Source organism: Centropristis striata, chromosome 8, assembly GCF_030273125.1.
Source record: "Centropristis striata isolate RG_2023a ecotype Rhode Island chromosome 8, C.striata_1.0, whole genome shotgun sequence".
Taxonomy (NCBI): domain Eukaryota; kingdom Metazoa; phylum Chordata; class Actinopteri; order Perciformes; family Serranidae; genus Centropristis; species Centropristis striata.
In genome coordinates this window covers 10083481-10153584 of record NC_081524.1, presented here as the reverse complement: position 1 = coordinate 10153584, position 70104 = coordinate 10083481, and the positions used below count along the sequence as shown (strand labels likewise).

At 38.7% G+C, this 70104-nt stretch overlaps 7 protein-coding genes and 1 non-coding gene across 15 annotated transcripts in view; 5 read left to right on the top strand and 3 right to left on the bottom strand.

Annotated features, from left to right (window-relative positions):
• cdc42l (cell division cycle 42, like) overlaps positions 1-1126 on the bottom strand; it is a 6874-nt gene extending 5748 nt beyond the window's left edge. Inside the window, exon 1 of the mRNA XM_059339659.1 lies at positions 1066-1126. The gene's annotated coding sequence lies outside the window, so the exon portion shown is untranslated. The remainder of the gene's footprint in view (positions 1-1065) is intronic.
• Positions 1127-3710: 2584 nt separating this feature from the next.
• Positions 3711-12109, top strand: mlf2 (myeloid leukemia factor 2). Of its 2 annotated transcripts, XM_059339159.1 has the most exons (9): positions 3711-4035; positions 6225-6245; positions 6335-6446; positions 6558-6593; positions 8466-8519; positions 8635-8763; positions 9046-9205; positions 9809-10023; positions 11524-12109. In XM_059339159.1, the coding sequence occupies exons 1-8, from the start codon at positions 3992-3994 to the stop codon at positions 10018-10020; spliced, it is 768 nt and encodes a 255-aa protein (XP_059195142.1). In that variant the 5' UTR covers positions 3711-3991; the 3' UTR covers positions 10021-10023; positions 11524-12109. The 2 variants fall into 2 exon arrangements, with proteins under 2 accessions (XP_059195142.1, XP_059195143.1); XM_059339160.1 differs by lacking the exon at positions 6225-6245.
• A 1062-nt stretch (positions 12110-13171) lies between these two features.
• Positions 13172-22827, top strand: LOC131976230 (gamma-enolase-like). Of its 2 annotated transcripts, XM_059339157.1 has the most exons (14): positions 13172-13254; positions 13383-13455; positions 13885-13970; positions 14207-14302; positions 14469-14527; positions 16183-16252; positions 16358-16491; positions 16587-16809; positions 16889-17086; positions 19375-19451; positions 20089-20213; positions 20314-20422; positions 21358-21416; positions 22231-22827. In XM_059339157.1, the coding sequence occupies exons 3-14, from the start codon at positions 13886-13888 to the stop codon at positions 22298-22300; spliced, it is 1305 nt and encodes a 434-aa protein (XP_059195140.1). In that variant the 5' UTR covers positions 13172-13254; positions 13383-13455; position 13885; the 3' UTR covers positions 22301-22827. The 2 variants fall into 2 exon arrangements, with proteins under 2 accessions (XP_059195140.1, XP_059195141.1); XM_059339158.1 differs by lacking the exon at positions 13383-13455 and having other exon boundaries at positions 13185-13254.
• Positions 22828-24485: 1658 nt separating this feature from the next.
• atn1 (atrophin 1) lies at positions 24486-38695 on the top strand. Of its 5 annotated transcripts, none has more exons than XM_059339826.1 (10): positions 24486-25792; positions 27581-27717; positions 28180-28281; positions 28650-28769; positions 28949-31785; positions 31908-32124; positions 32268-33831; positions 35176-35319; positions 35472-35652; positions 37590-38695. In XM_059339826.1, exons 2-10 carry the CDS (start codon positions 27691-27693, stop codon positions 37621-37623), a joined length of 5226 nt encoding a protein of 1741 aa, XP_059195809.1. In that variant the 5' UTR covers positions 24486-25792; positions 27581-27690; the 3' UTR covers positions 37624-38695. The 5 variants fall into 5 exon arrangements, with proteins under 5 accessions (XP_059195809.1, XP_059195807.1, XP_059195806.1 ...); XM_059339824.1 differs by having other exon boundaries at positions 35176-35343; XM_059339823.1 differs by lacking the exon at positions 24486-25792 and having other exon boundaries at positions 27393-28281.
• Positions 38696-50918: 12223 nt separating this feature from the next.
• On the bottom strand, positions 50919-52051 carry LOC131976660 (zinc finger protein 892-like). The gene is made up of 2 exons (XM_059339789.1): positions 51827-52051; positions 50919-51728 (listed from the first exon to the last, which is right to left on the bottom strand). The coding sequence occupies exons 1-2, from the start codon at positions 51987-51989 to the stop codon at positions 51073-51075; spliced, it is 819 nt and encodes a 272-aa protein (XP_059195772.1). The 5' UTR covers positions 51990-52051; the 3' UTR covers positions 50919-51072.
• A 3679-nt stretch (positions 52052-55730) lies between these two features.
• tpi1b (triosephosphate isomerase 1b) lies at positions 55731-61853 on the bottom strand. The gene is made up of 7 exons (XM_059339920.1): positions 61634-61853; positions 59195-59318; positions 58603-58687; positions 58302-58434; positions 57389-57474; positions 57213-57300; positions 55731-56430 (listed from the first exon to the last, which is right to left on the bottom strand). Exons 1-7 carry the CDS (start codon positions 61740-61742, stop codon positions 56312-56314), a joined length of 744 nt encoding a protein of 247 aa, XP_059195903.1. The 5' UTR covers positions 61743-61853; the 3' UTR covers positions 55731-56311.
• A 1503-nt stretch (positions 61854-63356) lies between these two features.
• Positions 63357-63413, top strand: LOC131977057 (U7 small nuclear RNA). The gene has a single exon (XR_009394854.1). It is a non-coding gene; the product is annotated as a U7 small nuclear RNA (small nuclear RNA).
• Positions 63414-67498: 4085 nt separating this feature from the next.
• Positions 67499-70104, top strand: part of lpcat3 (lysophosphatidylcholine acyltransferase 3) — a 14118-nt gene continuing 11512 nt past the window's right edge. The window contains exon 1 of one of the 2 annotated variants that reach the window (XM_059339866.1): positions 67499-67660. In XM_059339866.1, the coding sequence (XP_059195849.1) occupies positions 67576-67660 (85 nt within the window). In that variant the 5' untranslated portion in view covers positions 67499-67575. The remainder of the gene's footprint in view (positions 67661-70104) is intronic. The other variant, XM_059339867.1, reaches the window with a different exon arrangement.

The following is a 70104-nucleotide window of genomic DNA, read 5'->3' as shown; positions in this document are numbered from 1 at the left end:
TTGTGCACAAAAATGAAAAATGTCATTTTGTCTTACAAAAATAATTGTTATTGTTGGTGAGTCTCATTGTTTCAATCAATGTATTTGCATCTTTCAAATATACTATAGAGACTTTTAAATAAGCTAAAATAAAGGTTTTGAATGCTTAAATATCATCTTTGCCGTTTATAATGTGCTTGTCTGATTAAACTCTGGCCCCTCCTTGGCCCCCACAGTAAAACTGGTCTAGAACCACCACTGCCTATTGATTTACATTTTGTATTAAAAGACCTGAATCTGCCAAATGACTGGTAACTAAGGCTGTCAAACAAATGTAGTGGAATAAAAAGTACACTATTTCTCTCTTTGTGTAGTAGAGTACACGTATACAGTAACAGAAAATGGAAACACTCTGGTACCTCATAATAGTACCTAAGTATTGTACTTGTACTTAGTTACATTCCTCCACTACTTGTTACTGCATGGGCGTGCAAAAGCTTATTGATGACAATGAATCATTTCCGCATAGGCTACATACCAAAGAGGTAAAGAGCGAAAAAAAAATGACGGCCTATAAGCTCAATGTAATTTAGAAGCGGATACTGCCCAACACTTCCGCTAAATTAGTAGCTCTTTGGATAAACTAGGACTGGAAACTGCTAGAGAGTCTAAGCAAACACTTGAAATGTATCAACATCAAAGACGAACAGTTAAAGCTGAGCCTGATTTAAGTTTTAAAGTGATTTTGTTAGCCCAGATTGATGAAAGTGAAAACGTTTCAGTGTCTGTCACTTGTCAAACTGTTGCCTATGTTAGCCTACTCACTAAAGTGGGAACAACTTAATATATAACGACAAGAAAACGAAGAAAATAAGAGCACAGACAGCGGTTATAACTGACTTCATTAACCAGATTGATGTTAGCCAACACTAAATTAATCTCGGAAACTTTAACACTTCGCGAATTTATAAAACAAATAACAAGGGTTTAGAAACTCTAAAGTGTTAAGGACACTCTGCTACATGTGTCCCACAGTAAAAGTTACTATAAATAGTTATTTTAGACAGTTTTTGTAACTCTACTCACCGTTTTTCTTCGGACAGGTTAGGCGTTGGTTACATCCGGGTTTGAGGGTCGAATTACTTTGAGCGCAGGCGCAGAGCAGACGAGCACCAGCCATAGCGGTAGAACAGAAACACCGCCGCCTGGTGGACAGAAGGGAGCACAGCAGGACATCTATCTATCTATCTATCTATCTATCTATCTATCTATCTATCTATCTATCTATCTATCTATCTATCTATCTATCTATCTATCTATCTATCTATCTATCTGTCTGTCTGTCTGTCTGTCTGTCTGTCTGTCTATCTATCTATCTATCTATCTATCTATCTATCTATCTATCTATCTGTCTGTCTATCTATCTATCTATCTATCTATCTATCTATCTATCTATCAAAAAGTCAAACTACTCATTATGCATAAATACTGGCCACTAGTATAGATCCCTTTTACATAAGCATGGGCAAATTATCACACAACAGACACACAAAAGGCCCCAGCACAAAACACACAGACTTTAAGATGGTTATTATCATCGTTTAGCTCTTACGTCTACATCTGTATTATTTGGTATTTATTGTATTTACAGAGTATCCTTTGTCAAGGGCTACTGAAAACTAGAGTAAAAGTCCCTGTATGTGTCAACATACTCACCTGGTTAATACAGTTGGTTCTGATTATGTTGAGCCTTAATTGCACATACAGTACAGCACATAACTCTACCAATAAAAACATGAAGTTGCCCCTTTTCTACTGACCTAAGTTCACTAAAAGGCTTAAGGTTAAAAGTGTTTCCCCATTTCATTTTTATTTCCCTACATTGGGTATAAAGCCTCCAGTGGGCCAAAATAAGTAAATCATAGAGGTGGTCAAAGGACACCATATAAAAGAATCTTTCTTTCAAAAAAAAGCCCCATCTCAATATTTATAGAGAGAACACTGCGATTTCTAAAAGCTTTCTGAAGAGGAGATAGGTGACACACACTTAAAAAAAAGAGAATTTTCTGTCTCAGTCAAGAGAATATAGAAATTCAATTAAAAATAATATAGAAAAGATACTGTAAAAGTTTGTAAATATGTATAATATGAATATTATAAGATAATAATAATAATTATTAGAATTAGTGAGGTCACATGCAAAAACTTTTGTATTGCACTTAATTTGTATGAATAAAACTCTCTCAATATAAGTTATATGATAGCAACATTTAGGGTTGGGCGATATGGACCAAAAGTCATATGCCGATATATTTAGGGTGAATATCAATATATGATATATATCCCCAAATTTTATCGCTAAGTGATAGCAAATGTTCAGTCAAAGTCAAAGCCAAATATGTCATGTCACACGTAGTTTTATTGAAACCGTTTATTTCAATGAACGTAAATAATGAATAACAACAGGAGTACCACTGAAAAACGAAAAATCAAAGCTCCATATGTGCATAAGTTTAAATACATTTAAATAAAAAAATTCTTAACTTAAAATAGCCTATGAAATAAAATAGGCCAATCTTTTTCTATAAAAAAAAAATGAACATTACAAAATAACTAAATATGACAAACCCTAGTAAGGGCAGAATTTATATATAAAGAAAGGGGGGGGGGGGGGGGGGTAACTATATCGATATATGCGATATGGTCTAATTCCATATCACATTTAAAAATATATCAATATATTTTTTTATATCGATATATCGCCCAGCAGTGGCGGTTAGACCAGTTTTACTGTGGGGGCCAAGGAGGGACCAGAGTTTAATCAGAGGGGCACATCCAAAAATGGCAAAGATCATATCTAAGCATTCAAAACCTTTATTTTAGCTTATTTAAAAGTCTAATTTAAGTATATTTGGAAGATACAAACACATTGATTGAAACAATGAGACTTACCAACAATAAAAATTATTTTTGTATGACATTTCTCATTTTTGTGCACTATATATATATATATATATATATATATACTGTATATATATGTGTGTGTGTGTGTCTGTGTGTGTGTGTGTATGTGTGTGAGTGTGTGTGTGTATATATATATATATATATATATATATATACACACACAAGCTTTATTGCACAAATAAACTATTATACAATGTGCACGGGGTGGCTGTGGCTCAGTTGGTAGAGTGGTTGCCCACCAATCGGAGGGTTGGTGGTTCAATCCTTGACCATGGCAGCCTACATGTCGAAGTATCCTTGAGCAAGATACTGAACCCCAAATTGCTCCTGATGCTGCGTTCATCGGTGAGAATGAATTCCCAATGGTGGCAGGTGGCACCGTTTTAGGGTAACCTCTGCCGCCAGTATGAATGTGTGTGTGTGTGAATGAGCAAAGTCTGTGGTGTAAAGCGCTTTGAGTGGTTGCAAAGCAACTAGAGAAGCGCTATATAAGTGCAGGTCCATTTACATTCTGGGTTCCTTTTGTGTACAATGAGAATAGATGTTCATCGGTATAAATCAATCATTTTATTACTAATTTGACACAGGGCTTCTTCACAGGGGCAGGGGCCCCTGTAGGCCCCTGTGTAGAACCGCCACTGTCGCCCAGCTCTAGCAACATTTCATATTCTAAATCAGGACATTGTGTGAAAACATTGTAAAGCCTCAGGGGAAATACTTTATTTTGAAAAATGCAGAGACCGGAAGTCGGTGCGGTTAGCTTCGATGCTAACTTGATAACAGTGTTGCTTCTCTTTGTCAGAGGACCGACTTCCGTTTTCATGTTTGGTCCAGGTTTCTGGAATTTACTGTCTAGTGAGATTCTGAGCCATCTCTCGCTTAAACGAACAGCCGTTGCGATCTAGTGTTTTCGAGACGGAGCTGATAAAAGCTCATCCATTTCAGCCTGTCCAGAGTTTGAGTCCGTCATTCTAGTTCATCCTTGAAAAACACGACTGTTTACCTAGCTAGCTGGCTAGCATCAGCCAGCTGAGTTAAATCTCCTAGCATGTTTCGGTTCTTGAATGACGTTGATGACGACCCCTACATGATGTAAGTATCAACATTAATTACATTTTGTTTGGACGCTGTTGCGACTAGGCTTTTTGCAAGAGGTGTAAAATGTACATAATGGCACGCTAAGTGATTTTTCCCACTGTGCCTTAAGCAGGTACCTAACGTTACCCCAGCCAGCTGTGGGGGCCTACAGTGGTCCACCATGTTGGATAGACAATAACAAAAAAAGCTGTCAGAGCTCAGCAACACTTGGATAACCAATCTGTGGCTTAAATTGCCAGTTAGCTCTATCCCGTTATTTCCCAATTAACTTTGAGATTGAGCCTTGGCTAATTACATGCTGTGACAATTGATTTAATAGTCCAGATAGCGGGACATCTTTACATAACGCTACGTGAGGGCTATTCCTCTACATTTCACAAATGCATTGAAGCTGAAAAGTGCTGACCACCCTGCTCTTTGCCAAATACACGTACATTCACTGGTATTCACAAGACACTGACTGTAAATCTGGATCATTTTTGTGGACTTGCTGCACCAACACACACACGCTTTATCATTAGTTGTTGTTTTATATCGTCACCCTGTTAAAATAATCGCCTAACTTTTAAACTTTTAATTTTCAAGTTTTGCAGGAAACACAAAGAACTTCACCAAAAGTGTAACATATGACATTTATTTATAATTTCACTCAAAAAGGATGTAACAAAGGATGGCTATTGGCATAGTAATAACACTGTGTGTACATTATGTAACTTAGAGAAATAAATGACTATGCAGGCAATTTTTTTAACATGCCTCAGTCACACAAGCCTGTCAGAAACATGACATGACAAGCATCATGATCATTACTGTTACTTCAAAGTGTCATTAATGCTCATGATACTTGTCATGTCATGTTTCTGACAGGCTTGTGTGACTCTCAACACCTTCAAAATAAAGTGTTACCATGTCTTGCTTAAGTCACAAAGGCATGTTCAAAAAATGCCACAAAAAGTCACATTTTATTTTGACTTAGGCATAATAAATCCACTTAAGTCACACACTTGACATAGGCCATTATCTTAAAGGGGTAAAATCACATGATCTGATCAACTGAGGATGTTGGCGATTTTACCATAGGTGGTAAAAACCCAATTTTGACAAAAAATGACTTAGGCGATTATTTTAACAGTGTGACGAAATGCATTGAAGCTGAAAAGTGCTGACCTACCCTGATCTTTGCTAAATACATGTACATTCACTGGTATTCACCAGAAACTGACTGTAAATCTGGATCCTTTTTGCAGATTTGCTGCACCAGCACACACCCGCTTTATCATTACTTGTTCTTATATATATGTATATATATATATATATATATATATATATATAAGTGTGTGTGTGTGTGTGTGTGTGTGTGTGTGTGTGTGTGTGTGTGTGTGTTTCCAGTGAATATCAGAGAAAAAATCAACAAAATAAAACATCAAGCGTTTTCCCTTAGGTTTGTGGAAGACTTAGGTGTGTGTAGTTGGTGGAGAAAATGTATGTTTTTCAATTAAGATATGGAATATCACAATATTTTTGGGCCATTACTATTATCATATCTGTGTACAAACATTTGGAAAAGCTTGGGCATATAATAAAAACACAACACCAAAAGAAGCTTAAAGAAAAAAACTTGCTAAAGTAGTGAAATGTACACCATTAATTATATCTCGGAAAAGTAATTTTACTTTGTTTTGCTGCTCTCTTAATTGTTACATTAAAAATATGAAACTTAAAACTATAAAAATGTAAAACAGTGGTTTGTTGCAGTCTTATACTGGGCTAATTAGATCGCTGGGAACTCAAACTGGGTTCTCAGCAGGAGGAGGTTCAGACAAAAATTTTTACAAGTGACATGTCGGCTTAAATCTTGTTTGACAAACTCCAAATGTGAGTTTATAACCCTGATTTTATAGTTACACTTTTTCCAATAACTTACTTCGAGGAATATAACCATGTTTGCTTTACAAATCCGATTTTCCCTTTTCACAAAATATATTCTCAATCTAAAAAATAGTCATACAAGATCTTTGAAAAAAAGAAAATACAAACTATAAAATGATGATTAAAATGTATAAATATTTGGTAAAACAATAAATAAACAAGTTTACAATTCAGACATGGCAATTTTCAGGACTGTTATCTGTAATCTGTCGCATCCTATTCTGAAACTTGACTTTCCTCCTGTATTTTTTCAGCTCCCACTCACATCACAGTATGTGAGTCTAATCCCCATGCAACACACAGTCAATTCACACTAAATCATTAGAAGTCAGGAAGTTTTAATGTAATCTGTGATTTCTTCCAGGGATCCATTTGCGGCTCACCGGCAGCAGATGCGGCTCATGTTCGGACCGTTCGGCATGGATCCCTTTGCTATCGCTCCCCAGATTCAACCACCCCGTGCACCACGCAGACAGGTAACGGACTCACTGCATTCATGTGTTTCATGTGTTTCGTGCATTTGATATCCACATTAGTTCATTTATTATGTTAAGGTTTTTGATCTTAAGATGTACATTTCCTTCTAGGCTGGTCCACTGGCCCCGTTCGGCATGATGGGAATGGTGAGTAGCTGCTTCTATGACCTCCTTCCAAACCTGAAAAAATACAGTTTATGTGTAATATTACAGATTACACGCATACTGAATGTGTTAGTGAGTAAAGTGAGTAACTGTGTAAAGTGGCCTCCAGGCATTCTGGTTTATGATTACATGAACCAGGGTTAGGATTTAAACTATGTTCCAGCCCCAAGCTACCTTGGTTAAGGACGGCATAAATATTTGTACAATGGAAAAACTGCATGTTCTCTTAAGGTGAACCAAGACAAATGTACCAAAACTGATGCTTCTTAATAAATAGAAGATCATAGAAAGTTTATTTATGTCAGTAATTCAATTCAAAAAGTGGAATTTTTAAGACATTTCATGTCTTAATTTATTTAATTTCTTCTAATTATAATTATTGTGGCTTACATTTAATAAAGAGCTAAAATTCAGTGTCTCAAAAAATGTTAATATTACAAAAAACTATTTAAAAAAGTATGTTTGAAATGGAAATATTGGCCTTTGAAAAATGTGTCCATCTATATGCACTCAATACTTTGTTCGGGCTATTTGTCTTGAACTAATGGAAATGGACTTTTCCATCATATTCTAATTTATTGAGATGCACCTGTATATAGCCATGGTGGATTGACTATCAGACCCCAAATAATTGAATTTTACCAGTTCTTCCAGTTATGCCGTTGTGTTATAGAAGCTCTGTTTGATACCTGTAAAATATGGCTGATATTTTCATCTGAAAATCTTTTTTTATGTCTGTTTTGCCCCCAACCTGCATCCTCTTTTAAATATATATTTTAATAGTGAGAAATGTCAGGCAAAACAAGTCAACAATATACGATGTAACAAGTTTATTTCTTTTCTTTTTTCTTTTTATTTGTGATCCAACTGGTCAAAGTCTAAAGGAAAAGTAAAGTTAAATATTCCCTTGGAAATTAAGAACGGCTGTCTTGGTGATGGATCCACTGGAAATACATTTGAACCTTGATCTTTTTTTACTTTACTATAAGCACTTGATTTTGTTATGACATAAAATGGTGTGAAGTAAAATTGTGTAACTGTCTGTAAATCCTCTGGCTGCCAATAGAAAAACAAAATGCACACAAAAGGAGGGTTTGGTGTGATGAAGATTAGGTTTTTTAAAGTGGGCCGGGTGTACTAGAGTTTATATATACATGAGCATCTCAATAAATTATAATATCATGGAAAAGTCAATTTCCAATAGTTCAAGTCAAAGCCCCAACCAAGTATTGAGTGCATATAGATGGACATGCATACATATTTTTTTTAGAGGCCAACATTTCCATATTAAACATACTTTTTAAAATTGGTCTTGTAATATTATAATATTCAAAAGATGTTGAGACACTGAATTTTAGGTCTTCATTAAATGTAAGCCATAATCATTCTAATTAGAATAAATTAAATAAATTAAGACATGAAATGTTTCATTCAGTGTGTAATGAATCTGTATAATGTGTTATTTCCACTTTTTGAATGGAATTACTGACATAAATTAATTTTTCTACGATATTCTAATTTATTGAGATGCACCTGTATGCACTCTAGGGCCAAAAGTAAATGGGCAAGATGGTGAGAAAAACGACTAAGTTGTAATCTATGGACAAAAGACAAAAAAAAACATGACGGACTCTAACTCTGAAACATGATCACAGGAACTGTTTCTATGCCACAACAGAAAAAAAACATATTTCATGCATCTTCTTCTTCTGAAAATAAGGTTGCGTGGCTCAAAGGATGAACTGACAATAAATGACGTTGCTTCAGATGTGTACACCTCTGTTTATACTTTCATCATATTCAAATTTCTTTCTCAATCTTCTGTCTAAACTATCCTTCAATTTATTTTTGCAGGGTGGAGGCTTCATGGATATGTTTGGCATGATGGGAGAAATGATGGGAAATGTGGTGAGTAATCCTGTCAACCAATTTCAAATAAACAGAAAGTAATTAATGTCATGAGTGAAACCATATCAGTAATCCATCTAACCTTCTATTGTTTTCCATTTCTTTCTTCTTGTAGGAAAGAATGACCGGTTCACCAAACTGTCAGACGTTTTCCTCTTCGACAGTGATCTCCTACTCCTCTTCAGACGCAGGGCCTCCTGAAGTTTATCAGCAGACCAGTAGTACGAGAACAGGCCCTGGAGGGGTGAGAATAACTTGTTAAAGAAGACGTAGCAAGTGCTGATTAGTGCCAAATAAGAAGATCTGATTACCTTCTTCAAACCTGACTGGACATGTGGCCTTCATGCTTAGTTAGTCCTGGCATGACTGTGGCGTTCTGGCCTCATTAACAAATGGAATCAGCAGAAATTGTAGTGACAATAAATAGATCATGTACAGTGAAAACATCATAGTTGTCATACAAACATTTCAGTCCGAGTTCATTCAGAGTGCAAAGCTGTTTGAGTCAACTCACTTTCTACCTCAGATCCGTGAGACGCGGCAGTCGATGAGGGACAGTGAGAGCGGCCTCGAGCGTCTCGCCATCGGCCACCACATCGGGGAGCGTGGACATATAATGGAGCGTTCACGAAATCGCCGCACCGGAGACCGCGAGGAACGACAAGACTTCATTAACCTTGATGAGAGTGAGTCATTGAAAGGAAGATAATAATTGTTTAGGATGGGGGGATCCATTATTCTGCTCAACGTTGATTATCACTGTGAATATAATAAACTATCCGGCTGAACGAGAAACAAAGCTTACAGAGTAGGGGTGCACCGATTTTTAATTATATTTTAATAATTATGTTTTAATTTATTTTAATTAATAATTTTAATTTAATTACTATTTAAATATTCGAAAATCGATGCCCTCCCTAGTTGTCTGTATGTTGTACAGAATAAAAAACACTTTATGGTTGCAGTTCTTTTGTTAGTTTGTCCTGTAAATTGTTGCTATTTATTTTAAGTTCAATATTTTATTAACTACCTCAGACATTGTGATTTCCTTTATTTGTTAAAGAAAAATACTGCTGTGTTATTATTTTTCAATATAATAAGATTCAAACATTGAAGGTGTATGCTGTGAGTTATAAAAAAAATCTGTATCGGCCAAAATCGGAATCGGCAGGTCAGGCTTTTTAAAAATCGGTGATCGGCCAGAAAATTGCAGTTGGTGCACCCCTATTACAGAGACTTTGATCGTGCTGCAGTGACGTGAGATGATTTGCCCTCTCTCTTCCTGACAGCTGATGCCGACGCATTTGATGAGGAGTGGAGGAGGGAGGCAGGCAGGTATGTCCCCCCGACTGCCCGGGCGCTCGAATACGGCCGCGATCGACGGGGAGGAGGCCAGCAGCTGGCCCTCACTGCCCCTCCCACCTCAACGACCCCACCAGGCCATCGGCACGAGTCCCCCAGACACCGTCAGCCCCAAACCCGTCAACGTTACGACTGGTGAGAGGTAAGAGGCACTGCTTTGATTCTCAGGTTTCACTTGTAGCCGTACATTTGCATGCCTCATGTCTGCCAGTTTAGCTAGTAACATGTTTGGGTATATACAGTCATTGAAAAAATGTTTAGACCTTGTTTTCTTCAATTTCTTGTTCATTTTAATGCTTGTTTGTTTAGACAAATATAATGATAACAACAAAAAAAGCTCATACGTGTTCAATTTAAGAGCTGATATCTAGCCATTTTCCATGGTTTTCTTGAAAATGATTTTGGTGATTGTCAAGAAAACCATGGAAAATGTCTAGATATCAGCCCTTACATTAAACTCTTATGATCTATTTTTGTTGTTATCATTATATTTGTCCAAACAAATGTACCTTCAGTTGTACCAGGCATTAAAATCAACAACAAATTGAAGAAAACAATGGTCTAATTTTTTTTTCCGTGACTGCATGGTTGCTGATAAATAAAAGTCAATTATTCAACCTTTATTTCAACTCTGAAAAAAGTTGTGGTATTTACAATGAAGCTATGTAAAAAGAGAAAAGAAATCGAAAAATTCTAAGCACCAAGAACAGTAATATTGACAAAAATGACTATAAAAGTGGTACAAATATTTAGAAAAACAAATAAGTTTAATAATAAAACCTTCAGGATGACAAAATTACCGCTAGATTGTAAACAGATAAAGATTACACATCCATGAGGATGTTATGCAGATACAAGGTGGCGCCAAATAGACAGGACCTGAGACAAAACAGGACAGCCGACACTTTTATATGATGTCATTCTGGTGTGCTACAGTGTGTCTAAAATTTGCAGATTAAGGCTCCTGAACACTGTACAACAGCTAATTGCATGTTACACTGGTTGAGACGGGTGAAATTAACTGTAATAAACTAAATCCCGGCCGATATGGGATTTTTGAGGCCAATGCCCATACTGAGTCCATATACTATTTCATACTTGATAGTAACCCGAATCGTTATCAAGAAAACCATGGAAAATGGCTAGATATCATCTAAATTAAACTCTTATGAGCTATTGTTGTTGTTATCATTATATTTGTCCAAACAAATGTACCTTTAGTTGTTCAAGGCATTAAAATCAACAACACATTGAAGAAAAAGGGTGGTCTAATATTTTTTTTCCATGACTGTATATCTGTTGGGCTCCATAATGGACCTCACTGAACAATATAAGGTTTGAAGCATGTCCGATTGTGTGGTGAATGTGTGGTAAATAGTAGCACTACAGTATAAATACAAGTGTAGAAATGGGTTGTAACAGCGGCCACATTGTGAGGATTTGTTCTTTATTACAAGCTGTCTTTCATCACTACACCAGTACATTGGCTCTTGCTGAAGTGTCTCTCAGTTTGGAGAGGACCATTATTTTGAATTGACAAGTTGTGTTCAAATCCTCAGTTGTTCAATGAGAGCTCCGTCTGTCTTTTCTGTCTGTAATTTGTCGTAATAAGCGCTGCAGCGTTGGCTGCCTGTCTCTGCAGGTGTCACACTTGGGCGACCAGATGGAAGGAGTTGTTGAGGGAAGATTTCCCCCGATGCTGTGAAACACGCTGAAGACGGAAGTTGATGATCGTCACAACTGCCCGTCGTAAATGTTTGATATGACTGGACTGTCTATTCATGAACAACATACACACGTACACACACACACACACACACAAAACAAAACCCCACACGCTTGATAGTTACATTTACAGTTCTCCCTCTCCACTGTTACACACACACACACCACACACCACACACCACACACACACACACACACACACACACACAACCCGAACCTGGGTATAACTACACTCACTTTATATATACTCATTCTCAAAACTTGACATGTGTTTTTGCCCACTGCACTAAAGTGCTTCAGTATACAGTACATCTGCTGTACAGTCCATTTTATGTTTGTGAAGACACTAGTGTGTCAGTGAATTGAATTGTATACTGTTAACTAATTAATCTAACTAAATAAAAGTTCATTAAACATTGTTAGATAATAACAAAATGTGTCTCTGTTGTGGTTGTGTTTGATATTGCACGGCTTTAATAATAAATTAGTGTTTTTCCTAATAACTCAATAGTGCAATTCATCAGTGTTCAGCTTCAAAGCCTATTTGAAAATGCAACTAAATCAGTGCATTTTTGATTTGCAATCAGAGTTCTTTTTTTGCTTGTTTTTAATCGTATGCAGAGTCATTTGCTCTCTGCAGCTGTAGAGTGTGCAGATATGTAATTCTGCTGCTGCAGTTCACTTCTGAACGGACAAATCAGCTGTTTGTTTCTTTCCCACTGCATGTGCATGTGTCTCTTCCCTGTGCCACCATGCCTGCAGGTCATGTGACAGCCAGATGGAGCACACAAGTGGAGCAGCCAATAGAAACCTTCTGTTTTGACAAATCACTCCCATAGCAGGCTCCCTGGCTGCATCCTTCTGTGCCCGCTGTATCTTTAATTACATCCACGACTATTTTTAAATGCACATCCTCCCTCCAGCGCGCGCTGCTCTCGTCACCTGTCTACCTGTCTTCCTGTCTCCTTTAATCCCCGTCATTGATCTCTAAAGTCCTCCGACAAGGCGGCTCGTTTTGTGCGTCTGTCTCTGCTTAGATGTATCCTCCTCATCGTTTCTTTGTTTGGATATTTTCTGCCTGTCATCCACATCTGAAGTATACAGATGTTTTCTTTCCATTCTTCCAGCCAGATATGACATTTCTCTGCAGGATAACAGCACTGCCTGGTTTTTGGCAGCTACCACAAATTAAATGTTCATGTAAGCAGTTTGCCGGGACAATATTTGCACACATGTCATGAGTGCTACTACAATTTGTAAGCTGATGAGCAGATGTAAGCTAAGCAAGCAGTGCCAAGCAAATGACAGGACTGGAAAGAAGTCAGGAAAACACTGTGGAATTTGCATTGAATATTAGAGCCAACTGAGAAAGGTTATAGCACAAATCTTTTCCACTGGCCTTTTATTTTCCTGCAGCTTCACTAAGAAATGCATGCATCCCCTGCTATTCTACTATATCCCTCTTTCCTCTGCCGGTTTCATTCGCTCCCCTCCCCTCTTCATCTTCCAATGACTCACACGCTCCCCCTCCCCCCCGTGTGTCATACGTTTTCACCCCTTCTCCTCCCACCTCGCCGTCCCTCCTGTCTCTCCCTCTCATTCGCCCACATCCGCTCACTTTCTCCACCAGGCTTCAAACACGCTGCAGGTAACGCTTAAAAAGATTGATCTATTTCTCCATTCCCTCCATCCTTCTAAACCTCCTCCCTCCTCCTCCTCCTCCTCCTGTGCTGTGTTTTCTCACCGTCTCATCTCTCCATTGGTCCATATTCCCAGTCACTGACTGAAACAGCGTTGAAATTGAACTGGCTTGTGGTCTGGAACAGGTTGACAGTTGACTCATAAATAGGTATGCATTATTATCTTTTGATTTATGTTCTCTTCTCTGCGTATATGTGGTCGGTGTGTGTGTGTGTGTGCGTGTGTGTTTGTGCCAGCATCTTCCCGGGGAGCATCTTTTCCACAGCTTTCCATCCCTAAGGCTGCGTCACTATCATCACATTATGGGTGCTTATTAGGAAGAAGAGAGTGTGAAGTCCTTTTAACTAATGTGAAATTGAAGCTGTTAGCTGTGATGAAATGCTTTTTTTGACGATTAATATTTCCTATTTTTATACGCATTTCTCCCCTTTTTCGATTTTCTGACTCATCCTTTAAAAAACAAACAAGATATTTGTACAATTCTGTGTCTGAGATATATGTGGAGGACAAATGGTTGAATAAAGATATTCATGTTGTTGTTTTTTTTGCCTTTTTCTTTTTTTTTTTTTTTTTACAGGATGTCTATTGTGAATATTGTTGCCAGGGAGATCCTGGACTCCAGGGGAAACCCCACTGTGGAAGTAGATCTGCATACTGGCAAAGGTTAAAAAAATAAACCTGTTAATTAAAGCATGACTCATAAAGGATACTGTATTTGTGCTGCCAGTTGTGTTTTTTTTCTGATAATGAGCTTGACAGTGTACATTGTCTGACCTAAACCTTGAAAAATCATCAAGGTTGTATTCGCACAAGCTTATCTTTACCTTTTCTCACCCCTGCTGAAACTTCTATATGTGCACCTTTCTCTCCACCCACTAACCATCTTTTCTCCTCTCCAGGTGTGTTCAGGGCTGCTGTGCCCAGCGGTGCGTCCACCGGCATCTACGAGGCTCTGGAGCTCCGAGATGGAGACAAGACGCGCTACAAGGGCAAAGGTGACCACTTGTAATGAGACGTGTCCTCGTGCGACGGCCTCTTGTCTCTGTCTGAGTCTCTGGTTTAGCTTTGAACATTTTCTTTTGTGTTTTTGTTCCATAAATGTGTACTGGCAGTATTAGTTTTCCATGGAGTTGTGTATCTCTTTCTGTCCTGCTGTCTAAGGTGTAACCAAAGCTGTAAATCACATCAATGACACCCTTGGACCGGCCCTCATCCAGTCTGTGAGTATCTGTGTAGAACTGTGTATTTTTAAAGCAACCAAACAGGCTTTTGATCACGAGTGTTTCATATAGTTATTAGCTACATTATTTTATTCACTTTTTTATTATATTTATAGAATGAAATAAATATTCATATGTATATATATTTTCTCATTTTTTTATGATTGAACTTTTATTGAGTTTTAAATTTTTTTACAAGACCAACTAAAAACCAGTTAAAGAAAGAAAAAAAAGGCAAAATTAAGATACACAATCTTATGACAATAAAACATAAAAGTAAAAACAATAAAATAAAAATAAGTACAGAAAGAAGTCCAAGACAGGTAAAATTAATTAATTAATCCATGCTCAATATGTTAAACTAGTTATTTTATTTTTAATAATTCATATAGTTATAATACTTTGTTCACTAACTTTATTGTATTTATATTGTAAAATGTTATTTTTATTTTATCTTTTATTTTTATTTATAATATTACAATATTAATTTATATGGCTGCATTATTTTATTCACTTTGTTGCATTTATGATTATTTGCCTCTATTTTCATTTGTATTTTTTCCCTTATTCTTATTATTTTTATAGCTACATATTTTTATTCACTTACATCTTTACAGACATATTTTCTATAGTTTTTTTCTATAGTTTTTCTATATTTTTTTAATATTTTTTTTCTTTCAGTATTGTAGTTACTTTTGTAGATTTAAAATCTTTTTTATCATATTTTTTTCACATTTTTTTTATTGTTTTTTCTTTTTACTGTTTTTAATCTAGTTTTTCCCCACTCTGTTTTTCTAATATAACTGTTATTATAGCCTTTTAATCTTTTATATATATATATATATATATATATATATATATATATATATATATATATATATATATATATATATATATATATATATATATATATGTATATATATATATATATATATATATATATATGTATATATGTATATATGTATATATATGTATATATGTATATATATATATATATATATGTATATATGTATGTATATATGTATATATATATATATATGTATATATGTATATATATATATATATATATATATATGTATATATATATATATATATGTATATATGTATATATGTATATATATATATATATATATATATATATATATATGTATATATATATATATATATATGTATATATATATATATATATATATATATATATATATATATGTATATATATATATATATATATATATATGTATATATGTATATATATATATATATATATATGTATATATGTATATATATATATATATATGTATATATGTATATATATATATGTATATATGTATATATATATATATATATGTATATATGTATATATATATATATATATATATGTATATGTATATATATGTATGTATATGTATTGTGTTGGGTGCATTGGTCTCAAACTGTTATTGTTATATTGTTTTTTATTTTTATTATAATCTTTTCTGCTATTTTTACAGTCTATACTTGTTCTGTGTTATTATTGGCTTTTCAGTCATCTGTGAAGTGCTTTGAACTGAACTAACCTGTATAAAAGGTGCTCTATAAATAAAATTTGAAAATGGCTCACAATATAGTCTGAAGACATGAAGATGAAGATGTCTGACATTGTGTTTTTCTTTCAGGGAATCAATGTGTTGGAGCAGGAGAAACTGGACAACATGATGATCGAAATGGACGGCACTGACAACAAATGTAAGCCTGGGCCACATCTCATGTGAGGTGATGGCATATATGTGCAATGACATGTTTCCGCACCAGTGCTCACTCACTGCGCCATGTGTCGTGTCTTTCTCCCAGCTAAGTTTGGGGCCAATGCTATTCTTGGAGTATCACTGGCCATATGCAAAGCTGGCGCAGCACAGAAAGGTGTCCCCCTGTACCGCCACATTGCTGATCTGGCAGGAAACGGAGAATTGGTTCTCCCAGTTCCTGTAAGTCCTGTATCATTTAGCTTTATTGTGAAAAAATATAATTCTTCTTTGAAAGCCCAATTACAATCTCATGTCATTATCTGTCCCTCACTCAGGCTTTTAATGTGATCAATGGGGGCTCCCATGCTGGGAACAGGCTGGCTATGCAGGAGTTCATGGTGCTTCCTGTAGGGGCGGAGTCTTTCCGTGATGCTCTGCGTGTGGGGGCGGAGCTCTATCAAACACTGAGAGGTGTCATAAAGGAGAAGTATGGTCAGGATGCCACAAATGTGGGAGATGAGGGAGGATTTGCACCTAATATACAAGAGAACAGTGAAGGTAAGCTCCACCACATGTCAGATTATTCTCCTTTTCTTTGATTTCTGTGATGTTACATCTGTCTGTTTCCCTCTGTCAGCCCTGGAGCTGATAAAGACGGCCATAGAGAAAGCAGGCTTCACAGACAAAGTGGTGATCGGGATGGATGTTGCAGCTTCAGAGTTTTTCATCGAGGGCAAGTACGACCTGGACTTTAAGTCTCCGCCCAACGCTGCCCGCAACATCAGTGGAGAGGAGCTGGCCAGCATCTATCAGGGCTTCATTAACAACTACCCAGGTGTGTGTTCTGATGTGTGTCGGATTCAGTCCTGAAATGGGTCAAAATACTTCTTACAGCTGTTATAGTTACATGGAGAACATTGGATGATTTATCATGAGCCTTTAAAGATACTATGTGGATTTTTTTTAGCAAATCCGTCTTATTAATGATACCAGAGGTTAGCAGACGTCCTTTCTAAACTAATATTATCTGGTGTTGCACACTGTTGACACTGAGCTGAAGAGAGGCATGTCACTTAGGAGGGGACATAAATATCACATTCTTTTCCATAAAAATCAGTCCACATGCTTTTATAGGCAACCAAGAAAGTCAGGGAGTCAATCAATTAACCAATCAATCAATCAATCAACCAATCAATCAATCAATCAGACTTTTTGCTATTTGTATAGCACTTTACATACAAGAGAAATGTAACACAAAGTGCTTCACATTAAAAAAAAAGGAAAAAATAAAAATAATAATACATAGAAGAAAGCAAACACCCTCCACCCATCCCCATCCCTCCACCCCAACACCCACAGCCCAACTCCAATTCTCCACCCTGACCCTCCATCCTACCCAGAGCTGGTCGTGGCAGAGGCAGTAAAGACAAATTCCTGGGGAGCCGTCCATCCAGGGGGCGCCACAAATGGGGGAAGAAAAAAAAAGTGTAACTTTCACTATTTCTTAATATGAAAACTAAGCCCACATTAATTTAACTGCATAGCATAGCATATTAAATAATAATAATAGTAGTGTTTCCCATTTGCGGCCCACCACAGCTGCATCTGCAACACTAAACTCAACAACGAGCTTCAGGTGAGTAAAGTCAGAGCTTTCCATGAGCGCAGACTGTCAAAATTGACTGCTGTATTAGGCTTTATTATTTTAGATTCTAATAAAATAGTTTTGATTAACAATGTTGCGATTCACTACAGCGCATTTAACACCGATCTTTTCCGCTTCAAAACAATGCCAGCATGATGAAATGAGCCTGTCTGCATCACATCCTCTGTGTGTGTGTGAGTCAGAGGTGATCCAAACACACTGTTGCAGTTTTTTGTGTGAGAAAATGTAAATTGGCAGTAAAATTTACTGCGGTGCAAGGGGGGCGCCACCTAAAATCTTGCCTAGGGCGCCAAATTGGTTAGACTGATCCTAGCCATCCACTTATAAACAAAGCACAAACTGAGGAAGCGCCATCTCAACGTTGAGAAGTGAGGAAACACAGGAGGAAGGTTAGAAAATAATTAGATGAAATAAATAAAAATAAAGTAAGGAAAGATATAATAAAAAACAAAAGTTAATAATAATTATAATAATAATAAAAAAATCATGATAAAATATATATATAAAAATAGACTAATAAATAATAGCAAATAAATAATATGTATGTATAAATAAATTATATGTTGAAACACTAAAATGCATGAGCAGAAAAATATTTTAAAATAGTTCAAGTAAAAGCCAAATTAAAAAGATAAGTCTTAAGTTTGCTCTTAAAAATATGAACCATCTCTGATGCCTTCAGGTCTTCAGGGAGACTGTTCCACAAACGTGGACCACAGTGAGAAAACGACGCCTCACCGTGGGTTTTCGTTCTAACTTTTGCTATTATTAAAAGGCCACTCCCAGAAAACCTGAGGGTCCTTGAGGATGCATAGGATAAAATTGAATTAGATGAATAGGCTGGACTAAAACCATTAAGAGATTTATAAACCAGTAAAAGAATCTTAAAATCGGAAGGTCTCAGTTTTTAAGTTACATTACAATCCATTTGTACATTGGCGATACAAAGCAAATAATACATGTAAAATGCTTCACATAGCACCTTTAGAATAAGGGAAATGTATCTCCACAGAGCACTGAGCCTCCAGGCACGTACAGGTCTCAGCAGTAGTTTTAACAGCTGATTGGACATCTATCAGCCTTTCACATTTCTGCAATTGCCATATTTCTTTCATCACCTTTTAGCCAGAGCAGCTAAGAGAAAAAGAGAGCTGTGTGTCTCCACAGCCCAGTCTCTCCTCCCCGACACTCGGGCCTGTTAAAGAGGTTTTAATTATGCGCTACAGTGCACATTTGGCAAGCAGGGACGTACTCTGATGTGGCTCTTTACCCTGTCAATGGTGTGCTTCCTGCTTGTGTGGGCATCTGTGTGTAATGTGAGTGCATTTTAAGACATTACTCCCATTAGAACCTTTATTGTCTGTGTCACTGGTGCTCATGTCCTCTTGACTCGCAGGTGAGTAATGGAATGAGACTTATGCAGAAAAAAAGATCTTATCCATCTTTCTTTCCTTCAGTGGTGTCTATTGAGGACCCTTTTGACCAGGACGACTGGCCCGCTTGGTCACAGTTCACAGCCTCAGTGGGCATCCAGGTACGCTTTGTTCTTTTTTTATCTAGAGCGGTTGAGATATTCTCATTTTTACGGCTGCAAAATGCTGGATTCTGCCATGTCCATAATGGAAATCAATAGCGTATTTTATTGACTTTCCTTGCCCTGAGTTTATAGCGCTGATCTTTATGTGTAAAATCAGTGGAGCTCCCCTTAACAAATTGAATGAAGTGTTTTATTTTGCAAGAGATTTACTGTTTACTTACTTACTTTTGTCTTTAGAGATTTGAGAAATTGATCTAAAGTTTCAGGAAATGTCTTTGATTTTGAGGAATTGTAATAGTATTAATGTACAGTCATGGAAAAACATATTAGACCATTGTATTTTTCAATCTCTTGTTCATTTTAATGTCTGGTACAACTAAAGGCACATTTGTTTTGACAAATATAATGATAACAACAGAAATAGCTCATAAGAGTGTAATTTAAGAGCTGATAACTAGCCATTTTCCATGGTTTTCTTGATAATAATAAAAATCATTATTAAAATTTTTTCCATGGCTGTATACTGGATTTGCGTACGTAGAACAACAACCTTACTGACCTGAGTAGACCTAATACTATCACTGTGAGTAACTAAATGCACTTCAGTGTGTAACTTGTTGCATAAATTGTGCAGGTTGTTGGAGACGATCTGACAGTCACTAACCCACGCAGGATAAAACGAGCCGTGGAGGACAAGGCCTGCAACTGCCTGCTGCTTAAAGTCAACCAGATTGGCTCTGTTACAGAGGCCATCAAGGCGTGAGTTTGTGTGTGTTTGAAGCTCAGACATAGACACATGTCTTAGCGTACATGGATCATGTTTCTATTTATTTATATTTATACTGGCCCTACCCCTCAGGTGTAAGCTGGCCCAGGAGAACGGATGGGGTGTGATGGTGAGCCACCGCTCAGGAGAAACAGAGGACACTTTTATAGCTGACCTGGTGGTTGGTCTCTGCACTGGACAGGTAACACACACACACACACACACACACACACACACACACACACACACACACACAACCATTTCCCACTGTAGCTGCTAATAGAATTGCACATTTGTATCATTACATTACATTAGTTTTCCCTTCGCCACAGTGCATTAATAAGACAATACAAAGCTAAACACTGCAGCAATATTTCACTGCAACAGCACAGTTTAGAGACAAGACAATACAAAAACATTAGGCAATAAACAGAAGTGGAATATCCACATTCAGCCAAAAATCACTTTTGTTGATTGGATCTCAAGGAAACAAACCAAAAATGTGCTGATTCCAGCTATGAAATGCCAATATTTCTAGGGCTGTACTGAATACTTCCAGTCTTTGAAGCTTTATTCATAATGCTGACATCAAATGCATCTTAATCAACATTTGGATGCATTTTTTCCCCACATCTATTCATTTAGTTTAAATCTGGCATTTTTGCACAGTTGCAGATAAAGATTTGGCTACACTAATACTGTTACTATAATTCTATTTGTAGAATTAGATTCCCATTGTGGCTGCAGAGGGTTGTTTACGACTCGTGAGCAAAAAAATATTTCCCTAATAAAATGACTAACTCTCATTATTTAAATTGAGGATTTTTTTTTAGGTTAATGGCATATTAAATATGTACACAGACATTCAAAGCTCCTTAAAAAACATCAATAGGAGCTTTAAATGTACAAAAAACAATTACATTTAGTAGAGCCTTAAATATGACAGAAGCCTGTTTCTTTATGAATACTTTTGAAGTGGTTGACATTATTTTTTGACATTTTACAGATAGAAAGCAATCAAAAAGATCACTTGATAGTGAACATAAATGAGGCTGGCAGTCCAAATACCAAGGGTTAGTAATAATGCAGCTGTACATGTAACTCTGTGTGGTCCTTTGTGTTCGTGTCTCCCTTCAGATCAAGACTGGAGCTCCCTGTCGATCAGAACGTCTGGCCAAATACAATCAGCTCATGAGGTGAGTATTAATAACCTGATTTATATTTGTATGTATAGAAGTACAAGTGCATCTCAATAAATTAGTATATCATAGAAAGTTCATTTATGCCAGTAATTCAATTCAAAAAGTGGAAATAATTATAATGATTATGGTTTACATTTAATGAAGACCTAAAATTCAGTGTCTAAACAACATTTTTATATTACAAAAGACCAATTTTAAAAAGTATGCTTAATATGGAAATATAATATTTTGTTCAATTACTTTATTGTATTTATGTTGTAGAGTTTAATTCTATTTATTTTATCTCTATTTTTATTAATAATGTTATTAATATTACTTTATATGGCTGCATTATTTTATTCACTTTGTTGCATTTATGTTTATTTTTTCTATTTTTTTTCTTTTAGTATTCTTGTTACTACTGTAGATTTAAATTTTTTATCATATTTTTTCCCCACAGTTTTTTATTATTGTTTTTTCTTTTTACTCTTTTTAATCTATTTTTTCCCCACTCTGTTTTTCTAATATTACTATTATTACAGCCCTTTAATCTTTTTTTTTTTTCATATATCTGAAAAGTATGTCCATCTATATGCACTCAATACTTGGTTGGGGCTATTTGACTTGAACTACTGGAAATGGACTTTTCCATGATATTCTAATGTATTGAGATGCACCTGTAGATATAAAAAACACCTCTCATGACACTTTTGTATTTCTCTTCTTTCCCTCTTTGTTTCACATTCATGTTTCTCTTTCACATTACTCTGCCCACTCTACATTCCCCTCTACTTTCTTCCTCACCTCTTCCTCGTCTTCCTCCTCTCAGGATTGAGGAAGAGTTGGGTGACCAGGCTCGCTTTGCTGGCCACAACTTCCGCAACCCCAGTGCCCTTTGAATGCCATTAGCCAGAAGGCACACATACATACAAAATCACGCTATATTAACCTGACTGACAGACACATAGTAATGAAATCGTGACACCTGTTTCAGCAAAGCTCTAACCACACGAAGGCACACTCAAAAGCATTAAGACTAATTTGTTTTCAAATAATTGTAATGCACTGTAGCTACAGTATATTGACCTGACGCTTCAGCAAGTGATTGACTTAATTGACTGCAGCCAGTTGCAGCACATCCTGAACAAAGCCTGGAGGGAAAAAAATCAGTGTGACACCTCTCAGCAGAAGAGCACTTTCCCTGATGCACTCGTTACTTTCTTTCTCTTTCCTGATCCCTCTCACTGTCTCCTTCTGACTCCCTGCAGAAGTGTTTTGATCTTTCGTGCTCTGTTATTCCTCCTCTCCGCCATGTTGTTTCTGATGTGAACCCTCAGCAGCTCGCTACAAAATTGTATCTGTCTCTTTGTCTGTCTATAAGGTTGGGTTATACTTAATAAATGGATACATTTTAACTCAAACCAAAGATTTCTGTGTGTTTGTTTAAAGTGGAACGCTCTGCTGTGTCATTAATGTCGTGAATATGCACTGAATAAAGCAAGGCTGAAAACCAGGAATCCACCGCTCTCTAGAAAGTAAAAAGAGTCAAGTATGTTTCACTTCTGACCATGTTAAATATTGATGTCACAGCAGGTGGCTGACATCTTTTAGAAAAAAGTTGTATAGGGGTCCTGCAGAAAAAAAGTAAAGGTCATTCCTGCTGATAGAATTCTGTGAGCATGTGAAAGATGTTAACAGTATTTCACCTCAAATCCTGCGGGAACTCAGAAGGAATCCTCTGAATTTTCTGCAGGGATTTTTCCTGTGTGATGCCAACTAAAGCAATTATTCATAGCCCCCTCTTATACTTCTGTATCTGCAGGATGACAAGCACAAAAATACGTATTATATGGTAATCAGTTCACTAATTGTTTAAGATATATCATGGGAATGTGTTACTGCCGCATTATTAGTGAGGAGCAAGCTGTTGTGCATGCCGTTTTTCATTAAATCCACAACATACATTAACGGATCAGTTATCAAACATGAAAAGAAGCTTAACCGGCATTTTACAGCAGACATGTTGACATGTTAAAGCATCAATAATAATTGCTGCATTCCATTAAGATGTTATTTATTACTGTAATTATTATTATTATTATTATTATTATTTTAATTTTATAATATTATGATAATGATGATGATGATGATGATGGTTAGTTTTCATATATAACATCAAAATCATCATTACAAACTGGTTGAGTCATATGAGAGACACCAAAAATAATACATTTTGAAAAAATATATGTATATATAAAATCTAAAAAAATATATATAAGAAATAAAAATAAAATGTGGAAATAATAAAAAATACAACAATAAATAAAGAAATATAAAGACAAATAAAATTTAAAATAAAAAAAAGAGTAAATTTATTGTCATTTTTATTTGTTATTTATTTCTGTATATATGTATTTATTTTCAAAATGTATATTTCTTTGTTTTTGCCAGAGGTGGAAGAAGTATTCATATCCTGCATTCAAAACTTAACGTAGAAGTTAAATAAAAGTGTCACCTTTTTATACCCAAATTTGAGCCGGTTCAATGGGCTTCTCTGAGAAGTCAGAAATTAATCAAGCATAGCATTCAAACACTAAAACAAAATTTTCGGTTCAGGAAAAAATTATAGTAAATAGCTGTAATTTGACATCTTAATCAAGAAATAATAATGCACTTTACTATTTATACACGGTTTTTTTAGTACAGTAGATTTGAAAATAACAATATTAACATAATAATTATTATATTTTAGCATTTAAAAATATAACAATATGATAACAATATATATATATATGTGTGTGTGTGTGTATGTATGAGAGAGAGAGAGAGAGAGAGAGAGAGAGAGAGAGAAAGAGAGAGAGTTGTTTATTTATTTCATTTTTCAAATTGTACTTATTTATTTTTAACCCTTTATTTTTCCTTATTCCGTTCTATTATGGTGAATATATTCCAACCTAAAATATCCAATGTTGATGTTTTGCATAATATATATGTATAATATAGTATGTTAACCTGTATCTCACACCTGTCCCCCAGGTAACAACACGTCAGTTGTCGCTACATTGTAACGGCACGCGGCTGCAGATTAATTATCAGCCGCTCGCGCTGATCGTTGCTCTCACCGAGCAGCAGAGGGAGCGCGAGCGGCGAGGCCTCGCTCGCGTCGTTCCCGTCGTGCTGCCGGTGATGATGATGAAGGAAGGCTGGAGCCGCGCAGGCGCACCGGGTACAGTCTCCGGTCCCGGTTTCCATGGATACCACACAATAGGAGACGGGACAGGGGGCTGCGTGAAGGGGAGAGAGGGAGAGAGAGGACGACAGCAGCGGAGCGGAGGGGAGGGAGGAAGGGGGGAGGAGGAGGTCTGCAGAGCCGCTTGACTGGACACACCGCTGCAAGCTTCCCCCAGACAGACAGACAGACACACACACACACACAGACAGACAGACAGGCAGACAGACAGGGAGCTGCTTGACAGACACATAAACAGAGGGCACGTTTTAATTGCTGATTTATTAATTGTTTAATTATTGCAAACGAGTTGGAGCTTTCTTTGTTTAAGTCGCTGTCATTGTCAGTAAAATGCACACACCATTATATGTGCATTTCCTCTCAAAGTCCACCTCTGGCGTTAAATAAAGTGCGGCCTGTAAGAACAAAGACCTATTGGACGTTTCTTCCTCTTCAGGGTTCATCGCGAGATAAAGCCGAGCAGCGAGTTATTCAGTCTGAAGCAGAGCCTCTCCATACAGTAAAGGTGACTCTGGAGGGACTAGGCAACAGAGACAGAGAGAGAGACCCTCCCTCTTGATCCCCTCCCTCTTCAGAGTTTTGGCCCTCTCTCTGCGCCTCTCTTCCTCCTTCTCCCTGCCTCACTACTCCCTCCTTCTCCTCCTCCTCCTCCTCTATCCTCCCCCTCTCTCCTCATGCAAATCACGCCCTCTCCTCTCTCCCTTTCTCTCACCCGACGTGCATCCCTCTCTGGCTCACCCCTCCGCTAAAAAATTGTGACTGTAAGACCGGAGAGGGGATATTAAAAAAAAAAGTGCAAGTCGTCTTAGAGGAAGAGGGGGAGTAGGTAGGGTGGGAGAGGGGGGGTAAAAAAAAAAAAAGAAAAAAGGGGGCGAAAGGGGGTGGGGAAGAGGCGAGGGTACGCATCAATTTGTAGTCTTCAGTTGGCACCCCTGTTTTTTCCTGCAACGAATAGAAAGAGATTTCTTCTGCATTATTGTTATTATCGGAGCCCGTTGCAATATGAGCCAGCACAAGCCTCTGTTGACAGACGCCTGGGCTCTGAGGTGTGCGTGTCAGCGTGCAACATAAAACGACAAAACAGAGGGAGAGAAAGGAAAGGGAGAGTGAGAGTGAGAGCACGCATCGCTGGATATTATAGGTAAGTAAAAGGAAAAAAAATAGATGCTGTTGTACTGTGTTTTTGGAGCTATTCCTGCTGGCCACGTTTGTGCTCTCCCTCCCATTTTTTCCTTTGTGCTTTAATTATCATACTACTGCGTTATGGCTAAATAATGTCCCGGTGAATTAATGTTAATAGAGTGCACGACGCGCACCCACATTCCTGCGAGGAAAAGGGGAAAGCAGAGCCGGTGCGAAATGCCATGATTCGCCATTCCATATCATCTTTCCCCCTTTTTTTAAGCGTCTAGAAACAGAACTGCACAGGCATCCATTCTGATTGTGAACATGTATGTGCTGCTGAGCACGACTCTCCCTGCCGTAGGTGGACCGTGTTCCGCCGTGGTATTTGGTCTGGGAGGCGGGCGGCGGAGCAGCTTTGGCCGGTCTCCTCTGCATGTGTATCAATAACATTCGCAGGAAAGAAAGAAGAAAAGAGTCGTTGCAGTGCTCGCTCTGCTCGCTGGTGATGTAAGCAGAGCAACTGCATGCTGCTGCTTTGCATCACATGCAGTGGTCAATTTGTTGATAATGCATGTGCTGTGTGCTGTGTGCTCGCGCGTGTGCGTGCAAAGGCGACTGCTGGTGTATGTTAGTGATGTGTGTTTGCGTCCTAGTTGTTTACTGACCATGGCCAAGGACCTGCCAGTGGACCACAGGCAGGCCAGTAGCTGCCACCTGTAACTGAGATGCATTATGTACACAGTTACCCACTGGGCACTGGATGTTTCCTGTGTGATCAACTTAGTCATATGTATGTTAATTAGGCTGACTGTACACACTGCATTGCCTATATGCATGTTTTTCTATTAAGTGTGAACAGTGATTGTGACAGTTAGGATTGGATAAGTCACTGCAGCATGCACTAATAATTAATGCATAACCATGTGTAGTGGAGCTGCTACAGGACTGAAACACACACAAAAATCAGTGTGTGGCTACTATTTACTTGCTGCATAGCAGAGTGTACAATAGCTCTGCTAACTGTTCGGCCAAATATATCTCTTTTTTTTCATCCAGTGGTGTGGACTATTTATATCCTCATTCAATATACATGAGCCATTTTTTCATCATAGTGGTACATGAATGAATGGATTAGACAAGGCTTTGCAAAGTAGTCCACCTATGTTGTTAGGCACACCCAGATGGACAAAGAATCTTGACATGGTGCATTTCCCTAATGGCTGACTGTATGGATAAACAACAATGTGATTCTGCCGGCCATAACCAGGTCATGTGGGTTAACCACAAGTGGCTGTGGGTTTTGGCTGTTGTGATGGAGGTGGAAGGAGGGGGGGTGTGGTCCCAATATGCTCAAGATGTTGGCTTCTGCAGGCCGCCAACCAAAATGCAGTCTACCAAAAAGCACCTTTACTGCTCCGCTCTTATTATCTGTTGTTTCACTGTTATAGCACCCAATTATAAATACCCAGACCATTGCATTCTGATAGAGCAAGTGAGTTAACCTATTGTGCTGGTGTGTTTTTTTTGCTGCTGTGGTAAAGAGTAAACTGTTTGGAGCGGAGTGAAAAGCAGTTGTGCCGATACAGTGTGAGGCATGCTGGGAATTTAAATGTTGCAACAGTGCTTTTGCAGTTTTTAAAAGTCAGACGTTTTCATAATGTCACAAATTCTTGAACTCCACACTCGGTTGCTCATCGCTGCATCCTTGCTTAATGCTCTTTCGGCCAAAACATTGAATTCTCTGTAGGATTTCCATGCAGATAAAAGACTGAATAATGCCTTCTTTGTTTATGCTTTTTTACAGGTTTTGGTAGCTCTCATGGTGTAACACACAGTCCAGTCAGTAAGCAACAGGAACCAGTTCAGTCCCTGCAATGGCTTGTGTTGTAAAATGGGCGTTTTAAAGAAGAAATAATGAAAACACGGACACACAAAGAATCGGTATGAACAAGTTCAGGAATTGTGTACCTTTTCCTTGCATGTAGCACAATTGGGAGGTTGGCTGCATCATAATTACTTCAATGTGTGATAGTATTTCAAAATAACCAGGATGACTAAGATGTAAATTATTTATTTGGTTGTAAGATTCCACTTTTATATTTGATTCTTTCCTCTGCTTACAATTCCTCCCTTTCTCTCTGTGGCCTTCTCTCTGTTTTGGCCTGTTCCTTTCATCTCCCTCCCATTTATACTCTCCACTTGTTGTCTTTTCTGCATTCCACCTTGAATTTGACAAATTTGACTTACTTTTGGCTTGTTTAACTCTCTTTTTTTACTCAAATCAAAACCTCTCATGTTTCTCTCTGTATATCTCCTGTAACTCTATATTGTACCATGCAACTATGTGATGCTTTCCCTTCCCGTTTCTATCTTCCTCCTTTGCTGGACTTTGGGTGTTTGCAGATGCCCATGCGCAGTGGGCGACGGCGGGGGGCGAGTGAGGAGAGAAGGGGCAGACGCCCGCACCCCAGCCCCACTCGCCCTGAACGCAACGATAGACAGACGGTTAGAGCACACCTCTTTTGTCTCTTGTTTTGGCCATACATTCACATGTGTGCTTGCAAGTACAGGAGTCATGAGCAATAAAGACCTGTCCCTGTGTATTGAATTTTGTGTGTGTATGCGTGTGTGTGTGCTGTCAGAGCATGAGTCATCAGTATGATTGCCACAGACATACCCTTGCAGTGTCAGTATTGTTCGATAGCCTGTTTTACAACGTAGCACTTTGAAATCTTTGATGTTTCGTGTTTGACATTGATGTTTTGTGTCTGTGTGTGTGTGCATGCATGCGTGGCTTTGTTCTAAAAACAGTCATAGGCCTATTAGGGATTCAAAAGCATCACTACAGAATTAAAAGTCTTGTGTTGTTTTAGCAAAGAGGTGCTGGTGAGGAATTGGCTGGAAATCGCTTCAGTCGCAGATCACAAGGGCATGATTCATCAGAGAGTGAGGGGGAGGAACTTGTGTCTCCTCCAAAGAGGCAGAAAGTTCAGGTTTGTGTTACATTTCATCAACCTGTTATATAAAGACTAATTATGAAGCTTTGATTCTGCTAAATCATCCAAAAGGCACTGTCTAAGCTGCTAAGAGTTAGATTCTTTGCTTCTACGATGTTACCACATTCACAAAATTAACATTTTTACCTCATCCACAATTGGTCTTTTCTCGTCAGGATTCGGCCTCTACCCCAAACCCTCCAACATCAACACACTCGACTGACAGCTCGGCTCCTTCCACTGTCCCACCTCCAACCTCGGTTGCCAGCCAATCCCGCGAGAGTGACAACGAAGACGGCCAATCCCAGGGCAGCAGGAGTTCAGTTGTAGGGAGCCTGGCCAATAGCAGCAGTAGTCTGAGCAGTGGGCGGGATATAGACCAGGACAATCGTTCCTCATCCCCAAGTCTCTCTGCTTCCCCTTTGGGTAGCCTGGACTCTGACTCCGATGGCCCCGACTCACCAAAGCAAGGAGAGAGGGAACGGGAGAAAGGCAAGGAGGGAGGAGTGGGGAAGGTGGCAGGAGACGATAGGAGAGCACTACGAGAGGGGAGAGGGGAGGAGTCCTGTGGAGATGGAGAAAAGCGGGAGATGGATGCACGAATTGAAGACTGTCCATCTCTCAAGCCCCCCTCCACTCCATGCTCTTCCTCTGGTCTGACCCCCTCTCTCCGTGGAGCAGGGGATTCGTCAAACGACAGCAATAGTGGGAGGAAGTCCTATTTCTCCCTGGACTCCAAACTGATGTGCAAAGTCGAGTACGGTGGACCGACGGGCGTCGACGGTGCACTTAGTGGCAGCAGAATAAATTCCAAAGCCAGCACGCAGTGTGTGTCCAAGACAACTATCTCGGGAGGAGATTTTTCCCATAACAGCCCCAACATTCCCCACTCTTTACCCCCACCTCTGCCTCCCCCACCTGCCCTGAAGCCCTTGGAGCTCGGGGGACAAAACCTGCCTGCTGAGGTTAAGCTAGAAAGAGACAAAATGGAAAAGACAGACAAACTCCTGGACAAGGCTCAGTCCACTCCTCCCTCTCTGCTGCCACAGACCGGCCCCCAGCAGCAGTCCCCGTCCCAGCCTCAGACCCAGCCCTCCACCCACCCTCACCACTACAGCTCCACCAGCTGGCAGGGTGGCACAGCAACTGGTTGCCAGGGGAGCTGGGGCTACACCCGTTACCCTGGCAACCACCACCCACATCAACCGCAGCACCAGCCGCCGGTGCAGCAGCAGCAACTTCCCTCTGTTTACAACCCTCCATCCTCTCGCCACTCCTCCTCCCACCCCTCTTACCTCCCCCATCCTCACCCCCACCCCCACAGGGAGTACCTTCCCAGGTACGCTGGAGGGGGAGGGGACAGAGAGAGGGGGGCCGCAGGAGAGAGGGAGAGGGGAGTGAGGGGGGAGTGTGGGGGGAGGGAGATCAACAGAGAGTTCTCTGCTCCCATTGGCAACAGCAGCAACAACAGTAGCGGGGGAAATAGTAATACTGCTTGTGGTGGGATGGGTGGGTCCAACAGCATCCAAGGCAGGGAGTTTGCGGGTCTGCCAGTGGGTCAGAATCGGGACTTCCAAGGTTCTGGGAGGGATGGACCTAACTTGAGTTCTGAAAGAAGAGACTTTGGTCCAGCTTTCAGAGACAGGGAGCGAGAGAGAGATAGAGAAAGGGAACGAGACACAGGGAGGGAGTTTCCTCTGCCAAACCAAAACCAGAGTAGAGACTTTGGCCCCAATGGGACTGGAGGGGGGCATCCCAGAGACAAAGATGGAGGCAGATGGGGTGAGTTCGGGGGCCAGACTAGAGAGGGTAACCCAAACAACAACCCCCAGGGAAACACCCCAAGTTCAACCAGCGGGCTACCTGCCACCCCCATGCTGAACCGAGACCCACCTGCATCACCCCAAAACAACCCAAGTCACCCTTCCCACTCCTCCCTGCCCCCACACCCCCACCCACATCCCCCAAACTCATCCAGCCGAGACTTCCCTCCTCCCTTGGACCAGGCACAAACCCCTTCCTCTGGAGCAGATCACTTTCACAGAGAGTATCCTCCCACCGGAGGAAAAGACTTTCCTGCTGGGGCGCCTCCTTCCACTGGCACAAATCGAGAGTACCTTAGCCCCCCTGGGGTGACTCCAAACCTGGGACGAGAGTATTCAGGGCCCGGAGGAACTCATCACCCCCACCCACCCCACCCCCACTACCAGTCCGGGCCCAGAGACCGAGAGAGAGACTCAAACCTGCGAGAATCCGCTCTGTACCAAAACCGTGGAGGCCCAAATCAGCCTCCTGCCCTCTCTCCTTCTTCCTCTTCCAGCCATCACGGACACCCTGCCAATGCTCCTTATGCCCCTCCACCACCTCAGCCTTCTCTACAACCACCCCAAACCTCCCACCCCCAGCCACCCCCATCAGGCATGGCACCTAATGTACGCCCCCCACACTACCAGTCCTCCGCCCAGACTCCTCCAACACCCCTGTCTCCATTACCCAGCCCATCCACAAATCAGATGGGAGGCTTCTCATCTTTCCCCCCTGGCTCCTCATCTGGACCCAACATGCCACTTCCTGGGCCAGGTGTGTCATCCAGCTGTTCGCCTGGATGTCGTCCCTCCCCTTTCCATGGCACTTTGAACAGCCACCCTCCCTTCAGTGGAACGTACCACTCCAATGGGAACAGTGGCAGCAACATGGCCAACAGCAATAGCAACAGTAGCGCACCCAATAGCAGCAATACCAACTCACAATCACTGTCGCCTCAAAATGTCTCAAAAGGACCTCCACCTCTGAATAACTCTGCCAACAACAACAGCATTTCGACACCTGCGTCCAGCTCTTCACTCCCTGGTGGAGACGTACATTCGGAGTCTGGCCCACCTGCCACACCTGTTATCAAAGAGGAACCAATAGAAGAAAGGGAAGAGAGTGAAAGCCCACCACCTGTGCTGAGAAGCCCCTCTCCTGAACCCAAACCGGTTGACATTCCCATTCACGCCAGCCAATCAGCACGGTAATTCAAAATGACTGTTCAGTCCCTCTTTATGTAAAACAGTAACAGTGATTATGATGGTTATCCTGACTCCTGGTGATTGTAGTAATGATGTATTAATCTGCTTTGTCACTTGTGTCCAGGTTTCACAAGGTCCTTGATCGTGGCAGTGGGAATTCTTGTGCCCGCAGCGATGTCCTTTTTGTCCCATTGGACGGCTCGAAACTGTGGAAGAAGAGGAATGAGGTGATCGAAAGGGCTCGCAGGGAGGTGGAGCAGCGGGCCAGAGACCTCAGAGAAAAAGAGAGGGAACGGGAGAGGGAGCGCGAGCGTGAGAGAGAACTGGATCGACATCTACAGGTGTGCACATTTGAGCGTGATAATTATGCAGCGTGTCAGATTTAATGGATTTGATGTCGATTAAATTGGTCCTTTTAATGGGAGGGGAGTAAAGCAGATCAGAGCAGATGTGATTTACTGTCTTTTACTTTTTTCCTCTGCAGCAGCAGAAAGATGTCAACGCCGCTGCAGGGGGTCGCCAGGGATCCTCTCTCTTCTTCCCCTCCTCGTCTTCGATCATCCTCGACCCTACATCTTCTTCCTCCTCTTCCTCGGTCAACTCCATCTCCCACGCTCCCCCTCACCCCCAACATCACCCCTCACACCCCCATGCTCACCTTGCTCCTGCACACCATCTCCACCCCTCCCTCGCTCACTCTATCCCCCACTCCCTCCTCCTGCCATCCATGGGTGGGGCATCAACAGTGGTTGGCCCTCAGGGAGCCCTGGGAATAGGTTTAGGAGGTCCATATCTGGGCCCTGACACCCCAGCGTTGAGAACCCTGAGCGAGTATGCTCGCCCTCATGCTATGTCTCCACTGGGAGCAGCAAGTCGTGCTCAGGCACACCATGCACAAGTTCACCATGGCCACCCCCATGTCCACCCTTCATTCTTCCTTCCTCAGTTTCAGAATCATGCTTTAGGCCACCCGCATCACCTGCCGACTGATGCAGCCACAGCTGCAGCCATCTTGGGTTTTTTGTATGGTGGCAGCCTTGAAGGGGGTCCAGGTGTTGGAGGCCATGCTGGAATGGCAGGAGGCCCAATACCTGGAGGGATTGGAGGTGCGGGGTTAGGAGGAGTCGGTTTTCCTCATGCAGTGGCTGCACATCGAGAGCGAATAAAGCAAGGATTTGAATTTAAGAGTGATGATCGGATTTACCCACCAGGGGCCATACCTGATCATGCAGCTCTTGCCCTTGCTCACTCTCATTCTCATGCCCATGCTCATGCCCATGCCAATGCACATGCACATGCGCATGCACACGCTCATGCCCATGCACATGCGCATGCACATGCACACTCTTTGCTACTTGGAGGAGGTGCAGCGGGAGCTAATGAGGTTTCAATCTATGGCACTCCTCCTCCTCCTCCAGCTCCCCCTGCTCCCCCGCACCTCCAGAACCCGACCCTGGCCCAAGTAACTCGACCTCCCAACCCTCCTGCCCCTCAGTCCTTGTCCAATCCACCCCCTTCATCTCTTTTAACACCCTCTCTACCCTCTCACCCATCATCTGCACCACCGGCTGCCCCCCCAGCCCCAGCAGGCCCCGCTGCACCTCCGCCAGCTCCTCCACCACCTGCTCCGCCGACCTCCAACGCCTCCTCACTTCATCACCCGGTCCCCCATTCTTCTTTTCCCAGCTCCCTGTCCTCTCATCTGCCACCAGCCGCTGCACCAGCCGCTCCCCCTGAGAACTACCCCACTCCCACTCGCTCTCCTGCCTCCTACGAGCGAGACAGGAGTGGGGAAAGAGAGCGGGAGAGGGAGAGAGACAGGGCAGCTTTGCCGGCCTTTGGGGACAGAGAGCGAGAAAGAGAAAGGGAGAGAGAAAGGGGAGGAAGTGGTGGAAATGGAGGAGGAGGAGGAGGAAGTGGAGGAGGAACAGGTGGAACCGGAGGTGGAGGAGAGAATCTGGGGCGTCTCCAGATGTTAAACGTGACACCACACCATCACCAGCATTCACACATCCACTCACATCTTCACCTGCACCAGCAAGACACAGGTACTAACCACTTCTGCTACAAATGCTGTTATTATTAGTGTCACAAATGTTTTAAAACGAAAACGGATGCAAGACTTGCATATTGAAAAAAGTAAAGAATAAGCCTAGGAATATTCTGTCACTGTAGACCTTCATTAATGTCCAAAAACTAGTGTCAACTGGATGACTTATTCCTTCATTATGATGGGAACAGTAGTTTATTTTGAGTGAATCCCACATGCACCATGCTGCAGTGTTTGTTGGATTAACACACCAAATGTGTATTAATCCGCAGCTGAAAATAGTCCCAAACAAATGCATTATTTACTCTTGTTTGAGTAACATTTGCTACAAACTACAATGTCCTGCTGTTTTAGGAGACTATTGAGCCTTTTTTGAGCCATATATTTGTGACCCATTTGTCATATTTACATCTTGAGTAGGAATACATAAACTTGAGTTGGGTTGCTTTCCACAGACAGAGCAGGGAAGTTAGAAAGTATCAAGAGCTGGACTTACACACTGAGTCTTTTCATGGTGGAAGATTAAGAACAACAAAGCCAGCCTTATCCTTTAAATTTAATACAAATATTTTTTGTATCAGTGTATTCGTGTAGTTCACAGTTGAACACAGGTTTTCTTTGATTTTTTGGGTCAAAGATTTCTCAGAGACATCTGACTCATTTCTTCGAATATTAAAAGTTTTAAACATCAAAGTTCTTTAAGAGATGTTATTTTACTCAGATCTCAGTTTTGTAACACCAATCAGGAGAAAATGTATGACAAACAAAAGAAGCCTTTTGTCGCCTTGAAAGAATTTATGTTTAAAGTTAAAAATGTGCATATTAATATTTGGAGCGTCACAGTGGAGCATTGATTCTAAGAGTTTGAGGGTTTGGTTTGGGTCCTTCTGTTTGAGTTTGCATGTTCTCTCTGTTTTCCTCCCAAAGGTTAGAGTTAATTAGGTTAATTGGTGACACTAAATTGCCTATCGGCGTGAATGCAAGCACAAATGATTGTGTCTATGTTGTCTGTCTGTATGTGTCAGCCCTGTGATAGTCTGGTGTCCTGTCCAGGGTGTACCCCGCCTCTCGCCCAATGTCAGTTGGAATCAGCTCCAGGTTACAGATTATAGATGGATGAATATTAATATTTGCTCTAGCAAAAAGCCATTATATTCACTGACTCTTTGCTGCATCCAGAAAACAGACTTCTCTGATTTTATTCAGATGTGTTACCAAGAAGACACCTCTTAAATGTAGCAATAATGTATTTCCATGCTGTGTGCATTATCTTTGTTTTGAATTCTTAATTTGACTCTTATTAAATATCTCCTGTATTTCCTATTACATCACTGGCATCCAGCGACGGGCGGGGTACACCCCCTGATGGACCCGTTGGCGTCGGGGTCTCCTTTGACACGCCTCCCTTACCCAGGAGCCACACTAGGCACCCCCATCCTGGCTCACCCCCTCACTGACAGCGAGGTGCTCCGCCAACAGCTGTTCGGTGAGGAGAAGGCTCCTCGTCCATGTACTTGTTCAGTTTTTCTCTCTCCAAAGTGCTTTATCAAGAGACTTTTTGAATATGATGATGATGATTGACCTTGGTGCCCTTTTTCCTCCTTTTGTTTTCTTTCTTTCTTTTATTTTTTTAAACAGGTGCTCCTTTCCGTGAACTGCCCCAGCCGTCCTCCCTCACTGGTCCCATGTCGGCAGCCCATCAGCTCCAGGCCATGCAGCAGGCCCAGAGCGCAGAGCTGCAGATCCAGAGACTGGCCCTGGAACAACAGTGGATCCATCACCATCACCACCACTCCCTCACCCAGGACGAGTATTACAGGTACAGACGCTGTGTGTGTGTGTGTGTGTGTGTGTGTGTGTGTGTGTGTGTGTGTGTGTGTGTGTGTGTGTGTGCACGCGTGCATGCGCATGCATGCGTGTGTCTGTGTCTGTGTGTGAGCCCATACTAAGATTCACTTTTAATGCAGTATTGAAAATGTCCTGCAAGATTGCAACTAAAAACTAATCTTTTGATATTTTTTTTCTATTAATTGATTTTAAAAAATGCCCAATCACTACTTCCCCAGGCTCACAGTGTTTGCAAAAACTGCTTCTTTTTTTTTTCAACCAGCAGTCCAAACCCCCAAAAAATTAACTTTCATATAAAATAAAGAGCAGAGCACATTTAGCATTTTTGCTATAATGGCTCACAATAAATCACAATAATCAAGTACCAAAATACTTGCAGATTATTTTTCTCTGAATAATCGATTCATCCATTAACAGACACTATACTGTATATATATGATATTGGCGTGCATGTGCCTACAGTTTTGCAGAAACACTGTTTTTAAAACATAACTGAGCTGAACCCACACACACAAATCTGACAGGAGACCTAAAGATGTATTTCCTAAACATCTGTATTTAATATTTTACTCACAGCTAGCTCACCTGGTTGAGTTAATGCAAAAATAGGCAAAGATCATACATGACAATATTATAAAAGAAAAGAGGGCATTACATGTGCAAAAACATAGAATATCTTAAAAAACATATGGACGGCTATTACAGTTAAAATGGAATAATTAAGCAAGGTGTTATTATTATTAAAAAGGGAATTATTATAATAATACTTTTAGCACACACTTTAAACCTGACTAAAGGCTTGTGTAAATATGATTTAACCTTCCTTTAAAGACGACCCTGTTGTAGCAGACTATAGTTCATGTGGTAGGGAATTCCAGTAACTAGGACCATAATGACTGTTAATGCAATTCATTGACTTCACTCTACCCAGTGGGCACCGTGAAACTACTAGCAACAAATGACTTGCAAGGATTGGAAAGAAATTTCTTCAAAATTACATTGGAAAATAACCAACAAAACAACAAAATGGCCTGAAAAAACAACCTGATACTTTTATTGAGGTAGCAGAAATCTACTTTAGTCAGTTTATTACATTTTGATTTGCTTCTTAACAAATGAATAACACTCTTACTGTTGTTTATTTTGTTTTGTTTTTTTAGATAAAAGCCCAAGGTTAGGGACGCTGACATTTGGCAGCCTTGGGCATGTGCACAAACTGTCGATTAGGTTGTTACAACTGGCCGGCCTACCAGTGAAAAAAGTAGTTGGAAAGCTTGCAAAATTCTGATGCATCTCAGCTGTAAAAGTCAGCTTGGCTGTGAGGCACAAGGGGGTGTTTTCTCTAGCAGAAAGTATCAAAAAACGAACTTAACCTACAGCCATGGAAAAAATTATTAGACCACCCTTGTTTTCTCTAATATCTTGTTCATTGTAATGCCTGGTACAACTAAAGGTTCATTTGTTTGGACAAATATAATGATACCAACAAAAATAGCTCAAAGGAGTTTAATTAAAGAGTTGATATCTAGCCATTTTCCATGTTTTTTTTTTATGATTTTGGTTATCATCAAGAAAACCATGGAAAATGGCTAGATATCAGCTCTTAAATTTAACTCTTATGACCTATCCTATTTTTGTTGTTATCATTATATCTGTCCAAACAAATGTACAATAAGTTGTACCAGGCATTAAAATGAATAAGAAATTGAAGAAAAGGGTGGTCTAATAATTTTTCCCATGACAGAATTTGGATCCTGTAAAATGAAATCTAAGGGACTAAAAAAAACTCTTAAAATGTATCTTAAAACAGCAGTTATTTGGGGGTTAAAAGCTGCCATAATCTGAGATGAAATTTCACCTTGAACTTCAAACTGCACTCTAACACGGTTTCCCCTTTGACCTTTTTAGTCACCTGAAGAAAGAAAGTGACAAGACCCTGTGAGGGAGGGCCACGACAAAGAGCAGCATGGAGGGAAAAAACGAGGGAGAATGTGTGCAAAAATGAAACGCAAAAGAAAAGCACTGAAAACAATGAAGGACTCGAAACAAAAGCTGGACTAATGGAGAAAACAAGATCTCTGAAAGGATTAACAAAAGAGGGAGGAGGGCGTGAAAGCGCTGCACACAGACCCTGCTAACTGCACCATGTTGACTATCCAGACTCCAGCGCTTCCCTGCATCATGTTCTCAAACTCCAGTCCTGTTTTGTATTGTGCTCTGTACAGTATATTAGATGGGGGCGGCAATAGTGAAGTACAGTATGTGTAAAATACTTGATGCCAGAAGGAATGTGTACATGAGTCTCTTTTATGTCATTGCATGTAGCTAGGCGCTTATTCTGAACTGGTGGAACTTTTGGTTCTATTTTTAGTAATTACCCCCTCTTTTGTATCTGAGGGGCGTTCTATATGCATGAGACCAGCAATTTAGTGTTATGTTATGTTTATGATCAATAGTATTGTTATTATGATTAATGTCGTCTGTTTGTTGATAATGATATAATTATATATACAGTACATATTATTTGTATTATTTTTTTACATTTTCATGGTATGGCAGTCGGTTTTTATTTTTATTTTTTATTTTCAATTTACCTTGTGAAACAAGATGCAAATGAAGGCAAAAAAATCTGGAAATAAATTATAATCTTTTTTTGCTAGTCTGTGGCGTATTCATGCGTGCACTATTTATCCCCCCTCACATACATTCGGAGTATTTCCCCCGTCTTTGTTTTATACAAGTCACTCATGCACAAAGCATATCAAATTCCTCACTCGCCTCCCCCTCCCCCCCTTTCTCTCTCTCTCTCTCTCTCTCTCTCTCTGACTCCCCCCTCTTTCTCTCTGTCCCTCCCTCTCCTGGTTCAGTGTAGCTAATAGGAGACACATGGGATGAGTGTGAGACATGGGAGTTGAGGCGCTCCAGTGAACACCAGCCACCCTGTAGAGCGAGCATTCCTTACTGCACAGTAAAAATGAAAAGGAAAGAAAAAAAATATAAAGAGAGAGAGAGAAATGAAAAGGAGAAAAAAAAGGAGGAGCTGTGAGAGTGTGATTTACTGCTGAAGGCTCAGGGCTGTGTGTGTTCTCACCGTGTCCGGCTGGAGGAATCTCCTTCAAACGGACACGGATCACTGAATGCGGCCTTCATGTTGCAAGACAGAATCACTGCTGGCTCGCAGATTTGAGGGACGGGTAGAGCCGACTAAACAAACTTATTTTTTTTCTCCTAACAATGCACTCTGTCCATTTAAATAATCTGACATTGTTCTCCAGGTGTCCTAAAGTCTGCATCCCTTTTCTTAATTTATACAATAAAAGCTGCTCATACTGATGTGACATTGATTGATAGCCTTATCAGGCTCAGTCAGGAGAGTGATATTGGATATATATACTGGACATGCTTCTCAGCCGCTATGTAGGTTGTGTGTCATTAAAAGTCACCTTGAATAAGTGTGTCAACATAATGTAAAGTATCCTCTAGCAGGACAAATCTGATTTTCCCCTCTGGTGACATCACATCTGGGGGATATTCTTAGCACTTCATCAGTCCTCTCCCAGGACGGATAAGGATGTTGTGAAAGGTGCGGATCAAAGATGAAAGATGCTGTTTGAACACTGCATTTCACATTGGCCAGGTAACATTACTCCTGACTCTTTTAGCAACTCTGGGTGTAAAATAAAGGTTATTATTAGCAGCTCTTGCTTTCGAATCTAGGACAAATATGTGAAAATTATAATCTTATTTTTTTGGCCTACTTTTAGTGCAACAAATGTGGCACGTCAACCATTTTCTAATTCTCAATAAAAATAAATTGATTCACAATTGGAATTTTATTTTGTAATTTGAATGTTAATAAGGTGGCAGGGCTCATAAAAGCACCAAAATAGACCAAGAGAGCTTGAAGTGCCAGGGGAGGTCACATTTATGGATTGTGTTTTATGAATCTTCCAACGTGTGAGTTATTGCATGATGGTTTCAGCTATATTTAATGTATTTTTAATAAGAAGTCTTTCAAATATAGGGTCAAAATAGACTAAGAGAGCTTGCTTATTTCTAGAGAAAAAAGTGCCAGGCAAGTTCATGTTTATGGTTTATGTTTATGAATCATTCCAACTTGTGAGTTATTGCATGATGGAAAAGGTTTCAGCTTTTTTATTTTTATTTAAAATTTAAAATTTGACATGTGCATAAAAGCATCTAAATAGAATAATAGAGTGTGTTTATTTTGAGAGAAAAAAGTGCCAAACGAGTTCATGTTTATGGTATATGCTTATGATTAATTCCTGCTCCCTGAACATGTGAGAAAAAAGGTTTCAGCTATTTCTAATGTTTCAGGGAGTATTTCAAATGTGACTATTAAATTCATTAAAAATATCTTCAATTATTTGTCATATAGGCCCTAGTGTCAGTCAGTGTACCAACATTTAAATTAGGTAATAAGTCAGTTAATTTAAAAATAAAAGTGCCAGAGTGCATAAAGGTGCCAAAAAAAAAGCCTGGCGAGTTCATGTTTATGGTTTATGTTTATGAATCATTCTACGATGTGAGTGACTGCATGATGGAAAAGGATCCAGCTTTTTTTTAACGTTGTAAGAAGTCTTTCAAATGTGACAAAAGCATTTTCAACAGAGATGTAGTTGCAGCTATTAAATTCATTAAAATATCTTAAATTATTTGTAATATAGGCCCTAGTGTCAGTCAGTGTACCAACAGTTAAATTAGTAAATGAGTCAGTTAATTTGAAAAAAAAAAAAATCAAAATAAGTCTGGTAATGGGTCTTTTAATGTTACATTTTATCTGAATAATATTATAAATGTGTGTTTATTAATTGGTCCCTGGGCTTCTCTCATTTTGCAAAAGTGGCTCAGGGGGCACAGCAAGTGTACCCCTGGTTTAGAGCATCAGAATAATGCACAATGTCAGGTCAATTTGAAATCCCAGGATGTCTGAGTGCATCCCTGCGGTTTATGAAATTATCTGTAATTAATTGTATTGTCACTGATGACAGACCCTAATCTGGTAGCAGCAAGACTGCAAACACTACGACTGATTCGCCAGCACTTGATTCTACATGTGATACCAATTTGTGTGGATTAAACAAACAAGGCCACAGATCAACAGCTTTCTCGTATTATATGATGATTAAAGTCACACGCTCTCATCTAATCAAAGCCAGTTTGTAACTACAGTGCGAAGGTTTCAATTGCTTAATAATTACAGACAAGGAAGAGGTGATGCAAGCCTAATAAACTGCAAAATGTTCCCCAAATAAAATCTACTCCTCGCTTGAACACCCAAATAAACAAGTTGTACCAAATTAATGGAGAGTGAAATAAAAATAAGAACAAAACACACACCCTCACATTTGTAGCACACTGTGCACAATTAAAAAACAAGCTGGTTGTACGTAGGAACCGACCAAACTTTTTTCTCTGTGCCATTATGTAAAGAAAGCATTCTTACAGACACTCAGGCAAAAAGGTAAAAAAAAATTGACACGCCAACTTCCAAATGTCATCATAGCTCAAGCTACACTGTCACAGATCTTATGTTTGGGGTTTGATGTTCGCACAGCAGAAACAGTGACTAATTTGGTTTAGTCCCTGTCCCACAGCTCCCTCCAGCAAAAATATCTTCTGTCTGTACTTTTACTTTTCATTCAAACTCAAGAGAGACAGTTTTAACACACTTTGCTGCGTCTTTCAGTCAACATATTTTATCTTTCACCTCCTGTTGGAGCTTCTTCATTAACTTTATCTAATGGCCGACACTAACTCTTTATTGCGCCTGTCTCTCAGCCTGAGTGCTGACTGTGGTTAAATTCTGCTTCTCTTACACACAAAACAACCACAAAGAGACGCTAAATGACCACAAGCATACACAACATGACTATGGAGATGCAAAAACGTCCAACGTACAACGACTCAAAACGACTCAAAACTCAAAAAGATGCAAAATGACTACAAAGAGACATAACAAATAAAAAAGAGGCACGACTACAAAGAGATCTAAAATGATAATAAATATATACAAAACAACCACATAAGATGTAAAACAACAACAAAAAAAGGATGCAAAACTGAAAAACATATAATGGCTACAAATAAATTCAAAACAACTAGAAGGAGATGACGACAAAGACACGTAGAACGACTAAAAACAGATGCAAAATGGCCCCAAGTAGACATTAAACGGCTAAAAATAGATGCAAAACAACTACAAGGAGACATAAAATGACTAAAAATAGGTCCAAAACGACAACAATGAGACGTATAACAACTAGAAAAGAGCCACAACAATTACAAGGAGATGCTAAATGAGTAAAATGACTAAAATTAGATGCAAATCAACCACAAAGAAATTAAAAATAACCACAAAGTGGCCACAGAGATGCAACATGACTAAAAAGCATGCAGAACCTCTGCAAAGGGACACAAAATGACTTTGGTTTGGGTGTCTCTGTGCAGACAGGGTGGGGGGCCTCTTATACATCTGAGCCCAGGGGCCATTTGTTTCATAATGGTCCATTTTTGCCACTCTATTTTACTGTTGCAGTTCTACGTTGGAGCTCTTCCGTTTGTCTCATTAAATTAGACGGAGGATGTTTTTGCCCGTGCTCTGTATTGATACTCTGCTGAATGAAACTTCTGCAGCAGCACCATCCCAGCCAGCTGCACCAACAGACAACCTGCAAAGTAGCACAAGTGTTCACTGAGAACAAAGTCTGCTGCCTGTTTCACCTCCTCTCACCCGTACAATCAATCTGTTCTGACCTCTCGCTCACTCCACTCCAGCCTGGAGAAGATGATCCCACAGGATCATTTTGAGGCATTGCTGAGCATTTTTCAAGTGGTTGCAGACGACTGGTGGGTGACCAGAGCTCTCTGCCTGCTTCCACAGCAGGGAGATGCAGCTCAGCATCCTCTGCAACCAGATGAAACATTAAAACTGCTCCGGGAAGGAAAGAAGAGCTTTTACTGGCAACTTTCATTACATTACATTACCTGGGATCCTACATGTGTAACAGTCCATGATTTGATTAACAGAAGTGATACTGGCGGGGCTGTGGGTCGAGGAGCAGGTCTGTGAGGATCCTGGCTGCACATTTGCCAACATAGAACAGCTGTTGGGTGTGCAAGGTACAAAGTAAGCTCTGCTAAGCTAGTCTTTCCTCACATATTTCTATTACTGGTGACCTGCCCAACATCTAATACATGCTCGGATCATGGCTGGATTATGAGACGATGGGCCCCTGGGCACAGACGTGCAAAGGGCCATTCCACCTCTCCTGCATGCAAAACACACACACTTTATAGTTTTTTAGCCTCTTCTCGTTGTTGTTTTGTGTCTCCTTGTAGTTGTTACACATCTTACACATCTTTCAGAATGTAGTTGTTCACAGAGTCCAAACTAAACATGGTGAAGCTGCAAATGTTGAAAAAACTTGCCAGTACACTTTAAGCACTGTTATCCATGTTTAAATCTAAGATAAAGACCCACCTCTTTTGTTTGTTTGTTTTTTTACCATTGATTTTCATTAACTTTCCTGGTTGTATGGTTTTGTTCTGTAGTCTGTTTTTGCAATTATTTGTGTTATCGTTTTAAATTGTCTGTTCTTCTGCCTGCCTGCTTTTATTGGTTTTATTATTTGTTACTTGTGGGTGTAATCTGTAAAGCAAATTAGGTATGAAATGTGTTACATAAATACATTTGCCTTGCCTCTCTGTGGTGGCTTTGGTGGCTTTTTATGTCACTTTGTAATTGATTTGGTCTTTTGTTGTTAGTTAAAAAAACATTTGGTGTTTGCATCTCTTTGTTTGCATCACTTTGTGGTTGTTTTTTGTTATTTTGTGATCATTTTAAGTCTCTTTGTGGTTGTTTTACATCTCTTTGTTCTTGTGTATTGTCTCGTTGTGTCTCTTTGCAGCTGTCTTGCATCTCTTAGTTGTTTATTGTCCCTTTGAAGTCTGTTTGCATCTATTTGTAGGTGTTTTATGTTATTTTGTGATCATTTTAAATCTCTTTGTGGTTGTTTTACTGCTCTTCCAAGTCATGTTGTGTCTCTTTGCAGCTGCCTTTCATCTCTTTGTTGTGTTTTTGTCTCTTTGTGTCTCTTTCATGTTGTTTTGCATCTCGTTGTAGTTGTTACTTTCTCTCTTTGTCTCTTTGTAGTCTACATGCATCTCTTTGTGGTTGTTTGTAGGTGTTGTTGTAATCATTTTAAGTCTCTTTGTGGTTATTGTACTGCTCTTCACAGTTGCTTTGGGTCTCTTTGTGTCTCTTTGCAGCTGTCTTGCATCGCTTTGTAGTTGTTTATTGTCTCTTTGTAGTCAGTTTCATTTTAAGTCTCTTTGTGGTTGTTTTATTTCATTTCCTAGTCATTTTGTGTCTCTTTGACATTGTTTTGCATCTCCTTGTAGTTGTTATTTTGTCTATGTGTCTCTTTGTAGTCTATTTGTATCTTTTCGTGGTTGTTTTTAGGGTTTTTGTGATAATTTTAAGTCTCTTTGTGGTTGTTTTAACGCTCTTCCTTGTGGTTTTGCATCTCTTTGTGTCTCTTTGCAGCTCATTGTAGTCATTTTGTGTCTCTTTGTTGTCTGTTTGCATCACTTTGTGGTTGTTTTAGGGTTTTTGTGATCATTTTAAGTCTCTTGTGGTTGTTCTACTGCTCTTCGTGGTTTTGCATCTCTTTGTGGTCGTTTTCTTCCTTGGGGTTTTGCATCTCTTTGTGTCCATTTGCAGCTCGTTAGCCATTTTTTGTCTCTTTGTTGTCTGTTTGCATCTCTTTGTGGTTGTTAAATGTCTTTTTAGTGATCATTTTGAGTTTCTTCTGGTTGGTATAGTCTCTTTGGCTAATGAAGGCCAGGCCAGTGCCTGACCCATTGGCCCTTTCGATAGATGGATGTAAAGAAAAATTTTGCTATTCACTGGTTACATCCATAGATAAATCTTGCTCCCATTAATCCTGTGAGCTCAGTAGGTTTATTGTGTGTCTGTGAAGATATAAATATATATTTTATCAAGGTTAGGGACGCATTCAGAATCACAAGGCTGATTTGATAAATTAGAGAGCTGTGTTTTTTAAAGTGCTCACTCTAATAGAAATGGAAAACAGTGGAGTGTTTGCAAAAAAGAAAAAGAAATTCCATTACTGTGAGGATCATTAATTGTGCTAAAGCTTGAGTTGGAGCAAACACATTGGAGGGGAGTCGTTATTAAAGACAGAGTCGTCAGACATGAAATATTTATGAAATTGGACACATATTTTAATAGCATGGTTTGCTGCTGGATTTGTGCTGAGGATGACAGCAGCACATATAAAGAAGAAGGCGTTTGATGCTGAAATGTTTATTCACAATGGGTCCAAATGAGAAGCGTTTCGTTTATATATTTCAGCAGCAGCAGATGGAGGATTCAAACAATCACAAGGTCAAGATTTGAAATGAGTGTTTCATTTCACACTGAGGTGACAAAAGCACAGAATGTTTTCATATCTATATAAAAACCAACACAGTGATAAATTACAGAGGAGGAATTTAAATAAGTACATTTATTCAAGTACTGGCGGCCAACTTAAATACAATTTGGACATGCTTGTTTAGTATTTCTTCTTTTATATTTTTACTCCATAACATTTTATTTGACACTTATTGTTATTGGCACTGTACTGTACAACTAAACTACCCAGTGGTTTACGAAGTGTCTAAAAGTGGCTCCAAATTGACAAACTACAACATTAAAATGCACCCACATGTTTTCGCTATTTATACAAACAGAACAATATAATATTATATAGATACTTTTGCACCTACTGAAGTTTTGAATGCAGGACTTACTCCACTACATTTAGCTGACAGCTTTGGTTATTTTTCAGGTCAAGATTTAACATAAAACATGATAAATTTAAAGTGATTATACTTTTTTTTTCAAATGAAACATTACAACAGTATATTAAGTTGTTAAAATTAGCCCCTCCTTGAGAAAATGAAAACGCTGCTTACATAAATGCATCAATACAAATAATACAATAATATATTTAGAATATATAAAACAATCTGAGTGGGGCCATTCTGCATAGAGTACATTTACTTTTGTTGCTTTAAGTACATTTAGCTGAAATTACTGCTGTACTTTTACGTAAGTAAGTTTTGAATGCAGGACTTTGACTTGTAGTGGAGTAATTTCACAGTGTGCTTTTAGTACTTTTACTGAAGTAAAGGATCTGAATACTTTTTCCACGACTGATAAAACCAATCAATCACACAGTTTTATTGATTCCAGTAATGTACAGGGATGAAAAAAGTATTCAGATCTCTTACTTAGATGAAAGTACTAATACCACACTGTGAAATTACTCCACCACAAGTAAAAGTCCTGCATTCAAAACTTACTTAAGTAAAAGTACAGCAGCAATTTCAGCTAAATGTACTTAAAGCAACAAAAGTAAATGTACTCTATGCAGAATGGCCCGACTCAGATTGTTTTATATATTCTAAATATATTATTGTATTATTTGTATTGATGCATTTATGTAAGCAGCGTTTTCATTTTCTCAAGGAGGGGCTAATTTTAACAACTTAATATACTGTTATAAGGTTTCATTTGAGAAAAAAAAGTATAATCACTTTAAATTTATCATGTTTTATGTTAAATCTTGACCTGAAAAATAACCAAAGCTGTCAGCCAAATGTAGTGGAGTAAAAAGTACAATATTTACCTCTAAAATGTAGTGAGGTAGAAGTATAAAGTTACATGTAATAGAAATACACAAGTAAAACAACAACAACTACCTCAACATTGTACTTGGTTACATCCCACCACTGGTAGTATGTGAGTTAGAATAATGGTGATCCAATAAAATGACAGTAATGAAAGTAACCCACTAATTGAAGCCATCTTTGCTTTTGAATAGAATGTTTTCAGCCAATATATTTGTTTGCTACGATACCTGAAACACTGTGTGCCCATTTAAAGGGAACAAAGAGCGAAGGAGCCCTTTGGCCACAGAGCTAATGGGAAGCACATTGCTGTTGTTGGAGATTCGGTGTAAAAACCTTCCTCTGGTATTTTCTCTAACAGCGGAGACAAAACAGACTGGAGACGCTTAAGTAGTGCTGGAATGTAACAGAGTACACTTACTCTTGTACTTGAGTATTTCCATTCTCTGCAACTATACTTTTTACTCCACTATATTTATCTGACAGCTGTAGTTACTTTTCAAATTAAGTTAATTTCAAATTAATTATGAAAATATGATACTTTGTTATAAATTAAAGCATCCATCTGTTTATCCAAGCACTGCTGAAACAATTAGATTAATCCAATCAGTCAGTTGACTGAAAATCAATTGGCCAATATTTTGATAATCTTTTAAGTCGTTTTGCCTGCAAAAACACTTCATGGTTTCAGCATTACGAGCATGCTGCATTTAATTTTACATTATATTTATATCATATTACATCTTTTTTATTTATTTTTTAATATAATTTTGAAGTTTGAAGTTTGGACTGTTGGTTGCACACACAAAAAACTCATAAATAAATAATAGATATTGTAAATGTGTCACTTTAAGCTCCAGGTAACTGTGATGATATTTCTATGAGAAATTTGATGAGAAAATTATCAGCAGTCCTATAAGAAAATACAAAAAACAACAACAACAATTAGGATTATGGTTAGTTACAGTTTTTCAACAGTATTTGAATAGGATCTGAATACTCATACAACCTGTAAGTGTTATACTGTAACTTAATTATCGGAGGTGAAATCTGTGTTCAGAGCAACACTCCAGTCCTTGGAGCAGATCTCCAGCACATAATTCATTTATGGATGCATTTTATTTCAATCCAGATTTTCAATTTCAATGAGATATTGTGTTATCATTTTAATTGCCTACTCTGCACACTTGTAGTAAGTGGTTTACTGCACAGAGCACCTGCTCGGCCGTGAGAGCTCTCACAAAAAAATCTCTCTCCAATAAAGTGAGGGTACCTTGAAATAATAATCCAGTTCAACAAGATGTTCTGTGAGACATGAATGAAGTGTATGTGGCTGGCCACTTATTACAGTCATTATCAGCATTTCAAGTATTTTTTTTTAAATCGAGGGAGCTGACACGTAAAAAAGATTGTAAGAAACTGAAAAGGACTATTGAAATGTATGTATTGGCTCCTTGAACCATAGTTCACTCTTTGTTTCTTAACTTTCACTTTAAAAGACTTTCAAAACACAAAGCACTGAACTCTTCCACTGCTGCTGCTGCATGTGTGTGTACACATCTGTGACTCACAGCTACCCGCATTACGAATCCAAATTTCACCCCAAATATATAAGTAATGGCTTCATAATGACAGCGAACAGAGCTCTAATTTCACCCCGAGGAGGGAGGTGGACTGACTGTGGTTCTTGCATGAACCACAACAACAAACTCAGAGTTTATAGCTTGTGCCAAACACACTGGAGAGGCCAAAAGTGTGTGGACACCTGAACATCTCATCCCCAAACCTTGGGCTTTGATATACTAATATAACAGCATCCACTCTCCTAAAAATGGGCTTTCCACAAGACTTTTCAGCCTGGTTACAGGGATTTGTTTCCATTCAGCCATTGGGCGATGAAGTCTGGCTCACAGTCGGTGTTCCAGTTTGTCCCTGAGGTGATGGATTGGGTTGAGGCCAGTCTAGTTCTTCCACAACACAGAAAAAGAAAAGAAACATCCTCATTTTATGCATCTCGGTGTTGTCGCTGTGAAACAGGTAAGGACATGGATGGATTACAAGACACTGGGCCCCTGGGCACAGACATGTCAACGGTCCCCACCCTGACTACACAGGAACAACAAGGTCAAACTCACTTTGCATCTGTTTTTTTTTTGTCATTTTGCATGACTGTGCTTATTTTGATTCTCTGTGATTTTTTTGCATCTATTTTTAGTCATTTTGCATCTTTTTGTGGCATTGTTGCATCTATATTTCATCCCCTTGTAGTTGTTTTGCAGTCATTTAGCATCTCCTGTAGTCATTTTGCAGCTATTTTTAGTAATCTCGATTCTCTGTGATTGTGATTTTTAGTCATTTTGTGTTGTTTGTAGTATGCATTTCAGTGTGAATGTCTCTTTTCAGTCATTTAGCATGTCCTGTACTAATTTTTGCATCTATTTTTAGTCATTTTTCATATTTTTGTGGTGATGTTGCATTTATATTTTATCCCCTTGTAGTTGTTGTTTTGCAGTCATTTAGCATCTTACATAGTCATTGTGCAGTTATTTTTTAGTAATTTGGGTTTCTTTTTGGTTATTTTGCATCTTTTTGTGACATTGTTGCATCTATATTTCATCCCCTTGTAGTTGTTTTGCAGTCATTTAGCATCTCCTGTAGTCATTTTGTAGCTATTTTTTAGTAATTTTGATTCTCTGTGGTTGTGTTGCATCTACTTTTAGTCATTTTGTAGTCATTTTGTGTTGTTTGTAATATGCATGTCAGTGTGAATGTCTGTTTTCAGTCATTTAGCATGTCCTGTAATAATTTTTGCATCTATTTTTAGTCATTTTTCATATTTTTGTGGTGATGTTGCATTTATATTTTATCCCCTTGTAGTTGTTGTTGTTTAGTCATTTGGGTCTCTTTTTGGTCATTTTGCATCTTTTTGTGACATTGTTGCATCTATATTTCATCCCCTTGTAGTTGTTTTGCAGTAATTTAGCATCTCCTGTAGTCATTTTACTTTTATTTTAAGTCATTTTGGTCTCTTTTTAGTCACTTCTCTTCACTGGTCTCTTTGTTGCAGTTTTGATTCTTTGTGATTGTTTTGCATCTATTTTTAGTCATTTTGCATATTTTTGTGGCAATGTTGCATCTCTTTTTTTATCCCCTTATTGTTGTTTTGCATCTATTTTTAGTAGTTTTCCTTTTTTTTGTAGTCATTTTGTGTTGTTTGTAGTCTGTATGTTTAGCGAATGTGTGTTTTCAGTCATTTTGCATCTCCTATAATCATTTTTGCATCTATTTTTAGTAATTTAACTTTTTTTTGCTCACTTTGTTTCTTTGTAGTAATTTTATAGTCATTTGACTTTTATTTCTAGTAATTTTTCTTCAGGCGATGTTGCATCTATTTTACATCCCCTTGTTGTTGTTTTGCATCTATTTTTAGTAATTAAACTTTTTTTTGGTCGTTTTGTGTTTCATTGTAGTAATTTGTGTCGTTTGTAGTCTGTATGTGATGTCAATGTCTTGTTTTGCACTCATTTAGCATCTCCTTTAGTCCTTTTGCATTTATTTTTAGTAATTTGGGGTCTCTTTATGGTCATTTTGCTTCTCTTCATAGCAGTTTTGATTCTCTGTGATTGTTTTGCATCTATTTTTAGTCATCTTGTATTTTGTAGTGATATAGCATCTATTTTATGTCTTATTATGGTCATTTTACATCTTATTTAAGTCATTTTATGTTTCTTTGTGGTCATTTTGTTCCCCTTTTAGTCACTTTGTGCCATTTGCAGTTGTTTTCTGTATATTTGTGGTCATTTAGGGATTTTTTTGTTTACAAGGACAAGTACCTCAAATTAATACTTGAATATTTGTACTTTGCATCTTTCCACCAGTGGGAATAATGGCTTACCATCAGTGGTGGCATTTAACGAGGTACATTTACTCAAGTACTGTATATAAGTACAATTTTCCAATTGAGTTTTTCAATTTTATGGTACTTAAAACTTCCAATCAACCACATCTCAGAAGTCAATATTGTAGATTTCCTCCACTACATATATTTGATTGATGTAAATACTTACACACCTTTACTCAAGTAAGACTTTAAATGCAGGACTTGTACTTCACAGTATGTTTCCACTGCAGTATTGCTACTTCTACTGAAATAAAAGATCTTTCACCACTGATTACCAGCCTCATACTTGGAATATGTTGACTGCAAAAACACAACAGACTGAGAGTACTGTCAGTTCTCAGAAAAGAAGTACATACTCGGTACATTAGACACCAGAGTCTGCACTCTGCCAGATACTGTAGATTGATGTGGAATTGTGAATGAAATGCTCACACTGCCACCTGCTGGAGTACTGTGCAACTTTTTTTTCTGCAGCATAAAGCAAAATACATAAAACAAGACCAAACAAAGAGTATTTATATTTTATTTTGTAAGAATACATTAACTACGACTTATCTATAAAACACTGTGTGTGTGAATGTATTTTCACAATTCATTTTCACATGATTTACTGGCTTTTGGGGTTTAATTAGGTCCATGCACAACATCATTTACAACTAGACATAGAAAACAGACATTACATTCTTTGTTTGCACTAAAATAATAGATAACTTACACACACTAACAACATGACTACTCTATTGGACATTGGTGTCTTTTCAACCAGAGTCATTCAGGCACATTATCTCTCTTATGTACACTTCTTATGTGCCTGCCGAGCGACTCCATCCATTTGAAGGATTTGCCACAATAATTACACACAAACTGTTTCCCTTCGGTGTGGATGGTCTGGTGTCTGTTCAGGGCGCTGGTTGTGATAAAAGTCTTTCTACATATTTCACATCTATAAGGCCTCTCTCCTGTGTGTGTCCTGATGTGCGCTGCGAGGTGGGAGCAGTTACTGAAACGCTTTTCACAGACAGAGCAGCAGTAGGGTTTCTCTCTGCTCTCCTCGCCCTGGTGGTTGTGGTAAAGGTGGAGGGGTAAGGAGTGGTCATGCAGGCTGTTCTTCAGGCTGGAAGGAGACGAGATGAAGTCCTTGATGTCCGAGTCGAGGCTGTCGAGCTGCTCTGCATCTTCGTGGCCCATCCAGAAATCCCTGTGGCTCTTCAGCTGCTGCTCCTTCTTCACCTGTGAGGGCTCTGGCAGCTCCTGCTCCATGCTGCTACCCTCTTCCTCATCACAGTGCTGGGAGTCAGGAGGCTCCACTGCAGGGACTGACTGATGGTGCTGCTGCTGCTGAGGGGGAAGAGGAGGAGGAGGAGGAGGGTGGTGGTGGTGATGCAACTGCAGCTGGGCTCCGATGCATCTATCCAACCGAGGCTCTGTGTACAAAAGACAAAAAATAGCACCACAATCATGCAATTTATCAAAAAAACCATAACGCAAAGCTGCATGATGTTTAGTTCCCATTCAAACCAACCTGACTTGAGAATCTTCAGCTGCATCCTGAGACGACTGATTTCCAGATCTTTTGAGCGAGAAATCTCCTCTTTGTACTCGGCTAAGGTCTTTTCCACGGCGTCGAATATCTCCTCCGCCGCCGCCGTCAGTCTCTCGCTGAGAAAAGCTTTCAGTGACAGCATTTTGACGTTTATAAAGAGAATTAATAGCTTTCAGTTACGCTATGAGACGTATTCGAGCGAGTCCCTGAACGTCACGCTTCGCTTGTAAACACGGACATGATGAGCCTGAGCCGCTCAGAGAGCTCGCTGCAGGGCGGCAGCGCCCCCTGCTGCACCGGAGTGCACAGGCAGGACGCCAGGCTGCAGAGGGGGGTGGACAAAATAAAAGGAACACGTTTCATACAATGCAGTGCAATGCATAACACAAAATGTGCTGATTCAATAATCAATGTGTGCCCAAAAACAATATTTAGTATGATCAAGAAAAAATGACACAACAGTTGTTCTGATTGGTCAAAAATCTTGAAAAACAGGGTCAAACTTTGGGCAAGTAACTTTTCTTTTTTTTTTTTTTTTTGGTCACATGGAAATACACACTAAGTCCTGGACCCGACACAGGTGGGAAACTACAGACCTGTGTCACTCTTACCATTCCTCTCAAAAATTCTGGAGCGCAGATTCTTGAACCAAGTCTCCGTGTTTCTTTATGAGAACAACCTGTATGATCGAAATCAGTCTGGCTTCAAGCAGGGTCACTCTACTGAGACCGCACTCCTGTCTGTAACAGAATCACTGTGTCTAGCTCGAGCAGGTGGCCAATCATCAGCTCTATTGCTGCTGAACCTCTCTGCAGCCTTCAACACGGTTAACCACCATATCTCCCTCTCTACACTCATAGAACTTGGTATTTCAGGTTCTGCCCTCAGATGGTTCGCATCCTACCTATCAGGGAGATCTTTTAGAGTATCTTGGAAGGGAGAAGTCTCCAAACTACAAAACCTTTCCACTGGGGTGCCTCAAGGATCAGTGTTAGGCCCCCCTTTCTTCTTAATTTACACCACCTCACTTGGCACAATCATCCGCAATCATGGCTTCTCATACCATTGTTACGCCGATGATACCCAGCTGTTCCTTTCCTTCCCACCAAACGACCCCACAGTCTCGGCCCGCATCTCTGCTTGTCTTGTGGACATCTCCATCTCTGGATGACAGAATATCACCTTCAGCTCAACCTCTCAAAGATGGAGCTCCTCGTCATCCAACCGCGTCCCACCTTATTTCAGCCTATCAATCTTCAGCTTGGATCAATGCAACTTGTGCCCACAAGCTCTGCACGAAACCTGGGTGTCATGATTGATGACCAACTGACCTTCAAGGTTCATGTGTCCTCAATTGCCAGATCTTGTCGATTCGCCCTGTACAACATCAGGAAAATAAGACCCTACCTGGCCTCGCAACCTAAAAGCACTTGTGTCCTAATGGACTCAAACTTGACCCATGGCACTTACTCTTACTATGTTTTTTGACTTCATCCTTGCTTGTGTTGTATTACGGTAACTCTCATTTGTATGTCGCTTTGGATAAAAGCGTCTGATAAATGACATTGTAGAATTGTAGAAATAGTCAGAGTCAATAAATGGAAATGTGCTAATATTGTGTTGTTATTATTATTATTATTATTATTATTATTACACTTCATGTGTGTGTATATCTTAGAGTTCAAAGACACCAAATAATACCCAATAGTTGTTTTGTTTTATAAATAAAGCAATGTTATATCTCGTCTTTGGGCAAAAAGATAATAATAATGCTGACATGTCTGTTATGTTCCCATTTTTATGTAAAAAAGAAAGAAAGAAAGAAATTGTATATTATATAACAGCGATTGCATTGAATTACATCACATTCTCCAAGTATTCTCCTCCTGTACATACTGTAGCTACAGGCACATGGTCGATGGAAGGAAGTGGTTCAGTGGTTGTTTCAACATATTGAGATTACAAAGGAAACAAAGACACTGTCTAAAACGGGGAAATTATCTAATATTTGTTTAAAACCGAGAGTTTGCTGAAGACAGACTTGCGACTGATTGTGTTTGACATTTTGACCTCAAAGTTTGCTGCCAGTCACCATAACTGAGCTTCAACTATTTTGAATTTGCTTTAAGGAACTGAATCACCAGAAAATTAGTCAGACTAACCAAAATAATAATTTAATAAATGGCTTTATGGAACACTTCTCTAATGTGGAAATAAAGCCTTGTTACAACAAACACAAGATGTGGTTTCACAGTCTAATGAACATTAGTTTCTGTATGTAAACTCATAAGTTTGTAAATGACAGAGCTACAGTTTCATCCAGATACACGAGTCTTTCACTGCTGTGTCTGTGTTAAAAATAGCAGTCAAATGCTTTTTCTGCATGGCATTGTCTTAACAGGAGGTCACTTCTGTAATGAGATACTCTCTCAGCCATCCTGAGAATACCACTGGGATTATTAGCACACACAGCAGGTTATGAAACCTACTAGTAAATATTGTATACACAAGTAGGAATCCCAATTAAATATAAAAACTAGAGCCCGACAGATTGGGTACTGGGTATGCATATCAGTATTAGTGCTGTCTGATACGTGCCATTATGAAACATATTTTCACACACTATATTCAATGCAGAAAATGTTGCTTGGGTTATTTAGAAATGGTGTTCACTGTTAATGTTTATATTCTTTTTTTTGCTTTAAAAAATAGACAGCAACTGAAACTAAACAGTAATGATGTTTATTTAGCTATTTATTTTATTATTGATTATGTCTGTTTTCAGTCATTTTGCATATCATTTTTAATAATTGTGTATCTCTTTGTGGCCATATTGATTCTCGGGTTTGCATCTATTTTTAGTCATTTTGCCGCATGACATGCCCTCATCTATAGAATTAGCTGACAATGTAATACACTGTTTGTATAATAGTGTATTTAACAATGTTAAATATTATTTAATATGTGTGAGAAAGTAGCTCCCTGGGGAAATTTGCAGAGTGGTGAAAAAGCGAAAAATCCACATAAAAAAGGTCTATCTTCATTCCAGCCATAAAAAAAATGCTATATCAGTCACCATATCAATTCATTTTCCCCTCTAAAATTCGCATTGGTCTCACAAATCCCATATTGGTCGAGCTCTTATAAAAACTGTGTTTTTAAAGTCATGATATGAACCTTTTAGAAACCAACCACATCGCTAGAATGCTGCAGAGTTTTGAAATATTTCTAAACCATATTTCAGTGCTTAAGTAGTAAATCTGAGCATTAGGGAGCCAATAAGCATGCAGCAAACTTGTGACAAGATTTAATAAAGCTGGTGATTGGCTGTTTAATGATGCATGTCGGAGAGCCAAGTGTGTGTTGAGGTATCTTTAGAAGCTTGACCACAGTGAGCCTTTCATAGGTGTAAAGGAAATTAAAAATACAACTAAAAATATTGTAGAGGGCATGCATAATACAGGTGCATCTCAATAAATTAGAATATGGTAGAAGTTATTTTTATGTCACGTGTTATGCAAGTAACACATTATTTAGGTCCATTGCACACAGAATGAAACATTTAATGTCTTAATTTATTTAATTTCTTCTAATTATAATGACTATGGCTTACATTTAATGAAGACCTAAACTTTTAATATTACAAAAGAACAATTTTAAAAAGTATGTTTAATATGGAAATGTTGGCCTCCATCTATATGCACTCAATAATTGGTTGGGGCTATTTGACTTGAACTACTGGAAATTACTGGACTTTTCCATGATATTCTAATGTATTGAGATGTACTTGTATTATTTAAATTGGTATGGAGTATCAGTCAGGAGCAGGTATTGAAAGTGTTTGAATGATACCCATTCTTAATCAAGACACACGACACTGAAACAGTCTCTAAACAGTTTATTATAATGTTTCCTTACAGCCTCCCACCCTTCTGCCCATCGGCCATGACACAATATGGTTAACACGTAATGGACGCTTCCCTCTCGGCAGAGCAGCCAATGGGAGAGCGGATCATGCACGTCTACAGGGAGGTAAAAGCCACAGAACATCATAATCACACAGAAGAGACGTCGATATTAAAAAGACAAATAAATCTGATTGACAAAGAGCTGTGACACTGTTTACGCAAAAAAAAGTTGGTAAACTTTTCAAGTAAAGGCGTGGACTGGCCGTCCACCTCAAGGTGTAGTTGTCAGTCTTTACAGCTTGAGCACTTGGTGTAGAAGTTAGTATGCACACAGACTATTCTCGGTGGACTTCTCAGTGCGGTACAGTGCATGTGTCAACCTGTCCCTTTTCTTCATGACAAAATATAACCAAAAGATATAAAGGAAAAGGAGGGAATGACACCATTACACGAATACTTTTGACTAAAAAGGGGGAGAGGACTAAGTGCTTAGAGTGAGGGATGATGGAGCTGGCCTCTGATCTGGACGTGGTCACGTTGCAGCAGCAGGGCTTTTTTAAACTTTGGCGTTCATGATCTCGACAAACTCTGGCTTGAGGGAAGCTCCGCCGACGAGGAAACCATCAACGTCCTTCTGGGAGGCGAGCTCTTTGCAGGTGCCACCGGTCACAGAGCCTGAGAGGAAGAACAGGTTTATGAGATCAAAGTGAGTCTTCAGATCCCTTTTTTCTTATAGTTAAAATAATCCAGAAATTATGTTTTTTAGAACTCGAATTCAAAATGTATAAGCTCAGATCAATGAGCTATACAGGCCATAAATAACAAATAGAAGTTTGAACTTGTAATGTTCACAAGAACTTAAGTTGATACAAATATCTATCGCAACAAGTAGTGATAATATATGTATTATTACAGTTTTTATGATGAGTCTTAATGGTCATTTTTGACCAGGAACAAAAACAATTGTTGAACATGAAACCAACACATCATGAGGGTTAGGTAAAAGTATTAATGCTACACTACAAGTAAAAGTCCTGAATAAAATCAGCATCAAAATGTACTTAAAATATCAAAAGTATGTGAAATGGCCTCAGATTGTTTTATATATAATGGAGTATTTTTATTGATGCATTTATGTAGCAATAAGCAACATTTTTAGTTTCTCATTTTAACTAGCTAATACACTGTTATTAGGTTTAAGTCAATTTTAAAAAATGTGTTAAATCTTGATCTGAAAAGTAACTAAAGCTGTCAGCTAAATACAGTGGAGTAAAAAGAACAATATTTGCCTCAAAATGTAGTGTAGTAGAAGTATAAAGGGACATAAAATGGAAATACTGAAGTAAAATACCTCAAAGTTGCACTGAAATACAGTACTTGAGTCAATGTACTTAGTTACATTCCAGCACTGGAAATCAAAATAACAAAATAATGACAAGCTCGTCACACCGACTGACCTCCGTAGATGATCCTCACAGAGTTGGCCACAGCCTCGGACACGTTGGTCTTCAGCCAGCCCCTCAGTTTGTCATGAACTTCCTGAGCCTGAGACATCACACAGGAAGCACACGCATTATGACGAGTTATGGGAAGACATTGTGGTAATCTTATTTCAGTGGTTACTTATATTTACCTGCTGTGGGGAGGCAGTCTTGCCGGTGCCAATGGCCCACACGGGCTCATAAGCAAGCACGACCTTGCTCCAGTCCTTTACATTGTCTGTGAAAGAAGCGTGTGATAAGACGTGAATTTATATTTCGCAAGTTTTCTGATTCCCACCACACTCTGGCTTGCACAATCCTCCCCTGAAATGTGTGTTGCAACATTTAGACCAGGGATGGGCAACTTAAATGCTGGAGGGGGCCACAATTTTTCATCGCTATCACTATCACAGGGTCACATATAGGACCGGGCACTTAACCAGATATGAAACTGCAATTTTAAATATATTTACAATTTAACATATTTCATGCTCAAATGCATGTACACTGCAAAAGAGGGGTGTCTAAAAACAAGATATCCACCCATCTGAGGGAAATGATCTTCATATATCATGGACAGATAATTTCACTTGACAAGATTTCTTGAATTAAGATTATTAAATCTTGAAATAAGCATGTTGAACACTTAAAATAAGAAATTAACTCTTAAAACAAGATAAATTATCTAACACTTCTTTGTTTTATGAACGTTTTACAAACGTTTGTTTTATCTTAAGAAACAACTAATTTGCAGTGTATAACAGTATAAATAGGAATACAAACGGTTTGAAGCAAATAAAAAATAACCACTTACTGTGATTTTTTTTTTTTTTTTTTAGTGCAAGAACAGCAGACCAACATTAATTGCAAGAAGTGATTTTGTGCATCTTTACACTGCGCTTTTAAGATTTCATGCTCAAATGTATGTAGTTGTACTGAGGGCCACTACAATAGAGGGGGCGCGCCGTATGCAGCCCCCGGGCCTCCAGTTGCCCATCCCTGATTTAGACCCTGTCCAATGCTATGCCTATAAACTCTATAATGGAGCCGTTAGAGGTCGCCTACCTGCGATGAACTTGGTCTGAGCGAAGACGACCTTCTCGGTGGTGCCGCCCTCTCTCTCGTCCAGCTTCTCTCCGATGCAGGCGATGACACCGAGGCCGCTCTCCAGAGCGTGGGCGGTCTTCTGACCGATGAGCTAACAACACAAACACAGACAAGCATCTAATCACAAGGTGCACACAGGAGGGACGGTGTGTTTGGAATGTTTTATTAATGTAAAAGGATGCAACGCTTCCCATTTAGCACTCAGCATCGTTAAAGCTGATGCAAACTGAAGGATCAAGATAAAATCATCCAGCATTACCTCATCACTCTCGCCGAAGACGTGGCGTCTCTCAGAGTGTCCCAGGATCACCCAGTTCACTCCACAGTCCTTGATCATCGCAGGGCTGAACACAGATATTCACACAATAAACGCTAAATAATAAAATCTGCAAGGGTTAATTACTATGGAAGCACATTTCCAGCAACATGGGGAATACAGAAAAGATCCTGCAAGTCATTATACTGAGATACATTCTTGAAATAATTAATTGGCATCTCAAAATATTGAGAAACCAAAATATAAAGTTAGTATCTCAAAGTAAGACTTAGTATTGCAAAATAATAAGCATTTAAAACGGAATAAATTTGTATATTTTGAGAAAGTTTCTCATTATTTTGCGATACAAAGTCATCATTTCTGTAGAATGACTTACAGGAATTTATTCTTTTACTGAAAAAATAATAATAAAGACTATAATTGTACATTTATACATTTGATAGATAACCTAATAACCAAAAGTAACTGGAGCTATTTTTCCTGGATTTCCGCTATCAGTATAAATTGATATATCCATCTCTATCTGCTCATGATCCAGCCCTGCTCCTTTTCCTCTGATGGACCCATCACATACCTGATCTCCCCAGTGAAGGCACCCTTGGGAACTTTGTAGCAGTTCTGAGCAGCAACGCCGAACTTGGCGTCCAGCTTGGACCGGGCAAAGTCCAGGTAGATTGAAGGAGCACCGCAAACCACCTCTGTGAGCAGAGAGAAGAAGTGTTTGTGTAGGCCATGTAGTAGGTGTTACTCTAAATTAAATAGACATTTTTCACCATTTTCCTTTATTGGATAAGAAATTAACTGCATATATAAAACAGAGAGGGATTCCAAGGGTTACTTGAGCTAAAATTATGGCTTGAAAAATGGGTCTGTCAGTTAAAAGGGCAGCCTGTCTAACCACTAGAGAACCACCCTGAGCTGCTGCCAAGTACAAGAATACAGATGCACTTCTTCCCACAGCTTTACAACTGTAATGGTTAGTCAACTAATTGATACCTAGAGTAACAGAAAAATGGTTGCCAACTATTTTGATTATCAAATGATCACTAATCTTTATGAAAAAAAGTCAGAAGTGTTGTTTTCAGCCTCTCAAATGTGGGAAATGTCCTGCTTTTTCTGTTTTAAATCATATTAAAATTACTATTTTAAGGGTTTACACTGACAAAACAAGACTTTTAAGACATCACCTTGGACTATTTTCTGACATTTTGTGGACGATATGATAAATTGATTAATCTAGAATATAAAAGGCAAACTAATCGATAATGAAAATAATTGTTGGTTGAAGCCCTGCACAACATTTCACGAACCATCTGGATTAAAGTGATGAATTTAGTCCAGTCTTTTAAACATGATTAAGGCTCAGCCCATATTTCAAATGCAAACAAGAAGGTCAACCATCACTTTACTAAAAAAAGGCACAGGACAGGAATCAACCATCTCCCTATAAGTGATTGACAGGCCTTTAATGGACAACGATTTACTAAACATCATTGTGCAATAATTAAATCGTAGTTATTTGTGTATTCAGCTGCTGTTAAATGCTTCTTTACATCATTAAGGCTTGTTGCAGCAGCACTTAAATTATAACACAAGCATCAGATTTGTTCAGACTTGAAACTCTAAAATATGGTGTAACTTCTTAAAACTGATACATATTGTACTGTGCACAGACCCAAATGTTTGCCCTCATGTGCAAACTTGATTTTTCTAAAGTCAACAGCAGCAACAAGTCTGCATGGGTCAAGCAGAGTACAGTAAAGTTAAGACACTGACATTCAAAATGTAACTTTATCTTGGGGTTACCAGAGTCTATATTAAACCTATTATGGGTTTGTTTAAAGGTCATTTGTGCACAGCCACAGTCAGGCCTCTCTGCATTAAAGGTCCGAGTTCAGCCTCCTAAAGGTCGCCTACATGGCCGCATTCTGCAGAGGTCAGAGAAAAGTCATGAGACAGAGTTTACAAGGGTCAAATATAAGATTTTTTAAAATTAGTCTGGGGAGGAAACAGCTGAACTTTGACTTTAAAAAGAAGAGGCCAGTGGGAAAAGTCTTGCATGTGCTTCACTCTGGCTCTGTAAAGGGGTGGATTCATTAATGGAACAAGGTCCAAGGATAGTCTGACAACAGTGGCGGTTTGCTGCCGTGGCTGGAACACAACATTACAGTTGCATAACACCAACTTTGCAGAAGGAGAACAACTGGCTCGATGACAACGGAAACAAGCCGAGACACATTCAACATCTTCCTGCTTGTTTTAACTTCCAGAAGAATAGCATGCACTGAATGAAAGAAAAAAAAAAACTGTTCTAGTGAAACAGCTGCAGCAGCAAGTCTACAGGAAGAAGACAGCAACAGGCCAAGTGTCTACTGCTGCTTTCAGGGCATGCTGGAAAAATGGAAACCGAGAAAATCAACTTAAAAATATATTTTGCAAGTGTTTTCTGTGGCCTTTGAGGTTGTTTACTGCTCAGCTGACATCATATAAACCGCCTGCATGGTGAAACTAACAATAGGCTACTGTACTCCCCATCAGTTTGCAGATGAAAGAGGGCGACATCATTAGCGATCAGCCTCACTTGAATGCAGCGTGCACTCTCACTGGACTACGTGCTGCTGCAAACGCACACCCACCACCACCGACACCGACATTACTGAAAACCCCACCAGAGCGTCCTTCATCTGGATTCATTTCTGTCTGCGCGGGGCTGTTAGTGTTAGCTCTGATTAAAAAACATTACAAAAAACTGGAAAATACTGAGCTTGCACTGAATGTAACTTCATATGGGTATAAAATAAAGGAGATGTTTCTGTGATGTGAATGGTGTCATTGATCTATTGAATGGCAGAGCCATTTTGACTCTGACTCTGTGGCATAAAAAAGGAGGAAACGGCATAGAAATAAGTAGCATTGAAACTGGAAATGTTGTCATTATAATGAGAAAATAAGTGGGTAAAATCATGAATATTTTAAAGGAGATTTGGTTTAAGGTTTGTTAAAGCCCACATACCGACATTGGGGTCCACCTTGGCTGCGTTCATGGTCTGGATGAGCTCCCCGAGGCTCTTCTTGTCGCCGTTCATCTTCCAGTTTCCACCGACGAAGAATTTCCTGCTCATGGTTGCGGTTTTTTGGAGTTTCTTGCAAAGGATTAAAACGGTACCGACAAGCCCACCGGGGTCTACCTTCTCTGGGGTAAGAGAGCGGACGTGAGAAAGCAGCTCAGGGTATTTATGAACATGGGAAAGTTGACCCCTCCTCTCAGTCTGCTCTATTGGTTTGTGGCGACACGCCCGTAAACGCGTCTCTCTATTTGAGGAAGGGGAAGAGCGAGATGTCCTGATGCGTTCAGGTGCTGTGTGTGAAACTTTCCGCAAACATGAAATAACCTGTTACAAGATGAACCTAAGCCGGCAAAGGCCAAAGGCACTATAGGGCATTAATAAGCATATCCTGGTGCTGTGCAATTATAGCAACCGTTAGCTTTGGTAAACAGTAACACAAATACACAACTATATATATCGCTGTGTAGACTCTATTCATTTTTTATTTAGATTGTTTATTTAATTATTTTTTTAATTCTACTCATACTAGTTATATATATCCCAGTTTTAAATGTATTATTTTTACTTTTCTTTTTACTTATCTCTGTCTTTGTGTTGCCTGAATTTCATCTACAAGGATCAATAAATGCTTATCTTATTTTAAAAAACAACAACAATTTGATATTTTAAGAACCTATGCCTGAATGCTAAATTCCTGCACATTGTCTAAAAATGTTGACATTCTTGCACTACACTTGATTATAATCATTTATATGCTACTTCATTACATTTCAGATTGAAATATTGTACTTATTATTCCATTTTTTTTTTACATTTTCAGTTACTTGTTACTTTTAACAAAATATAGGCCTATGTTATGCAATAATTTACTAATAAATGTACCCTGTAGTACACAAAGTATCTAAAATTGCATTTACATGAAACCATGTATTTATTACATGTATTTGTTAGTAATTAAATCCAAATATATAGTATTCTATTAATAATCACTTGACCTCTTGGCTCAACTTCCCCTGGCTCCTGGCAAACTCAGTTACTGTGAGAAGGATGGAAGGACGAAATAATAATGAATGAAAACAATGCTTATGGTTCGCTTAACTGCCTGCAGTAAGATGTTTTAAAATGCACTGTAAGGGAAATTAATTAAGATAAATGTTTATTACTAATCAAAACCACTGATTTTTAAAAAATAGTTAAGTATATTTCGGTTGTAAAAATCTATAATCTTCATATTTGTCAGCATTCATTAATTTCATTGCAATGCCAACTACAAAACCTGCACTAATACACGTTTATCCCTCAAGTCGTTTTGTAAAGCCTAGAGTATGATCTGTGGCTCAGAGGCGAAAGCCAAGACGACCCAACGTTTGATTGGCTGAGACGACAAAAGTCCCGCCCCTCTTTCTGGCCTAGTTTGAAGCTCTCTGATTGGAGGATAATCGGCCGAGTTTTGAATTCCCAGCCTGCACTGCGGTGGGGAAAAATGTCGATTTTACACGCATATAGTTAAATATTGCACAGTTAAGGTTTTGTTTGGCATAAAAATTCACCTAGCTTCTGTTGTTCTTGTTATTAGTGTTATTTTTTTTATTTTGGTGACTATATGACACCATGACAACAAGGTATGTATTCACTGTACTAGTACTTCCAGTGTAGCGTTTTGAACTTCGGAAACTAAGCTCTTTAGATATTTATCTAGTAGGTTTCTCGTAAAGAGAAGCCCCCGCAATATGTTAAAAATAAACAGAACAATTTATCAAGTATCCTGAGTGTGTCACCATAAGTTCATCACTTAAAGGGTCACAGTCTCGTACGACATTCTCTGTTCTTGGATGAAATAAGACATATATTGAATATTTCAAACTCAAGCGTACATCATAGACTGTATAAAATAGGGTGTACATATACAAACAACTGACTTTTCAGTTAAGTGTGAACCTTGTGTCCAGTAATTACACTTTTTGAAATTAAAATTGCAAATGTATTAGTTTTCGATGAGAATTGTGTAATAGTTAGTAATTTCTAATTTGATAGATAGATAGATAGATAGATAGATAGATAGATAGATAGAATTTATTGATCGCAAACTGGAAAATTACTGTTTAACTGGGTAACTGAACTTTATTTGTATGTATTAATGTCAGAACATAATTTTTTTTTTAGCATGTTTAACTAATTTAGGTTGTGTTTTATCTCCAGAGGTGAAAAACAAGTTAAACCAAATTGTGACAATGGCCAACAGTTATAACAAAGTGTTATAAGAAATACATTTTCTGTGTGTTTTCTGAGAATAAAAAAATAAAATAATATTTATATATATTGAATCTGAGAAGTTACTAAAGCTGGCAGCTAAATGTAGTGGAGTAAAAAGTACAATATTTAATTCTAAAATGTAAGTAGAAGTACAGTATAAAGTTGCATAAAATGGGAATACTCAAGTACAGTACTTGAGTAAATGTACTTAGTTACATTCCACCTCTGGTACTTTTACAGGTGCATTTCAATAAATTAGAATATCATATAAAGTGTATTTATGTCAGTAATTCAATTCAAAAAGTTAAAATAACACATTGTATAGATCCATAACACGCAGAATGAAACATTTCATGTCTTAATTTATTTAATTTCTTCTAATTATAGCTTACATTTAATGAAGAAAAGAAGAAGATTAAGAAGAAAATTCAGTGTCTCAAAAGATTTTATTATTCCAAAAGACCAATTTTAAAAAGTATGTTTAATATGTAAAAGTTGGCCTCTGAACAGTATGTCCATCCATTTGCATTCAATACTTGGTTGGGTCTATTTCACTTGAACTACTGGAAATGGACTTTTCCATCATATTTTAATTTATTAAGATGCACCTCTGGAGTCCACGAAAGCACCAGAGCAAGACTTCATGATGTTGCAACTTTAAAACAAAGCAGCATCGAGCCCTGCTGTCAGCTTTTTCAGAAGTTTCCATGTCTAATTTAATGCATCAACCCTTTTTCAGCAAAGGTAAAAAAAAAACCCCACCTCGACCAAGTGTACGTTTTTGCAGAGGTTTTTCAAATTTTTCAGTTTGCATTCAGCATTTTTAATGCAATATTTTGTCTTTAATGTTTTTTGTGTGATTTTTGTCAATTTTTGTGTTTTTTATGTGTTTTTTGTGTTTTTCTCATTTTTGTGTGTTATAGTGTGTTTTTTTGTGTTGAAAATGTTGATCCAGTAAGTCAAAATGAAAAAAATAATAATCAGGTCATAATAATACCAACATGGAATGGTGAACACTTTTTAAGTCGTTTGTACAGGCAGAATGAAAAGGAGTCAAAAACCAACAAAATAGCCCCAAACTCCAACGGGTTAAAAGTCGTGAATTCCACGTTTTAAGTCAGGGATCTGAATACTTAAAACATGCATGCAAGGGGTCAATGTTGTTCCTGTGTGTGGTCACAAGGAGGCAGCCTTACACTATTGTGTGTGTGTGTGTGTGTGTGTGTGTGTGTGTGTGTGTGTGTGTTTGTGTGTGTCTAACAGAGGGTTAATCTTATTGTTGACATTTTATTTTTTAAATGTATTTTTCTTTTTTTTTTCTTTTTGTGTGTTGTTGTTGTTGTTTGTTTGTTTTTTCATTGTTGTCTCATTGTGACTACATGGGTGTATGTGTACTTATGTGTGTTGTTAGAGAAATGCTTGAGGAAACCTTTAAAATTGAATTATCTGACACCAACCGAAAATCCTCACCTATTTCTCTGCGCAGATCGTCTGATGGGGAATGATGAGCAGGAGACGTCCAAGTTCTCAGTTTAACATAATTTTATTACAATACGTCAAGAAATGTGCATTTTACAGAGATCTCTGGGTACAGGTCCCTGATACACACAGACTGGTTTCAGGTCGTGAAGTCTGAACCTGTGTCCTCTCCCTTGAACCCATTATTTATCCTCTAGAGATTTATTAATCAGAAGGTAGATTTCTTCCAGGAAGTGCCGCATTCTTGATCTGCTGATTCGTCAGTTTTAATCAATATAGAGACACTGCCCAGCACACTGTGTCCTAACCTGCTATCAAAACTTGTTAAGACAAACATTCTGCCTTGTTATGACTTACAGAGGTATAATTTGGAGACACAGATTATAGAATCTTAATCAGTTTAAGCAGTTGGGATACATGTATTTAAAATAATCATAGCTTTAAAACAATATTAGCACATGGTCATTGCATCAAAAGCATCTCACATGATTAATATATAAATGCATAGAGAGAGGGCACACACACGTACGCATGCATTTGATAGTGACCTTTGACAGTGACCTCCGTCACGCACAGAGACAGACAACAGAGACGGACAAATTATTTTAATAGTGTGTAAGTTAACAACAAGTTATGTATGTTAATAATGGTAATAATAAGTTTACATACTACATTTCTATGTGTTATACATACATATATACATAAATATTATTGTTGTTATATAACTGAATATAGTAAATTAACATAGGGAGAAGGAGATGGGATTTAATAAGCTTTTTTGGCTTCTTCACACTCCTTTTGAACACAAATAAGTGTTGAGTCTTGTTGTTGTTTCATTTTGTGTTGTTGTCTTGAATTTATTGTTGTTCGTTTGTTTTTAATTGTTCATCTTTTATCTTGTGTTCAAATAAATTCTAAAAAAAAATGTATTCAAGTGTAAAAGTAGGATGGGACGAGGCAGGCGTGGCATTTTGTAAAAATGGGGAAAAATCATCTAGAACTGTTCCTATAAATAACCATGTTTTTTATGGTCATTTTTGGTGTATAGTTTTATTATATTTGAATTGTACCTTTTTATGTTCATATTTGCAACCTACGTTTACATTTTCAGGTCTTAAACAGTTCATTGAGCATATTTGTGTATTTTATTGTCATAAATAGTGTAATTTTATTTCAGATTTCATGATTTTTGTGTATTTTGGGGGCTCAATATGTTAATAAAGTGGGTCAAAGTGAAAAAAATAATTGTCAGATCTTGTTGAAGTTGAGCTGAGAAAATACCAAATACCAAACATGAGTATAGTCAGGGCCGGTTATTCCTACAGGCCACCAAGGCGGCTGCCTAGGGCGCCAAATTGGCAGGGGGCGCCCCTTGTGCCGCCCTTAAGCATACATCTTTGTTTTCACAACATTGATTAACGAAACATTTTTTAAAAAGTCTTTACAGTCAACAGATCTGTGTTTTCTCATTTATTTATTCTTATTTTCAATTCAGTTGTTGTTGGTAAAGTTCCAAAGTTTCTAAAAATTAAAATGTTGAGACCATTATATTGCCTGTATGTAGTTCATGTATCAAATATAAATACATTTAAATTTCATTTTTATGTTTATTTTTATTGCATTTGTATGTCTACATTTTATTTATTTTCAGTCTTTTCCATTCTTAATTTGATGAAGATCTGTGTTTTCTTATTTATTTATTTATTCGTATTTTCAATTCAGTTGTTGTTGGTAAAGTTCCAAAGTTTCTAAAAATAAAAATGTTCTGAGACCATTACCTTGCTTGTAGTTCATGTATCAAATATTAGTGTACAGCATAATACATATAACATAGTGTACCTATATATACGGCTAGAACCGGCCCTGTGTATAGTAAATATTATGTGGTATATAAAGGGTAAATAGGCTCAGACCCCAGAGGGTTAATGTCAACCCACCAGTCCGATCTTAAGCGACCTTCATTGGGGGGAAATGCCAATAAAAGTGTGTTTAAGAAAGGCAGGAGGGGAGGAGAAGTAGGAGGAGAATCACAGCGTTTAACTTTGAAGGAGGTTGAACCGCGGAGGGCCTTTAAAAAGCGTGTGTGTGATTGTCTGCCGTGAGTCAGTAGAGTTCACTGAACCGTCGCGAAGAGACGTTTCCGCCCACAAGAAAGATGGCGGCTCCCTTGCTGGAGAATCTGTCGGAGTCCTTAGGTTCCCCGGAGCCAGCGGTTCGCCTCATTTTATCTATTTTAATCGGTGAGTTTCCCCTTCAAGAATCGGTTACGGGTTGTTGTGGTTAGCTAGCTGTAAGTGACATCCATCCCGGTGGCAGGTTATAACCGCTGAAGAGCTCTTCATTGGTGTAACTGCTAACATACAGACACCAACTGACACAGAGCCACAGGCTGCAAACCAGCTTATTGGTCTGCTCAGGTGTTAGCTAGCTACATGATTATCCCGAAAACACAATCACGGGACTCTCAGAATCAAGATATATGTAATATATGTATATACTTTATTAAACTGGTCACATAGTAATTATCCAACACGCTCTAGTGATTGCTTAATGCTCAGTGTTCCTCGGACAAATACTGAATTTGACTCTGCATCTATCTGGAACATCTTACAACATTCACTCAAACTCAACACAATCATAACTATGGACCAGATTACAACTATAATAACCAATAACTCCTGCCTTTCACTGTAACTGTTTTTATTGTTTTTGCATGTGTTTTGTCTGTGCTGTTTTGTGTTTTCTCTGTATTCTCGACATCATTGTAAATGAGGGGTTGCCCTCAATGATTCTTCGAGAAATAAATAAAGGATAAATGGAAATGTGTACAGAAAGCCTTTGAATAAAAGGCACACATATTTTCCTTCACAGATCACCACCAGCGGCTAACTTGTGGCAGTTGATGTGTTGATGGCGTTGCTGTGTGGTGTTTTACTAGTTTGGTGTCGTGTCAAGTAAATAGTCAACTGTCAGAATGTCCCCTTGTTTGGTTACCGGACTGTTGGACGAGCTAATAAACAAGACAGGTAGTGGGCTGGACAGCTACGAAATTCACATATTGAGTTGTCTGTGAAGCTGCGGGATTAGCGTTATTGTTTGAGAGTGGTGAAAATAATAGTTCCAATGTTGTTGGGGGAGGGAAATGCTTTGAGCACAGGCTGCCAAATTATGCCCCCCAGCCCTCCATTTTCCCACCCAGTTGAGTAGAGGGGAGGCAGACTATTCCCTATAGGAAGGGTAACATTTGTTTGAAAGAGGCCACAATTACTTCTCATTAAAGTTTGCTCTAACTTTAGGATTCGTGCAACATGCAGCACCATTTTAGGGCCACAGGGTCTGCCTGTCAGGGGTGTGTTATGGTGTGTTGGGGTGGGGGAGGGCGTCCTCCATGCTGTCCTCAATGAACTTTGCTCTGACACATGGACACGTCTGTTTTTCTCTCTGCGTCGCCTCACACCAACAATACAATGGATTGAACGTGGCCATTCAGATGAGACTTTGGCTCACTAACGCCTGAATACCCTTCAGTCAGCCTGTTGCATGCTCCTTGTCCCAGTGTTGCTTAATGTGTCTTACATAATATTGTAGCCATATACGAACTGCCTTGCACAACAGTGTAGCATGAAATAACAGGAGTTTCCTCTTATACGTGGGCTGATGTGGTTTAAGATTTGTTCAGCCAACTCCATTGCAAAAACAATTACATGGTAATGCACTGTGTGGCTTGCAAGACTCTGCATAAGTGGCTCAGATAATGCCCTACAGCAGCTCATTGCTTGATTTTCTGGATTGCAAAAGCATAAGACTGGGTGTTATGTATTTCTCCCATACCCAAAAATCCCATTGAAAAAAAACAAACATACGTCAATAATTTAAGACTTCCCTGCTCTGTCTGTGGTACAAAATAAAACAAGAAATGTATAATTCCTAAAACAAAGAGCACTACAAGCAAACATTACTCAAACAGAAGCAGAAGAAGTAGTGCATATTCAGCTGAGTATTAATACACAAGTATTTGTATGCACCAGTGAATATTTCTGGCAGCATGTGCGGATGATTAAAAATAAACCACAGTGCCCCTTTTCATCTTCATGAAGGAGCATGTCATCCAGTGCAACTGTGTGGCTCATGACATGTGTTTGAACAACAATGAGGGTCAATGGCAAAGAGGAATAAGCTGTATCAGGCTTTGGCTACACAAGCAATAATCAGATCATTTCCCTGCAGGCTTTGGTCACGAGATTTGTTGCTATGAGAAAAATATAGAAAATTAAAAATCATTTATGAGATAACACAATGTTCTAACCCAGAGAAATCTGTCGTTTTATTCATGGTAATGTTAATTTGGTCACTTGGCATCACTTCACCCCCTCTAGTTGCTCTAACTTCCAGTGAAACACAGGAAACACCAGGTCATAACATTATTATGTTGCAACGTTCAACACAATCAGTTATTTTTAGTATCATTCTTAGGCAGTGTCCTCATTTTATCTTTCATATATCATCTCCAGAATCACATCATAATTTTGCCCAATTTGTTTTAATGCAGTGCTTTGAAGGTGTTTACATTCCCCCTAATCTATAATTATGTAATGACGTGTGAAAATATGGACAAGAGTGGGTCTAACTCAGCCGGTTGACCCTACATGGAAATAAATTTTACCATGGTCACTAGTGAGTGTTT

What these genes read in the sequence shown, in the direction of transcription:
- mlf2 (XM_059339159.1), top strand. Translation starts at nt 3,992, where the DNA reads ATGTTTCGGTTCTTGAATGACGTTGATGACGACCCCTACATGAT. An exon ending in CCCGTGCACCACGCAGACAG is followed by an intron (nt 6,447 to 6,557) that starts GTAACGGACTCA and finishes ATTTCCTTCTAG; the next exon opens with GCTGGTCCACTGGCCCCGTT. An exon ending in CGAGAACAGGCCCTGGAGGG is followed by an intron (nt 8,764 to 9,045) that starts GTGAGAATAACT and finishes TTTCTACCTCAG; the next exon opens with ATCCGTGAGACGCGGCAGTC.
- LOC131976660 (XM_059339789.1), bottom strand. Translation starts at nt 51,989, where the DNA reads ATGCTGTCACTGAAAGCTTTTCTCAGCGAGAGACTGACGGCGGCGGCG. An exon ending in GCTGAAGATTCTCAAGTCAG is followed by an intron (nt 51,729 to 51,826) that starts GTTGGTTTGAAT and finishes TTTTGTACACAG; the next exon opens with AGCCTCGGTTGGATAGATGC.
- atn1 (XM_059339822.1), top strand. Translation starts at nt 28,111, where the DNA reads ATGCAACTATGTGATGCTTTCCCTTCCCGTTTCTATCTTCCTCCTTTG. An exon ending in AACTGGATCGACATCTACAG is followed by an intron (nt 32,125 to 32,267) that starts GTGTGCACATTT and finishes TTTCCTCTGCAG; the next exon opens with CAGCAGAAAGATGTCAACGC. An exon ending in CCTGCACCAGCAAGACACAG is followed by an intron (nt 33,832 to 35,175) that starts GTACTAACCACT and finishes ACTGGCATCCAG; the next exon opens with CGACGGGCGGGGTACACCCC.
- LOC131976230 (XM_059339157.1), top strand. Translation starts at nt 13,886, where the DNA reads ATGTCTATTGTGAATATTGTTGCCAGGGAGATCCTGGACTCCAGGGGA. An exon ending in GACGCGCTACAAGGGCAAAG is followed by an intron (nt 14,303 to 14,468) that starts GTGACCACTTGT and finishes CTGCTGTCTAAG; the next exon opens with GTGTAACCAAAGCTGTAAAT. An exon ending in CTTCATTAACAACTACCCAG is followed by an intron (nt 17,087 to 19,374) that starts GTGTGTGTTCTG and finishes TCTTTCCTTCAG; the next exon opens with TGGTGTCTATTGAGGACCCT.
- tpi1b (XM_059339920.1), bottom strand. Translation starts at nt 61,742, where the DNA reads ATGAGCAGGAAATTCTTCGTCGGTGGAAACTGGAAGATGAACGGCGAC. An exon ending in TCTTCGGCGAGAGTGATGAG is followed by an intron (nt 58,435 to 58,602) that starts GTAATGCTGGAT and finishes TTGTGTTGTTAG; the next exon opens with CTCATCGGTCAGAAGACCGC. An exon ending in AGACTGCCTCCCCACAGCAG is followed by an intron (nt 57,301 to 57,388) that starts GTAAATATAAGT and finishes GTGATGTCTCAG; the next exon opens with GCTCAGGAAGTTCATGACAA.